This window comes from Ovis canadensis, chromosome 7 (genome assembly GCF_042477335.2).
Source record: "Ovis canadensis isolate MfBH-ARS-UI-01 breed Bighorn chromosome 7, ARS-UI_OviCan_v2, whole genome shotgun sequence".
Classification (NCBI taxonomy): domain Eukaryota; kingdom Metazoa; phylum Chordata; class Mammalia; order Artiodactyla; family Bovidae; genus Ovis; species Ovis canadensis.
Window position 1 is genome coordinate 7,749,020 of NC_091251.1, and position 69,984 is coordinate 7,819,003.

Sequence of the window (69,984 nt, forward strand, 5' to 3'; positions counted from 1 at the left end):
GATTCCTCTCCAGTGCTGACATGGATCTTGGGGTACTTCTGGAGTCTCCCCAGGGGTGTCAGTCCTCGTCTCGATTGCGGGCATGCACTTGCGCTTTCCTCCAGAGCGGTAGCAGCAGTGTCACGCAGTCTGCCGCGTGGATCAAAGGATCTATGGTTTTCCCTCGAGTCTTACCCACGAGGCTTTCCCACGAGGCTTTCCCACAGGGCTGTCCCACGTGCACACGTGGTGGGAGTCGATCCTCGGCTTGAACGTCAAGGCAGTGCAGGGAAAACAGTTTCCTCTGGAATGGACTGACACATCTGGGGGACTCTTGGAATGGTGGCACGACCCTGGAGTTCCTCTCGCCTTTCCTGTGGTGAGCGCTTCCTCTTGAGATGCGACGGGAACGCTGGGAATTCTTTCCCTACGAAACAGGGAAAGGATCACTCATCTCGAGGTAGGAGGCGGAAACGGGGCTCCCCTGGATGTGTGCGGGACACCACGTGCTTCCTCTCGAGTGGAGACGGGTATGTCGGGGAACTTCTTGAGTTGCAGCAAGGGTGTGAAGGACCCTTTGGAAGTTCCAGTGGTTAGATGTGATTGGCCTCGAGAAGCCTCAGCGGAAATGGGCCTCATCTCGCCTGGAGGGCAAAACCTCCTGGATTTTCTCGAGTTGCGGCAGGTGCTCTCGACTTACGACGGGGACCTCAGGGACCCGCTCTGGTGGCCTCAGGAAAGGCCAGTCCCCATGCGAGTTCCTCGGGGGCCTCTCGAGATTTTTCTCCCGTCGATGCCGGTGCCTAAGACTTTGTGTGGAGTCGGGGCCGGAACCTGAGGATTCCTCTCCAGTGCTGACATGGATCTTGGGGTACTTCTGGAGTCTCCCCACGGGAGTCAGTCCTCGTCTCGAATGCGGGCATGCACTTGCACTTTCCTCCAGAGCGGTAGCAGCAGTGTCACGCAGTCCGCCGCGTGGATCAAAGGATCTATGGTTTTCCCTCGAGTCTTTCCCACGATGCTTTCCCACGAGGCTTTCCCACAGGCCTGTCCCACGTGCACACGTGGTGGGAGTCGATCCTCGGCTTGAACGTCAAGGCAGTGCAGGGAAAACAGGTTCCTCTGGAATGGACTGACACATCTGGGGGACTCTTGGAATGGTGGCACGACCCTGGAGTTCCTCTCGCCTTTCCTGTGGAGAGCGCCTCCTCTTGAGATGCGACGGGAACGCCGGGAATTCTTTCCCTACGAAACAGGGAAAGGATCCCTCATTTCGAGATAGGAGGCGGAAACGGGGCTCCCCTGGATGTGTGCGGGACACCACGTGCTTCCTCTCGAGTGCAGACGGGTATGTCGGGGAACTTCTTGAGTTGCAGCAAGGGTGTGAAGGACCCTTTGGAAGTTCCAGTGGTTAGATGTGATTGGCCTCGAGAAGCCTCAGCGGAAATGGGCCTCATCTCGCCTGGAGGGCAAAACCTCCTGGATTTTCTCGAGTTGCGGCAGGTGCTCTCGACTTACGACGGGGACCTCAGGGACCCGCTCTGGTGGCCTCAGGAAAGGCCAGTCCCCATGCGAGTTCCTCGGGGGCGTCTCGGGATTCATCTCCCGTCGATGCCAGGGCCTAAGACCTTGTGTGGAGTCGGGGCCGGAACCTGAGGATTCCTCTCCAGTGCTGACATGGATCTTGGGGTAATTCTGGAGTCTCCCCAGGGGAGTCAGTCCTCGTCTCGAATGCGGGCATGCACTTGCGCTTTCCTCCAGAGCGGTAGCAGAAGTGTCACGCAGTCCGCCGCGTGGATCAAAGGATCTATGGTTTTCCCTCGAGTCTTTCCCACGAGGCTTTCCCACGAGGCTTTCCCACAGGGCTGTCCCACGTGCACACGTGGTGGGAGTCGATCCTCGGCTTGAACGTCAAGGCAGTGCAGGGAAAACAGGTTCCTCTGGAATGGACTGACACATCTGGGGGACTCTTGGAATGGTGGCACGACCCTGGAGTTCCTCTCGCCTTTCCTGTGGAGAGCGCCTCCTCTTGAGATGCGACGGGAACGCCGGGAATTCTTTCCCTACGAAACAGGGAAAGGATCCCTCATCTCGAGCTAGGAGGCGGAAGCGGGGCTCCCCTGGATGTGTGCGTGACACCACGTGCTTCCTCTCGAGTGCAGACGGGTATGTCGGGGAACTTCTTGAGTTGCAGCAAGGGTGTGAAGGACCCTTTGGAAGTTCCAGTGGTTAAATGTGATTGGCTTCGAGAAGCCTCAGCGGAAATGGGCCTCATCGACCTGGAGGGCAAAACCTCCTGGATTTTCTCGAGTTGCGGCAGGTGCTCTCGACTTACGACGGGGACCTCAGGGAACCGCTCTGGTGGCCTCAGGAAAGGCCAGTCCCCATGCAAGTTCCTCGGGGGCCTCTCGGGATTCCTCTCCCATCGATGCCGGGGCCTAAGACCTTGTGTGGAGTCGGGGCCGGAACCTGAGGATTCCTCTCCAGTGCTGACATGGATCTTGGGATACTTCTGGAGTCTCCCCAGGGGAGTCAGTCCTCGTCTCGAATGCGGGCATGCATTGCGCTTTTCTCCAGATCGTTAGGAGCAGTGTCACGCAGTCCGCCGCGTGGATTAAAGGATCTATGGTTTTCCCTCGAGGCTTTCCCACGAGGCTTTCCCACAGGGCTGTCCCACGTGCACACGTGGTGGGAGTCGATCCTCGGCTTGAACGTCAAGGCAGTGCAGGGAAAACAGGTTCCTCTGGAATGGACTGACACATCTAGGGGACTCTTGGAATGGTGGCACGACCCTGGAGTTCCTCTCGCCTTTCCTGTGGAGAGCGCCTCCTCTTGAGATGCGACGGGAACGCCGGGAATTCTTTCCCTACGAAACAGGGAAAGGATCCCTCATCTCGAGCTAGGAGGCGGAAACGGGGCTCCCCTGGATGTGTGTGGGACACCACGTGCTTCCTCTCGAGTGGAGACGGGTATGTCGGGGAACTTCTTGAGTTGCAGCAAGGGTGTGAAGGACCCTTTGGAAGTTCCAGTGGTTAGACGTGATTAGCCTCGAGAAGCCTCAGCGGAAATGGGCCTCATCTCGTCTGGAGGGCAAAACCTCCTGGATTTTCTCGAGTTGCGGCAGGTGCTCTCGACTTACGACGGGGACCTCAGGGACCCGCTCTGGTGGCCTCAGGAAAGGCCAGTCCCCATGCGAGTTCCTCGGGGGCCTCTCGGGATTCCTCTCCCGTCGATGCCGGGGCCTAAGACCTTGTGTGGAGTCGGGGCCGGAACCTGAGGATTCCTCTCCAGTGCTGACATGGATCTTGGGGTACTTCTGGAGTCTCCCCAGGGGAGTCAGTCCTCGTCTCGAATGCGGGCATGCACTTGCGCTTTCCTCCAGAGCGGTAGCAGCAGTGTCACGCAGTCCGCCGCGTGGATCAAAGGATCTATGGTTTTCCCTCGAGTCTTTCCCACGAGGCTTTCCCACGAAGCTTTCCCACAGGGCTGTCCCACGTGCACACGTGGTGGGAGTCGATCCTCGGCTTGAACGTCAAGGCAGTGCAGGGAAAACAGGTTCCTCTGGAATGGACTGACACATCTGGGGGACTCTTGGAATGGTGGCATGACCCTGGAATTCCTCTCGCCTTTCCTGTGGAGAGCGCCTCCTCTTGAGATGCGACGGGAACGCCGGGAATTCTTTCCCTACGAAACAAGGAAAGGATCCCTCATCTCAAGCTAGGAGGCGGAAACGGGGCTCTCCTGGATGTGTGCGGGACACCACGTGCTTCCTCTCGAGTGCAAACGGGTATGTTGGGGAACTTCTTGAGTTGCAGCAAGGGTGTGAAGGACCCTTTGGAAGTTCCAGTGGTTAGATGTGATTGGCCTCGAGAAGCCTCAGCGGAAATGGGCCTCATCTCGCCTGGAGGGCAAAACCTCCTGGATTTTCTGGAGTTGCGGCAGGTGCTCTCGACTTACGACGGGGACCTCTGGGACCCGCTCTGGTGGCCTCAGGAAAGGCCAGTCCCCATGCGAGTTCCTCGGGGGCCTCTCGGGATTCCTCTCCCGTCGATGCCAGGGCCTAAGACCTTGTGTGGAGTCGGGGCCGGAACCTGAGGATTCCAATCCAGTGCTGACATGGATCTTGGGGTACTTCTGGAGTCTCCCCAGGGGAGTCAGTCCTCGTCTCGAATGCGGGCATGCACTTGCGCTTTCCTCCAGAGCGGTAGCAGCAGTGTCACGCAGTCCGCCGCGTGGATCAAAGGATCTATGGTTTTCCCTCGAGTCTTTCCCACGAGGCTTTCCCACGAGGCTTTCCCACAGGGCTGTCCCACGTGCACACGTGGTGGGAGTCGATCCTCGGCTTAAACGTTAAGGCAGTGCAGTGAAAACAGGATCCTCTGGAATGGACTGACACATCTGGGGGACTCTTGGAATGGTGGCACGACCCTGGAGTTCCTCTCGCCTTTCCTGTGGAGAGCGCCTCCTCTTGAGATGCGACGGGAACGCCGGGAATTCTTTCCCTACGAAACAGGGAAAGGATCCCTCATCTCGAGCTAGGAGGCGGAAACGGGGCTCCCCTGGATGTGTGCGGGACCCCACGTGCTTCCTCTCGAGTGGACACGGGTATGTCGGGGAACTTCTTGAGTTGCAGGAATGGTGTGAAGGACCCTTTGGAAGTTCCAGTGGTTAGATGTGATTGGCCTCGAGAACCCTCAGCGGAAATGGGCCTCATCTCACCTGGAGGGCAAAACCTCCTGGATTTTCTCGAGTTGCGGCAGGTGCTCTCGACTTACGACGGGGACCTCAGGGAACCGCTCTGGTGGCCTCATGAAAGGCCAGTCCCCATGCGAGTTCCTCGGGGGCCTCTCGGGATTCCTCTCCCGTCGATGCCGGGGCCTAAGACCTTGTGTGGAGTCGGGGCCGGAACCTGAGGATTCCTCTCCAGTGCTGACTTGGATCTTGGGGTACTTCTGGAGTCTCCCCAGGGGAGTCAGTCCTCGTCTCGAATGCGGGCATGCACTTGCGCTTTCCTCCAGAGCGGTAGCAGCAGTGTCACGCAGTCCGCCGCGTGGATCAAAGGATCTATGGTTTTCCCTCGAGTCTTTCCCACGAGGCTTTCCCACGAGGCTTTCCCACAGGGCTGTCCCACGTGCACACGTGGTGGGAGTCGATCCTCGGCTTGAACGTCAAGGCAGTGCAGGGAAAACAGGTTCCTCTGGAATGGACTGACACATCTGGGGGACTCTTGGAATGGTGGCACGACCCTGGAGTTCCTCTCGCCTTTCCTGTGGAGAGCGCCTCCTCTTGAGATGCGACGGGAACGCCGGGAATTCTTTCCCTACGAAACAGGGAAAGGATCCCTCATCTCGAGCTAGGAGGCGGAAATGGGGCTCCCCTGGATGTGTGCGGAACGCACGTGCTTCCTCTCGAGTGGAGACGGGTATGTCAGGGAACTTCTTGAGTTGCAGCAAGGGTGTGAAGGACCCATTGGAAGTTCCAGTGGTTAGACGTGATTAGCCTCGAGATGCCTCAGGGGAAATGGGCCTCATCTCACCTGGAGGGCAAAACCTCCTGGATTTTCTCGAGTTGCGGCAGGTGCTCTCGACTTACGACGGGGACCTCAGGGACCCGCTCTGGTGGCCTCAGGAAAGGCCAGTCCCCATGCGAGTTCCTCGGGGTTGTCTCGGGATTCCTCTCCCGTCGATGCCGGGGCCTAAGACCTTGTGTGGAGTCGGGGCCGGAACCTGAGGATTCCTCTCCAGTGCTGACATGGATCTTGGGGTACTTCTGGAGTCTCCCCAGGGGAGTCAGTCCTCGTCTCGAATGCGGGCATGCACTTGCGCTTTCCTCCAGAGCGGTAGCAGCAGTGTCACGCAGTCCGCCGCGTGGATCAAAGGATCTATGGTTTTCCCTCGAGTCTTTCCCACGAGGCTTTCCCACGAGGCTTTCCCACAGGGCTGTCCCACGTGCACACGTGTTGGGAGTCGATCCTCGGCTTGAACGTCAAGGCAGTGCAGGGAAAACAGGTTCCTCTGGAATGGACTGACACATCTGGGGGTCTCTTGGAATGGTGGCATGACCCTGGAGTTCCTCTCGCCTTTCCTGTGGAGAGCGCCTCCTCTTGAGATGCGAAGGGAACGCCGGGAATTCTTTCCCTAAGAAACAGGGAAAGGATCCCTCATCTCGAGCTAGGAGGCGGAAACGGGGCTCCCCTGGATGTGTGCGGGACACCACGTGCTTCCTCTCGAGTGCAAACGGGTATGTTGGGGAACTTCTTGAGTTGCAGCAAGGGTGTGAAGGACCCTTTGGAAGTTCCAGTGGTTAGATGTGATTGGCCTCGAGAAGCCTCAGCGGAAATGGGCCTCATCTCGCCTGGAGGGCAATACCACCTGGATTTTCTCGAGTTGCGGCAGGTGCTCTCGACTTACGACGGGGACCTCAGGGACGCGCTCTGTTGGCCTCAGGAAAGGCCAGTCCCCATGCGAGTTCCTCGGGGGCCTCTCGGGATTCCTCTCCCGTCGATGCCGGGGCCTAAGACCTTGTGTGGAGTCGGGGCCGGAACCTGAGGATTCCTCTCCAGTGCTGACATGGATCTTGGGGTACTTCTGGAGTCTCCCCAGGGGAGTCAGTCCTCGTCTCGAATGCGGGCATGCACTTGCGCTTTCCTCCAGAGCGGTAGCAGCAGTGTCACGCAGTCCGCCGCGTGGATCAAAGGATCTATGGTTTTCCCTCGAGTCTTTCCCACGAGGCTTTCCCACGAGGCTTTCCCACAGGGCTGTCCCAGGTGCACACGTGGTGGGAGTCGATCCTCGGCTTGAACGTCAAGGCAGTGCAGGGAAAACAGGTTCCTCTGGAATGGACTGACACATCTGGGGGACACTTGGAATGGTGGCACGACCCTGGAGTTCCTCTCGCCTTTCCTGTGGAGAGCGCCTCCTCTTGAGATGCGACGGGAACGCCGGGAATTCTTTCCCTACGAAACAGGGAAAGGATCCCTCATCTCGAGCTAGGAGGCGGAAACGGGGCTCCCCTGGATGTGTGCGGGACCCCACGTGCTTCCTCTCGAGTGGAGACGGGTATGTCGGGGAACTTCTTGAGTTGCAGCAAGGGTGTGAAGGACCCTTTGGAAGTTCCAGTGGTTAGATGTGATTGGCCTCGAGAACCCTCAGAGGAAATGGGCCTCATCTCATCTGGAGGGCAAAACCTCCTGGATTTTCTAGAGTTGCGGCAGGTGCTCTCGAATTACGACGGGGACCTCAGGGAACCTCTCTGGTGGCCTCAGGAAAGGCCAGTCCCCATGCGAGTTCCTCGGGGGCGTCTCGGGATTCCTCTCCCGTCGATGCCAGGGCCTAAGACCTTGTGTGGAGTCGGGGCCGGAACCTGAGGATTCCTCTCCAGTGCTGACATGGATCTTGGGGTACTTCTGGAGTCTCCCCAGGGGAGTCAGTCCTCGTCTCGAATGCGGGCATGCATTGGGCTTTCCTCCAGAGCGGTAGCAGCATTGTCACGCATTCCCCGCGTGGATCAAAGGATCTATGGTTTTCCCTCGAGTCTTTCCCACGAGGCTTTCCCACGAGGCTTTCCCACAGGGCTGTCCCACGTGCACACGTGGTGGGAGTCGATCCTCGGCTTGAACGTCAAGTGCAGGGAAAACAGGTTCCTCTGGAATGGACTGACACATCTGGGGGACTCTTGGAATGGTGGCACGACCCTGGAGTTCCTCTCGCCTTTCCTGTGGAGAGCGCCTCCTCTTGAGATGCGACGGGAACGCCGGGAATTCTTTCCCTACGAAACAGGGAATGGATCCCTCATCTCGAGCTAGGAGGCGGAAACGGGGCTCCCCTGGATGTGTGCGGGACCCACGTGCTTCCTCTCGAGTGGAGACGGGTATGTTGGGGAAGTTCTCGAGTTGCAGCAAGGGTGTGAAGGACCCTTTGGAAGTTCCAGTGGTTAGACGTGATTAGCCTCGAGAAGCCTCAACGGAAATGGGCCTCATCTCGCCTGGAGGGCAAAGCCTCGTGGATTTTCTCGAGTTGCGGCAGGTGCTCTCGACTTACGACGGGGACCTCAGGGACCCGCTCTGGTGGCCTCAGGAAAGGCCAGTCCCCATGCGAGTTCCTCGAGGGCCTCTCGGGATTCCTCTCCCGTCGATGCCGGGGCCTAAGACCTTGTGTGGAGTCGGGGCCGGAACCTGAGGATTCCTCTCCAGTGCTGACATGGATCTTGGGGTACTTCTGAAGTCTCCCCAGGGGAGTCAGTCCTCGTCTCGAATGCGGGCATGCACTTGCGCTTTCCTCCAGAGCGGTAGCAGCAGTGTCACGCAGTCCGCCGCGTGGATCAAAGGATCTATGGTTTTCCCTCGAGTCTTTCCCACGAGGCTTTCCCACGAGGCTTTCCCACAGGGCTGTCCCACGTGCACACGTGGTGGGAGTCGATCCTCGGCTTGAACGTCAAGGCAGTGCAGGGAAAACAGGTTCCTCTGGAATGGACTGACACATCTGGGGGACTCTTGGAATGGTGTCACGACCCTGGAGTTCCTCTCGCCTTTCCTGTGGAGAGCGCCTCCTCTTGAGATGCGACGGGCACGCCGGGAATTCTTTCCCTACGAAACAGGGAAAGGATCCCTCATCTCGAGCTAGGAGGCGGAAACGGGGCTCCCCTGGATGTGTGCGGGACTCCACGTGCTTCCTCTCGAGTGGAGACGGGTATGTCGGGGAAGTTCTTGAGTTGCAGCAAGGGTGTGAAGGACCCTTTGGAAGTTCCAGTGGTTAGATGTGATTGGCCTCGAGAAGCCTCAGCGGAAATGGGCCTCATCTCGCCTGGAGGGCAAAACCTCCTGGATTTTCTCGAGTTGCGGCAGGTGCTCTCGACTTACGACGGGGACCTCAGGGACCCGCTCTGGTGGCCTCAGGAAAGGCCAGTCCCCATGCGAGTTCCTCGGGGGCCTCTCGGTATTCCTCTCCCGTCGATGCCGGGGCCTAAGACCTTGTGTGGAGTCGGGGCCGGAACCTGAGGATTCCTCTCCAGTGCTGACATGGATCTTGGGGTACTTCTGGAGTCTCCCCAGGGGAGACAGTCCTCGTCTCGAAGGCGGGCATGCAATTGCGCTTTCCTCCAGAGCGGTAGCAGCTGTGTCACGCAGTTCGCCGCGTGGATCAAAGGATGTTTGGTTTTCCCTCGAGTCTTTCCCACGAGGCTTTCCCACGAGGCTTTCCCACAGGGCTGTCCCACGTGTACACGTGGTGGGAGTCGATCCTCGGCTTGAACGTCAAAGCAGTGCAGGGAAAACAGGTTCCTCTGGAACGGACTGACACATCTGGGGGACTCTTGGAATGGTGGCACGACCCTGGAGTTCCTCTCGCCTTTCCTGTGGAGAGCGCCTCCTCTTGAGATGCGACGGGAACGCCGGGAATTCTTTCCCTACGAAACAGGGAAAGGATCCCTCATCTCGAGCTAGGAGGCAGAAACGGGGCTCCCCTGGATGTGTGCGGGACACCACGTGCTTCCTCTCGAGTGGAGACGGGTATGTCGGGGAACTTCTTGAGTTGCAGCAATGGTGTGAAGGACCCTTTGGAAGTTCCAGTGGTTAGATGTGATTGGCCTCGAGAACCCTCAGCGGAAATGGGCCTCATCTCACCTGGAGGGCAAAACCTCCTGGATTTTCCAGAGTTGCGGCAGGTGCTCTCGACTTACGACGGGGTCCTCAGGGAACCGCTCTGGTGGCCTCATGAAAGGCCAGTCCCCATGCGAGTTCCTCGGGGGCCTCTCGGGATTCCTCTCCCGTCGATGCCGGGGCCTAAGACCTTGTGTGGAGTCGGGGCCGGAACCTGAGGATTCCTCTCCAGTGCTGACATGGATCTTGGGGTACTTCTGGAGTCTCCCCAGGGGAGTCAGTCCTCGTCTCGAATGCGGGCATGCACTTGCGCTTTCCTCCAGAGCGGTAGCAGCAGTGTCACGCAGTCCGCCGCGTGGATCAAACGATCTATGGTTTTCCCTCGAGTCTTACCCACGAGGCTTTCCCACGAGGCTTTCCCACAGGTCTGTCCCACGTGCACACGTGGTGGGAGTCGATACTCGGCTTGAACGTCAAGGCAGTGCAGGGAAAACAGGTTCCTATGGAATGGACTGACACATCTGGGGGACTCTTGGAATGGTGGCACGACCCTGGAGTTCCTCTCGCCTTTCCTGTGGAGAGCGCCTCCTCTTGACATGCGACGGGAATGCCGGGAATTCTTTCCCTACGAAACAGGGAAAGGATCCCTCATCTCGAGCTAGGAGGCGGAAATGGGGCTCCCCTGGATGTGTGCGGAACGCACGTGCTTCCTCTCGAGTGGAGACGGGTATGTCGGGGAACTTCTTGAGTTGCAGCAAGGGTGTGAAGGACCCTTTGGAAGTTCCAGTGGTTAGACGTGATTAGCCTCGAGAAGCCTCAGGGGAAATGGGCCTCATCTCGCCTGGAGGGCAAAACCTCCTGGATTTTCTCGAGTTGCGGCAGGTGCTCTCGACTTACGACGGGGACCTCAGGGACCCGCTCTGGTGGCCTCAGGAAAGGCCAGTCCCCATGCGAGTTCCTCGGGGTTGTCTCGGGATTCCTCTCCCGTCGATGCCGGGGCCTAAGACCTTGTGTGGAGTCGGGGCCGGAACCTGAGGATTCCTCTCCAGTGCTGACATGGATCTTGGGGTACTTCTGGAGTCTCCCCAGGGGAGTCAGTCCTCGTCTCGAATGCGGGCATGCACTTGCGCTTTCCTCCAGAGCGGTAGCAGCAGTGTCACGTAGTCCGCCGCGTGGATCAAAGGATCTATGGTTTTCCCTCGAGTCTTTCCCACGAGGCTTTCCCACGAGGCTTTCCCACAGGGCTGTCCCACGTGCACACGTGTTGGGAGTCGATCCTCGGCTTGAACGTCAAGGCAGTGCAGGGAAAACAGGTTCCTCTGCAATGGACTGACACATCTGGGGGACTCTTGGAATGGTGGCATGACCCTGGAGTTCCTCTCGCCTTTCCTGTGGAGAGCGCCTCCTCTTGAGATGCGACGGGAACGCCGGGAATTCTTTCCCTACGAAACAGGGAAAGGATCCCTCATCTCGAGCTAGGAGGCGGAAACGGGGCTCCCCTGGATGTGTGCGGGACACCACGTGCTTCCTCTCGAGTGCAAACGGGTATGTTGGGGAACTTCTTGAGTTGCAGCAAGGGTGTAAAGGACCCTTTGGAAGTTCCAGTGGTTAGATGTGATTGGCCTCGAGAAGCCTCAGCGGAAATGGGCCTCATCTCGCCTGGAGGGCAATACCTCCTGGATTTTCTCGAGTTGCGGCAGGTGCTCTCGACTTACGACGGGGACCTCAGGGACGCGCTCTGGTGGCCTCAGGAAAGGCCAGTCCCCATGCGAGTTCCTCGGGGGCCTCTCGGGATTCCTCTCCCGTCGATGCTGGGGCCTAAGACCTTGTGTGGAGTCGGGGCCGGAACCTGAGGATTCCTCTCCAGTGCTGACATGGATCTTGGGGTACTTCTGGAGTCTCCCCAGGGGAGTCAGTCCTCGTCTCGAATGCGGGCATGCACTTGCGCTTTCCTCCAGTGCGGTAGCAGCAGTGTCACGCAGTCCGCCGCGTGGATCAAAGGATCTATGGTTTTCCCTCGAGCCTTTCCCACGAGGCTTTCCCACGAGGCTTTCCCACAGGGCTGTCCCAGGTGCACACGTGGTGGGAGTCGATCCTCGGCTTGAACGTCAAGGCAGTGCAGGGAAAACAGGTTCCTCTGGAATGGACTGACACATCTGGGGGACACTTGGCATGGTGGCACGACCCTGGAGTTCCTCTCGCCTTTCCTGTGGAGAGCGCCTCCTCTTGAGATGCGACGGGAACGCCGGGAATTCTTTCCCTACGAAACAGGGAAAGGATCCCTCATCTCGAGCTAGGAGGCGGAAACGGGGCTCCCCTGGATGTGTGCGGGACCCCACGTGCTTCCTCTCGAGTGGAGACGGGTATGTCGGGGAACTTCTTGAGTTGCAGCAATGGTGTGAAGGACCCTTTGGAAGTTCCAGTGGTTAGATGTGATTGGCCTCGAGAACCCTCAGCGGAAATGGGCCTCATCTCATCTGGAGGGCAAAACCTCCTGGATTTTCTAGAGTTGCGGCAGGTGCTCTCGAATTACGACGGGGACCTCAGGGAACCGCTCTGGTGGCCTCAGGAAAGGCCAGTCCCCATGCGATTTCCTCGGGGGCGTCTCGGGATTCCTCTCCCGTCGATGCCAGGGCCTAAGACCTTGTGTGGAATCGGAGCCGGAACCTGAGGATTCCTCTCCAGTGCTGACATGGATCTTGGGGTACTTCTGGAGTCTCCCCAGGGGAGTCAGTCCTCGTCTCGAATGCGGGCATGCATTGCGCTTTCCTCCAGAGCGGTAGCAGCAGTGTCACGCATTCCCCGCATGGATCAAAGGATCTATGGTTTTCCCTCGAGTCTTTCCCACGAGGCTTTCCCACGAGGCTTTCCCACAGGGCTGTCCCACGTGCACACGTGGTGGGAGTCGATCCTCGGCTTGAACGTCAAGTGCAGGGAAAACAGGTTCCTCTGGAATGGACTGACACATCTGGGGGACTCTTGGAATGGTGGCACGACCCTGGAGTTCCTCTCGCCTTTCCTGTGGAGAGCGCCTCCTCTTGAGATGCGACGGGAACGCCGGGAATTCTTTCCCTACGAAACAGGGAAAGGATCCCTCATCTCGAGCTAGGAGGCGGAAACGGGGCTCCCCTGGATGTGTGCGGGACCCACGTGCTTCCTCTCGAGTGGAGACGGGTATGTTGGGGAAATCCTAGAGTTGCAGCAAGGGTGTGAAGGACCCTTTGGAAGTTCCAGCGGTTAGACGTGATTAGCCTCGAGAAGCCTCAGCGGAAATGGGCCTCATCTCGCCTGGAGGGCAAAACCTCCTGGATTTTCTCGAGTTGCGGCAGGTGCTCTCGACTTACGACGGGGACCTCAGGGACCCGCTCTGGTGGCCTCAGGAAAGGCCAGTCCCCATGCGAGTTCCTCGAGGGCCTCTCGGGATTCCTCTCCCGTCGATGCCGGGGCCTAAGACCTTGTGTGGAGTCGGGGCCGGAACCTGAGGATTCCTCTCCAGTGCTGACATGGATGTTGGGGTACTTCTGAAGTCTCCCCAGGGGAGTCAGTCCTCGTCTCGAATGCGGGCATGCACTTGCGCTTTCCTCCAGAGCGGTAGCAGCAGTGTCACGCAGTCCGCCGCGTGGATCAAAGGATCTATGGTTTTCCCTCGAGTCTTACCCTCGAGGCTTTCCCACGAGGCTTTCCCACAGGGCTGTCCCACGTGCACACGTGGTGGGAGTCGATCCTCGGCTTGAACGTCAAGGCAGTGCAGGGAAAACAGGTTCCTCTGGAATGGACTGACACATCTGGGGGACTCTTGGAATGGTGTCACGACCCTGGAGTTCCTCTCGCCTTTCCTGTGGAGAGCGCCTCCTCTTGAGATGCGACGGGCACGCCGGGAATTCTTTCCCTACGAAACAGGGAAAGGATCCCTCATCTCGAGCTAGGAGGCGGAAACGGGGCTCCCCTGGATGTTTGCGGGACTCCACGTGCTTCCTCTCGAGTGGAGACGGGTAAGTCGGGGTACTTCTTGAGTTGCAGCAATGGTGTGAAGGACCCTTTGGAAGTTCCAGTGGTTAGATGTGATTGGCCACGAGAAGCCTCAGCGGAAATGGGCCTCATCTCGCCTGGAGGGCAAAACCTCCTGGATTTTCTCGAGTTGCGGCAGGTGCTCTCGACTTACGACGGGGACCTCAGGGACCCGCTCTGGTGGCCTCAGGAAAGGCCAGTCCCTATGCGAGTTTCTCGGGGACGTCTCGGGATTCCTCTCCCGTCGATGCCGGGGCCTAAGACCTTGTGTGGAGTCGGGGCCGGAACCTGAGGATTCCTCTCCAGTGCTGACATGGATCTTGGGGTACGTCTGGAGTCTCCCCAGGGGAGTCAGTCCTCGTCTCGAATGCGGGCATGCATTGCGCTTTCCTCCAGAGCGGTAGCAGCAGTGTCACGCATTCCGCCCCGTGGATCAAAGGATCTATGGTTTTCCCTCGAGTCTTTCCCACGAGGCTTTCCCACGAGGCTTTCCCACAGGGCTGTCCCACGTGCACACGTGGTGGGAGTCGATCCTCGGCTTGAACGTCAAGGCAGTGCAGGGAAAACAGGTTCCTCTGGAATGGACTGACACATCTGGGGGACTCTTGGAATGGTGTCACGACCCTGGAGTTCCTCTCCCCTTTCCTGTGGAGAGCGCCTCCTCTTGAGATCCGACGGGAACGCCGGGAATTCTTTCCCTACGAAACAGGGAAAGGATCCCTCATCTCGAGCTAGGAGGCGGAAACGGGGCTCCCCTGGATGTGTGCGGGACCCCACGTGCTTCCTCTCGAGTGGAGACGGGTATGTCGGGGAACTTCTTGAGTTGCAGCAATGGTGTGAAGGACCCTTTGGAAGTTCCAGTGGTTAGATGTGATTGGCCTCGAGAAGCCTCAGCGTAAATGGGCCTCATCTCGCCTGGAGGGCAAAACCTCTTGGATTTTCTTGAGTTGCGGCAGGTGCTCTCGACTTACGACGGGGACCTCAGGGACCCGTTCTGGTGGCCTCAGGAAAGGCCAGTCCCCAAGCGAGTTCCTCGGGGGCGTCTCGGGATTCCTCTCCCGTAGATGCCGGGGCCTAAGACCTTGCGTGGAGTCGGGGCCGGAACCTGAGGATTCCTCTCCAGTGCTGACTTGGATCTTGGGGTACTTCTGGAGTCTCCCCATGGGAGTCAGTCCTCGTCTCGAATGCGGGCATGCACTTGCGCTTTCCTCCAGAGCGGTAGCAGCAGTGTCACGCAGTCCGCCGCGTGGATCAAAGGATCTATGGTTTTCCCTCGAGTCTTTCCCACGAGGCTTTCCCACGAGGCTTTCCCACAGGGCTGTCCCACGTGCACACGTGTTGGGAGTCGATCCTCGGCTTGAACGTCAAGGCAGTGCAGGGAAAACAGGTTCCTCTGGAATGGACTGACACATCTGGGGGACTCTTGGAATGGTGGCACGACCCTTCAGTTCCTCTCGCCTTTCCTGTGGAGAGCGCCTCCTCTTGAGATGCGACGGGAACGCCGGGAATTCTTTCCCTACGAAACAGGGAAAGGATCCCTCATCTCGAGCTAGGAGGCGGAAACGGGGCTCCCCTGGATGTGTGCGGGACCCACGTTCTTCCTCTCGAGTGGAGACGGGTATGTCGGGGAACTTCTTGAGTTGCAGCAAGGGTGTGAAGGACCCTTTGGAATTTCCAGTGGTTAGACGTGATTAGCCTCGAGAAGCCTCAGCAGAAATGGGCCTCATCTCGCCTGGAAGGCAAAACCTCCTGGATTTTCTCGAGTTGCGGCAGGTGCTCTCGACTTACGACGGGGACCTCAGGGACCCGCTCTGGTGGCCTCAGGAAAGGCCAGTCCCCATGCGAGTTCCTAGGGGGCCTCTGGGGATTCCTCTCCCGTCGATGCCGGGGCCTAAGCCCTTGTGTGGAATCGGGGCCGGAACCTGAGGATTCCTCTCCAGTGCTGACATGGATCTTGGGGTACTTCTGGAGTCTCCCCAGGGGAGTCAGTCCTCGTCTCGAATGCGGGCATGCACTTGTGCTTTCCTCCAGAGCGGTAGCAGCAGTGTCACGCAGTCCGCCGCGTGGATCAAAGGATCTATGGTTTTCCCTCGAGTCTTTCCCACGAGGCTTTCCCACGAGGATTTCCCACAGGGCTGTCCCACGTGCACACGTGGTGGGAGTCGATCCTCGGCTTGAACGTCAAGGCAGTGCAGGGAAAACAGGTTCCTCTGGAATGGACTGACACATCTTGGGGACTCTTGGAATGGTGGCACGACCCTGGAGTTCCTCTCGCCTTTCCTGTGGAGAGCGCCTCCTCTTGAGATGCGACGGGAACGCCGGGAATTCTTTCCCTACGAAACAGGGAAAGGATCCCTCATCTCGAGCTAGGAGGCGGAAACGGGGCTCCCCTGGATGTGTGCGGGACACCACGTGCTTCCTCTCGAGTGGAGACGGGTATGTCGGGGAACTTCTTGAGTTCCGCAATGGTGTGAAGGACCCTTTGGAAGTTCCAGTGGTTAGATGTGATTGGCCTCGAGAAGCCTCAGCGGAAATGGGCCTCATCTCGCCTGGAGGGCAAAACCTCCTGGATTTTCTCGAGTTGCGGCAGGTGCTCTCGTCTTACGACGGGGACCTCAGGGACCCGCTCTGGTGGCCTCAGGAAAGGCCAGTCCCCATGCGAGTCCTCGGGGGCGTCTCGGGATTCCTCTCCCGTCGATGCCAGGGCCTAAGACCTTGTGTGGAGTCGGGGCCGGAACCTGAGGATTCCTCTCCAGTGCTGACATGGATCTTGGGGTACTTCTGGAGTCTCCCCAGGGGAGTCAGTCCTCGTCTCGAATGCGGGCATGCACTTGCGCTTTCCTCCAGAGCGGTAGCAGCAGTGTCACGCAGTCCGCCGCGTGGATCAAAGGATCTATGGTTTTCCCTCGAGTCTTTCCCACGAGGCTTTCCCACGAGGCTTTCCCACAGGGCTGTCCCACGTGCACACGTGTTGGGAGTCGATCCTCGGCTTGAACGTCAAGGCAGTGCAGGGAAAACAGGTTCCTCTGGAATGGACTGACACATCTGGGGGACTCTTGGAATGGTGGCACGACCCTGGAGTTCCTCTCGCCTTTCCTGTGGAGAGCGCCTCCTCTTGAGATGCGACGGGAACGCCGGGAATTCTTTCCCTACGAAACAGGGAAAGGATCCCTCATCTCGAGCTAGGAGGCGGAAACGGGCTCCCCTGGATGTGTGCGGGACACCACGTGCTTCCTCTCGAGTGGAGACGGGTATGTCGGGGAACTTCTTGAGTTGCAGCAATTGTGTGAAGGACCCTTTGGAAGTTCCAGTGGTTAGATGTGATTGGCCTCGAGAAGCCTCACCGGAAATGGGCCTCATCTCGCCTGGAGGGCAAAACCTCCTGGATTTTCTCGAGTTGCGGCAGGTGCTCTCGACTTACGACTGGGACCTCAGGGACCCGCTCTGGTGGCCTCAGGAAAGGCCAGTCCCCAAGCGAGTTCCTCGGGGGCGTCTCGGGATTCCTCTCCCGTAGATGCCGGGGCCTAAGACCTTGCGTGGAGTCGGGGCCCGAACCTGAGGATTCCTCTCCAGTGCTGACATGGATCTTGGGGTACTTCTGGAGTCTCCCCAGGGGCGTCAGTCCTCGTCTCGAATGCGGGTATGCACTTGCGCTTTCCTCCAGAGTGGTAGCAGCAGTGTCACGCAGTCCGCCGCGTGGATCAAAGGATCTATGGTTTTCCCTCGAGTCTTTCCCACGAGGCTTTCCCACGAGGCTTTCCCACAGGGCTGTCCCACGTGCACACGTGGTGGGAGTCGATCCTCGGCTTGAACGTCAAGACAGTGCAGGGAAAACAGGTACCTCTGGAATGGACTGAAACATCTTGGGGACTCTTGGAATGGTGGCACGACCCTGGAGTTCCTCTCGCCTTTCCTGTGGAGAGCGCCTCCTCTTGAGATGCGACGGGAACGCCGGGAATTCTTTCCCTACGAAACAGGGAAAGGATCCCTCATCTCGAGCTAGGAGCGGAAACGGGGCTCCCCTGGATGTGTGTGGGACCCACGTGCTTCCTCTCGAGTGGAGACGGGTATGTCGGGGAACTTCTTGAGTTGCAGCAATGGTGTGAAGGACCCCTGGAAGTTCCAGTGGTTAGATGTAATTGGCCTCGAGGAGCCTCAGCGGAAATGGGCCTCATCTCGCCTGGAGGGCAAAACCTCCTGGATTTTCTCGAGTTGCGGCAGGTGCTCTCGACTTACGACGGGGACCTCAGGGACCCGCTCTGGTGGCCTCAGGAAAGGCCAGTCCCCATGGGAGATCCTCGGGGTTGTCTCGGGATTCCTCTCCCGTCGATGCCGGGGCCTAAGACCTTGTGTAGAGTCGGGGCCGGAACCTGAGGATTCCTCTCCAGTGCTGACATGGATCTTGGGGTGCTTCTGGAGTCTCCCCAGGGGAGTCAGTCTTCGTCTCGAATGCGGGCATGCACTTGCGCTTTCCTCCAGAGCGGTAGCAGCAGTGTCACACAGTCCGCCGCGTGGATCAAAGGATCTATGGTTTTCCCTCGAGTCTTTCCCACGAGGCTTTCCCACGAGGCTTTCCCACAGGGCTGTCCCACGTGCACACGTGGTGGGAGTGGATCCTCGGCTTGAACGTCAAGGCAGTGCAGGGAAAACAGGTTCCTCTGAAATGGACTGACACATCTGGGGGACTCTTGGAATGGTGTCTCGACCCTGGAGTTCCTCTCGCCTCTCCTGTGGAGAGCGCCTCCTCTTGAGATGCGACGGGAACGCCGGGAATTCTTTCCCTACGAAACAGGGAGAGGATCCCTCATCTCGAGCTAGGAGGCGCAAACAGGGCTCCCCTGGATGTATGCGGGACACCACGTGCTTTCTCTCGAGTGCAGTCGGGTATGTCGGGGAACTTCTTGAGTTGCAGCAATGGTGTGAAGGACCCTTTGGAAGTTCCAGTGGTTAGATGTGATTGGCCTCGAGAAGCCTCAGCGGAAATGGGCCTCATCTCGCCTGGAGGGCAAAACCTCCTGGATTTTCTCGAGTTGCGGCAGGTGCTCTCGACTTACGACGGGGACCTCAGGGACCCGCTCTGGTGGCCTCAGGAAAGGCCAGTCCCCATGCGAGTTCCTCGGGGGCCTCTCGGGATTCCTCTCCCGTTGATGCCGGGGCCTAAGACCTTGTGTGGAGTCGGGGCCGGAACCTGAGGATTCCTCTCCAGTGCTGACATGGATCTTGGGGTACTTCTGGAGTCTCCCCAGGGGAGTCAGTCCTCGTCTCGAATGCGGGCATGCACTTGCGCTTTCCTCCAGAGCGGTAGCAGCAGTGTCACGCAGTCCGCCGCGTGGATCAAAGGATCTATGGTTTTCCCTCCAGTCTTTCCCACGAGGCTTTCCCACGAGGCTTTCCCACAGGGCTGTCCCACGTGCACACGTGGTGGGAGTCGATCCTCGGCTTGAACGTCAAGGCAGTGCAGGGAAAACAGGTGCCTCTGGAATGGACTGACACATCTGGGGGACTCTTGGAATGGTGGCACGACCCTGGAGTTCCTCTCGCCTATCCTGTGGAGAGCGCCTCCTCTTGAGATGCGACGGGAACGCCGGGAATTCTTTCCCTACGAAACAGGGAAAGGATCCCTCATCTCGAGCTAGGAGGCGGAAACGGGGCTCCCCTGGATGTGTGCGGGACCCCACGTGCTTCCTCTCGAGTGGAGACGGGTATGTCGGGGAACTTCTTGAGTTGCAGCAAGGGTGTGAAGGACCCTTTGGAAGTTCCAGTGGTTAGACGTGATTGGCCTCGAGAAGCCTCAGCGGAAATGGGCCTCATCTCGCCTGGAGGGCAAAACCTCCTGGATTTTCTCGAGTTGCGGCAGGTGCTCTCGACTTACGACGGGGACCTCAGGGACCCGCTCTGGTGGCCTCAGGAAAGGCCAGTCCTCATGCGAGTTCCTCCGGGGCGTCTGGGGATTCCTCTCCCGTCGATGCCGGGGCCTAAGACCTTGTGTGGAGTCGGGGCCGGAACCTGAGGATTCCTCTCCAGTGCTGACATGGATCTTGGGGTACTTCTGGAGTCTCCCCAGGGGAGTCAGTCCTCGTCTCGAATGCGGGCATGCACTTGCGCTTTCCTCCAGAGCGGTAGCAGCAGTGTCACGCAGTCCGCCGCGTGGATCAAAGGATCTATGGTTTTCCCTCGAGTCTTTCCCACGAGGCTTTCCCACGAGGCTTTCCCACAGGGCTGTCCCACGTGCACACGTGGTGGTAGTCGATCCTCGGCTTGAACGTCAAGGCAGTGCAGGGAAAACAGGTTCCTCTGGAATGGACTGACACATCTGGGGGACTCTTGGAATGGTGGCATGACCCTGGAGTTCCTCTCGCCTTTCCTGTGGAGAGCGCCTCCTCTTGAGATGCGACGGGAACGCCGGGAATTCTTTCCCTACGAAACAGGGAAAGGATCCCTCATCTCGAGCTAGGAGGCGCAAACGGGGCTCCCCTGGATGTATGCGGGACACCACGTGCTTCCTCTCGAGTGCAGTCGGGTATGTCGGGGAACTTCTTGAGTTGCAGCAATGGTGTGAAGGACCCTTTGGAAGTTCCAGTGGTTAGATGTGATTGGCCTCGAGAAGCCTCAGCGGAAATGGGCCTCATCTCGCCTGGAGGGCAAAACCTCCTGGATTTTCTCGAGTTGCGGCAGGTGCTCTCGACTTACGACGGGGACCTCAGGGACCCGCTCTGGTGGCCTCAGGAAAGGCCAGTCCCCATGCGAGTTCCTCGGTGGCCTCTCGGGATTCCTCTCCCGTCGATGCCGGGGCCTAAGACCTTGTGTGGAGTCGGGGCCGGAACCTGAGGATTCCTCTCCAGTGCTGACATGGATCTTGGGGTACTTCTGGAGTCTCCCCAGGGGAGTCAGTCCTCGTCTCGAATGCGGGCATGCACTTGCGCTTTCCTCCAGAGCGGTAGCAGCAGTGTCACGCAGTCCGCCGCGTGGATCAAAGGATCTATGGTTTTCCCTCGAGTCTTTCCCACGAGGCTTTTCCACGAGGCTTTCCCACAGGGCTGTCCCACGTGCACACGTGGTGGGAGTCGATCCTCGGCTTGAACGTCAAGGCAGTGCAGGGAAAACAGGTTCCTCTGGAATGGACTGACACATCTGGGGGACTCTTGGAATGGTGGCATGACCCTGGAGTTCCTCTCGCCTTTCCTGTGGAGAGCGCCTCCTCTTGAGATGCGACGGGAACGCCGGGAATTCTTTCCCTACGAAACAGGGAAAGGATCCCTCATCTCGAGCTAGGAGGCGCAAACGGGGCTCCCCTGGATGTATGCGGGACACCACGTGCTTCCTCTCGAGTGCAGTCGGATATGTCGGGGAACTTCTTAAGTTGCAGCAATGGTGTGAAGGACCCTTTGGAAGTTCCAGTGGTTAGATGTGATTGGCCTCGAGAAGCCTCAGCGGAAATGGGCCTCATCTCGCCTGGAGGGCAAAACCTCCTGGATTTTCTCGAGTTGCGGCACGTGCTCTCGACTTACGACGGGGACCTCAGGGACCCGCTCTGGTGGCCTCAGGAAAGGCCAGTCCCCATGCGAGTTCCTCGGGGGCGTCTCGGGATTCCTCTCCCGTCGATGCCGGGGCCTAAGACCTTGTGTGGAGTCGGGGCCAGAACCTGAGGATTCCTCTCCAGTGCTGACATGGATCTTGGGGTACTTCTGGAGTCTCCCCAGGGGAGTCAGTCCTCGTCTCGAATGCGGGCATGCACTTGCGCTTTCCTCCAGAGCGGTAGCAGCAGTGTCACGCAGTCCGCCGCGTGGATCAAAGGATCTATGGTTTTCCCTCGAGTCTTTCCCACGAGGCTTTCCCACGAGGCTTTCCCACAGGGCTGTCCCACGTGCACACGTGGTGGTAGTCGATCCTCGGCTTGAACGTCAAGGCAGTGCAGGGAAAACAGGTTCCTCTGGAATGGACTGACACATCTGGGGGACTCTTGGAATGGTGGCATGACCCTGCAGTTCCTCTCGCCTTTCCTGTGGAGAGCGCCTCCTCTTGAGATGCGACGGGAACGCCGGGAATTCTTTCCCTACGAAACAGGGAAAGGATCCCTCATCTCGAGCTAGGAGGCGCAAACAGGGCTCCCCTGGATGTATGCGGGACACCACGTGCTTTCTCTCGAGTGCAGTCGGGTATGTCGGGGAACTTCTTGAGTTGCAGCAATGGTGTGAAGGACCCTTTGGAAGTTCCAGTGGTTAGATGTGATTGGCCTCGAGAAGCCTCAGCGGAAATGGGCCTCATCTCGCCTGGAGGGCAAAACCTCCTGGATTTTCTCGAGTTGCGGCAGGTGCTCTCGACTTACGACGGGGACCTCAGGGACCCGCTCTGGTGGCCTCAGGAAAGGCCAGTCCCCATGCGAGTTCCTCGGGGGCCTCTCGGGATTCCTCTCCCGTCGATCCCGGGGCCTAAGACCTTGTGTGGAGTCGGGGCCGGAACCTGAGGATTCCTCTCCAGTGCTGACATGGATCTTGGGGTACTTCTGGAGTCTCCCCAGGGGAGTCAGTCCTCGTCTCGAATGCGGGCATGCACTTGCGCTTTCCTCCAGAGCGGTAGCAGCAGTGTCACGCAGTCCGCCGCGTGGATCAAAGGATCTATGGTTTTCCCTCGAGTCTTTCCCACGAGGCTTTCCCACGAGGCTTTCCCACAGGGCTGTCCCACGTGCACACGTGGTGGTAGTCGATCCTCGGCTTGAACGTCAAGGCAGTGCAGGGAAAACAGGTTCCTCTGGAATGGACTGACACATCTGGGGGACTCTTGGAATGGTGGCATGACCCTGGAGTTCCTCTCACCTTTCCTGTGGAGAGCGCCTCCTCTTGAGATGCGACGGGAACGCCGGGAATTCTTTCCCTACGAAACAGGGAAAGGATCCCTCATCTCGAGCTAGGAGGCGCAAACGGGGCTCCCCTGGATGTATGCGGTACACCACGTGCTTCCTCTCGAGTGCAGTCGGGTATGTCGGGGAACTTCTTGAGTTGCAGCAATGTTGTGAAGGACCCTTTGGAAGTTCCAGTGGTTAGATGTGATTGGCCTCGAGAAGCCTCAGCGGAAATGGGCCTCATCTCGCCTGGAGGGCAAAACCTCCTGGATTTTCTCGAGTTGCGGCAGGTGCTCTCGACTTACGACGGGGACCTCAGGGACCCGCTCTGGTGGCCTCAGGAAAGGCCAGTCCCCATGCGAGTTCCTCGGTGGCCTCTCGGGATTCCTCTCCCGTCGATCCCGGGGCCTAAGACCTTGTGTGGAGTCGGGGCCGGAACCTGAGGATTCCTCTCCAGTGCTGACATGGATCTTGGGGTACTTCTGGAGTCTCCCCAGGGGAGTCAGTCCTCGTCTCGAATGCGGGCATGCACTTGCGCTTTCCTCCAGAGCGGTAGCAGCAGTGTCACGCAGTCCGCCGCGTGGATCAAAGGATCTATGGTTTTCCCTCGAGTCTTTCCCACGAGGCTTTTCCACGAGGCTTTCCCACAGGGCTGTCCCACGTGCACACGTGGTGGGAGTCGATCCTCGGCTTGAACGTCAAGGCAGTGCAGGGAAAACAGGTTCCTCTGGAATGGACTGACACATCTGGGGGACTCTTGGAATGGTGGCATGACCCTGGAGTTCCTCTCGCCTTTCCTGTGGAGAGCGCCTCCTCTTGAGATGCGACGGGAACGCCGGGAATTCTTTCCCTACGAAACAGGGAATGGATCCCTCATCTCGAGCTAGGAGGCGCAAACGGGGCTCCCCTGGATGTATGCGGGACACCACGTGCTTCCTCTCGAGTGCAGTCGGATATGTCGGGGAACTTCTTGAGTTGCAGCAATGGTGTGAAGGACTCTTTGGAAGTTCCAGTGGTTAGATGTGATTGGCCTCGAGAAGCCTCAGCGGAAATGGGCCTCATCTCGCCTGGAGGGCAAAACCTCCTGGATTTTCTCGAGTTGCGGCACGTGCTCTCGGCTTACGACGGGGACCTCAGGGACCCGCTCTGGTGGCCTCAGGAAAGGCCAGTGCCCATGCGAGTTCCTCGGGGGCCTCTCGGGATTCCTCTCCCGTCGATGCCGGGGCCTAAGAACTTGTGTGGAATCGGGGCCAGAACCTGAGGATTCCTCTCCAGTGCTGACATGGATCTTGGGGTACTTCTGGAGTCTCCCCAGGGGAGTCAGTCCTCGTCTCGAATGCGGGCATGCACTTGCGCTTTCCTCCAGAGCGGTAGCAGCAGTGTCACGCAGTCCGCCGCGTGGATCAAAGGATCTATGGTTTTCCCTCGAGTCTTTCCCACGAGGCTTTCCCACGAGGCTTTCCCACAGGGCTGTCCCACGTGCACACGTGGTGGGAGTCGATCCTCGGCTTGAACGTCAAGGCAGTGCAGGGAAAACAGGTTCCTCTGGAATGGACTGACACATCTGGGGGACTCTTGGAATGGTGGCACGACCCTGGAGTTCCTCTCGCCTTTCCTGTGGAGAGCGCCTCCTCTTGAGATGCGACGGGAACGCCGGGAATTCTTTCCCTACGAAACAGGGAAAGGATCCCTCATCTCGAGCTAGGAGGCGGAAACGGGGCTCCCCTGGATGTGTGCGGGACCCCACGTGCTTCCTCTCGAGTGGAGACGGGTATGTCGGGGAACTTCTTGAGTTGCAGCAAGGGTGTGAAGGACCCTTTGGAAGTTCCAGTGGTTAGACGTGATTGGCCTCGAGAAGCCTCAGCGGAAATGGGCCTCATCTCGCCTGGAGGGCAAAACCTCCTGGATTTTCTCGAGTTGCGGCAGGTGCTCTCGACTTACGACGGGGACCTCAGGGACCCGCTCTGGTGGCCTCAGGAAAGGCCAGTCCTCATGCGAGTTCCTCGGGGGCGTCTCGGGATTCCTCTCCCGTCGATGCCGGGGCCTAAGACCTTGTGTGGAGTCGGGGCCGGAACCTGAGGATTCCTCTCCAGTGCTGACATGGATCTTGGGGTACTTCTGGAGTCTCCCCAGGGGAGTCAGTCCTCGTCTCGAATGCGGGCATGCACTTGCGCTTTCCTCCAGAGCGGTAGCAGCAGTGTCACGCAGTCCGCCGCGTGGATCAAAGGATCTATGGTTTTCCCTCGAGTCTTTCCCACGAGGCTTTCCCACGAGGCTTTCCCACAGGGCTGTCCCATGTGCACACGTGGTGGGAGTCGATCCTCGGCTTGAACGTCAAGCAGTGCAGGGAAACAGGTTCCTCTGGAATGGACTGACACATCTGGGGGACTCTTGGAATGGTGGAACGACCCTGGATTTCCTCTCGTCTTTCCTGTGGAGAGCGCCTCCTCTTGAGATGCGACGGGAACGCCGGGAATTCTTTCCCTACGAAACAGGGAAAGGATCCCTCATCTCGAGCTAGGAGGCTGAAACGGGGCTCCCCTGGATGTGTGCGGGACCCACGTGCTTCCTCTCGAGTGGAGACGGGTATGTCGGTGAACTTCTTGAGTTGCAGCAAGGGTGTGAAGGACCCTTTGGAAGTTCCAGTGGTTAGATGTGATTGGCCTCGAGAAGCCTCAGCGGAAATGGGCCTCATCTCGCCTGGAGGGCAAAACCTCCTGGATTTTCTCGAGTTGCGGCAGGTGCTCTCGACTTACGACGGGGCCTCAGGGAACCGCTCTGGTGGCCTCAGGAAAGGCCAGTCCCCATGCGAGTTCCTCAGGGGCGTCTCTGGATTCCTCTCCCGTCGATGCCGGAGCCTAAGACCTTGTGTGGATTCGTGGCCGGAACCTGAGGATTCCTCTCCAGTGCTGACATGGATCTTGGGGGACGTCTGGAGTCTCCCTAGGGGAGTCAGTCCTCGTCTCGAATGCGGGCATGCATTGCGCTTTCCTCCAGAGCGGTAGCAGCAGTGTCACGCAGTCCGCCGCGTGGATCAAAGGATCTATGGTTTTCCCTCGAGTCTTTCCCACGAGGCTTTCCCACGAGGCTTTCCCACAGGGCTGTCCCACGTGCACACGTGGTGGGAGTCGATCCTCGGCTTGAACGTCAAGGCAGTGCAGGGAAAACAGGTTCCTCTGGAATGGACTGACACATCTGGGGGACTCTTGGAATGGTGGCATGACCCTGGAGTTCCTCTCGCCTTTCCTGTGGAGAGCGCCTCCTCTTGAGATGCGACGGGAACGCCGGGAATTCTTTCCCTACGAAACAGGGAATGGATCCCTCATCTCGAGCTAGGAGGCGCAAACGGGGCTCCCCTGGATGTATGCGGGACACCACGTGCTTCCTCTCGAGTGCAGTCGGATATGTCGGGGAACTTCTTGAGTTGCAGCAATGGTGTGAAGGACCCTTTGGAAGTTCCAGTGGTTAGATGTGATTGGCCTCGAGAAGCCTCAGCGGAAATGGGCCTCATCTCGCCTGGAGGGCAAAACCTCCTGGATTTTCTCGAGTTGCGGCAGGTGCTCTCGACTTACGACGGGGACCTCAGGGACCCGCTCTGGTGGCCTCAGGAAAGGCCAGTCCCCATGCGAGTTCCTCGGTGGCCTCTCGGGATTCCTCTCCCGTCGATGCCGGGGCCTAAGACCTTGTGTGGAGTCGGGGCCGGAACCTGAGGATTCCTCTCCAGTGCTGACATGGATCTTGTGGTACTTCTGGAGTCTCCCCAGGGGAGTCAGTCCTCGTCTCGAATGCGGGCATGCACTTGCGCTTTCCTCCAGAGCGGTAGCAGCAGTGTCACGCAGTCCGCCGCGTGGATCAAAGGATCTATGGTTTTCCCTCGAGTCTTTCCCACGAGGCTTTTCCACGAGGCTTTCCCACAGGGCTGTCCCACGTGCACACGTGGTGGGAGTCGATCCTCGGCTTGAACGTCAAGGCAGTGCAGGGAAAACAGGTTCCTCTGGAATGGACTGACACATCTGGGGGACTCTTGGAATGGTGGCATGACCCTGGAGTTCCTCTCGCCTTTCCTGTGGAGAGCGCCTCCTCTTGAGATGCGACGGGAACGCCGGGAATTCTTTCCCTACGAAACAGGGAATGGATCCCTCATCTCGAGCTAGGAGGCGCAAACGGGGCTCCCCTGGATGTATGCGGGACACCACGTGCTTCCTCTCGAGTGCAGTCGGATATGTCGGGGAACTTCTTGAGTTGCAGCAATGGTGTGAAGGACTCTTTGGAAGTTCCAGTGGTTAGATGTGATTGGCCTCGAGAAGCCTCAGCGGAAATGGGCCTCATCTCGCCTGGAGGGCAAAACCTCCTGGATTTTCTCGAGTTGCGGCACGTGCTCTCGGCTTACGACGGGGACCTCAGGGACCCGCTCTGGTGGCCTCAGGAAAGGCCAGTGCCCATGCGAGTTCCTCGGGGGCCTCTCGGGATTCCTCTCCCGTCGATGCCGGGGCCTAAGAACTTGTGTGGAATCGGGGCCAGAACCTGAGGATTCCTCTCCAGTGCTGACATGGATCTTGGGGTACTTCTGGAGTCTCCCCAGGGGAGTCAGTCCTCGTCTCGAATGCGGGCATGCACTTGCGCTTTCCTCCAGAGCGGTAGCAGCAGTGTCACGCAGTCCGCCGCGTGGATCAAAGGATCTATGGTTTTCCCTCGAGTCTTTCCCACGAGGCTTTCCCACGAGGCTTTCCCACAGGGCTGTCCCACGTGCACACGTGGTGGGAGTCGATCCTCGGCTTGAACGTCAAGGCAGTGCAGGGAAAACAGGTTCCTCTGGAATGGACTGACACATCTGGGGGACTCTTGGAATGGTGGCACGACCCTGGAGTTCCTCTCGCCTTTCCTGTGGAGAGCGCCTCCTCTTGAGATGCGACGGGAACGCCGGGAATTCTTTCCCTACGAAACAGGGAAAGGATCCCTCATCTCGAGCTAGGAGGCGGAAACGGGGCTCCCCTGGATGTGTGCGGGACCCCACGTGCTTCCTCTCGAGTGGAGACGGGTATGTCGGGGAACTTCTTGAGTTGCAGCAAGGGTGTGAAGGACCCTTTGGAAGTTCCAGTGGTTAGACGTGATTGGCCTCGAGAAGCCTCAGCGGAAATGGGCCTCATCTCGCCTGGAGGGCAAAACCTCCTGGATTTTCTCGAGTTGCGGCAGGTGCTCTCGACTTACGACGGGGACCTCAGGGACCCGATCTGGTGGCCTCAGGAAAGGCCAGTCCTCATGCGAGTTCCTCGGGGGCGTCTCGGGATTCCTCTCCCGTCGATGCCGGGGCCTAAGACCTTGTGTGGAGTCGGGGCCGGAACCTGAGGATTCCTCTCCAGTGCTGACATGGATCTTGGGGTACTTCTGGAGTCTCCCCAGGGGAGTCAGTCCTCGTCTCGAATGCGGGCATGCACTTGCGCTTTCCTCCAGAGCGGTAGCAGCAGTGTCACGCAGTCCGCCGCGTGGATCAAAGGATCTATGGTTTTCCCTCGAGTCTTTCCCACGAGGCTTTCCCACGAGGCTTTCCCACAGGGCTGTCCCATGTGCACACGTGGTGGGAGTCGATCCTCGGCTTGAACGTCAAGCAGTGCAGGGAAACAGGTTCCTCTGGAATGGACTGACACATCTGGGGGACTCTTGGAATGGTGGAACGACCCTGGATTTCCTCTCGTCTTTCCTGTGGAGAGCGCCTCCTCTTGAGATGCGACGGGAACGCCGGGAATTCTTTCCCTACGAAACAGGGAAAGGATCCCTCATCTCGAGCTAGGAGGCTGAAACGGGGCTCCCCTGGATGTGTGCGGGACCCACGTGCTTCCTCTCGAGTGGAGACGGGTATGTCGGTGAACTTCTTGAGTTGCAGCAAGGGTGTGAAGGACCCTTTGGAAGTTCCAGTGGTTAGATGTGATTGGCCTCGAGAAGCCTCAGCGGAAATGGGCCTCATCTCGCCTGGAGGGCAAAACCTCCTGGATTTTCTCGAGTTGCGGCAGGTGCTCTCGACTTACGACGGGGCCTCAGGGAACCGCTCTGGTGGCCTCAGGAAAGGCCAGTCCCCATGCGAGTTCCTCAGGGGCGTCTCTGGATTCCTCTCCCGTCGATGCCGGAGCCTAAGACCTTGTGTGGATTCGTGGCCGGAACCTGAGGATTCCTCTCCAGTGCTGACATGGATCTTGGGGGACGTCTGGAGTCTCCCTAGGGGAGTCAGTCCTCGTCTCGAATGCGGGCATGCATTGCGCTTTCCTCCAGAGCGGTAGCAGCAGTGTCACGCAGTCCGCCGCGTGGATCAAAGGATCTATGGTTTTCCCTCGAGTCTTTCCCACGAGGCTTTCCCACGAGGCTTTCCCACAGGGCTGTCCCACGTGCACACGTGGTGGGAGTCGATCCTCGGCTTGAACGTCAAGGCAGTGCAGGGAAAACAGGTTCCTCTGGAATGGACTGACACATCTGGGGGACTCTTGGAATGGTGGCATGACCCTGGAGTTCCTCTCGCCTTTCCTGTGGAGAGCGCCTCCTCTTGAGATGCGACGGGAACGCCGGGAATTCTTTCCCTACGAAACAGGGAATGGATCCCTCATCTCGAGCTAGGAGGCGCAAACGGGGCTCCCCTGGATGTATGCGGGACACCACGTGCTTCCTCTCGAGTGCAGTCGGATATGTCGGGGAACTTCTTGAGTTGCAGCAATGGTGTGAAGGACCCTTTGGAAGTTCCAGTGGTTAGACGTGATTGGCCTCGAGAAGCCTCAGCGGAAATGGGCCTCATCTCGCCTGGAGGGCAAAACCTCCTGGATTTTCTCGAGTTGCGGCAGGTGCTCTCGACTTACGACGGGGACCTCAGGGACCCGCTCTGGTGGCCTCAGGAAAGGCCAGTCCCCATGCGAGTTCCTCGGTGGCCTCTCGGGATTCCTCTCCCGTCGATGCCGGGGCCTAAGACCTTGTGTGGAGTCGGGGCCGGAACCTGAGGATTCCTCTCCAGTGCTGACATGGATCTTGTGGTACTTCTGGAGTCTCCCCAGGGGAGTCAGTCCTCGTCTCGAATGCGGGCATGCACTTGCGCTTTCCTCCAGAGCGGTAGCAGCAGTGTCACGCAGTCCGCCGCGTGGATCAAAGGATCTATGGTTTTCCCTCGAGTCTTTCCCACGAGGCTTTTCCACGAGGCTTTCCCACAGGGCTGTCCCACGTGCACACGTGGTGGGAGTCGATCCTCGGCTTGATCGTCAAGGCAGTGCAGGGAAAACAGGTTCCTCTGGAATGGACTGACACATCTGGGGGACTCTTGGAATGGTGGCATGACCCTGGAGTTCCTCTCGCCTTTCCTGTGGAGAGCGCCTCCTCTTGAGATGCGACGGGAACGCCGGGAATTCTTTCCCTACGAAACAGGGAATGGATCCCTCATCTCGAGCTAGGAGGCGCAAACGGGGCTCCCCTGGATGTATGCGGGACACCACGTGCTTCCTCTCGAGTGCAGTCGGATATGTCGGGGAACTTCTTGAGTTGCAGCAATGGTGTGAAGGACCCTTTGGAAGTTCCAGTGGTTAGACGTGATTGGCCTCGAGAAGCCTCAGCGGAAATGGGCCTCATCTCGCCTGGAGGGCAAAACCTCCTGGATTTTCTCGAGTTGCGGCACGTGCTCTCGACTTACGACGGGGACCTCAGGGACCCGCTCTGGTGGCCTCAGGAAAGGCCAGTGCCCATGCGAGTTCCTCGGGGGCCTCTCGGGATTCCTCTCCCGTCGATGCCGGGGCCTAAGAACTTGTGTGGAATCGGGGCCAGAACCTGAGGATTCCTCTCCAGTGCTGACATGGATCTTGGGGTACTTCTGGAGTCTCCCCAGGGGAGTCAGTCCTCGTCTCGAATGCGGGCATGCACTTGCGCTTTCCTCCAGAGCGGTAGCAGCAGTGTCACGCAGTCCGCCGCGTGGATCAAAGGATCTATGGTTTTCCCTCGAGTCTTTCCCACGAGGCTTTCCCACGAGGCTTTCCCACAGGGCTGTCCCACGTGCACACGTGGTGGGAGTCGATCCTCGGCTTGAACGTCAAGGCAGTGCAGGGAAAACAGGTTCCTCTGGAATGGACTGACACATCTGGGGGACTCTTGGAATGGTGGCACGACCCTGGAGTTCCTCTCGCCTTTCCTGTGGAGAGCGCCTCCTCTTGAGATGCGACGGGAACGCCGGGAATTCTTTCCCTACGAAACAGGGAAAGGATCCCTCATCTCGAGCTAGGAGGCGGAAACGGGGCTCCCCTGGATGTGTGCGGGACCCCACGTGCTTCCTCTCGAGTGGAGACGGGTATGTCGGGGAACTTCTTGAGTTGCAGCAAGGGTGTGAAGGACCCTTTGGAAGTTCCAGTGGTTAGACGTGATTGGCCTCGAGAAGCCTCAGCGGAAATGGGCCTCATCTCGCCTGGAGGGCAAAACCTCCTGGATTTTCTCGAGTTGCGGCAGGTGCTCTCGACTTACGACGGGGACCTCAGGGACCCGCTCTGGTGGCCTCAGGAAAGGCCAGTCCTCATGCGAGTTCCTCGGGGGCGTCTCGGGATTCCTCTCCCGTCGATGCCGGGGCCTAAGACCTTGTGTGGAGTCGGGGCCGGAACCTGAGGATTCCTCTCCAGTGCTGACATGGATCTTGGGGTACTTCTGGAGTCTCCCCAGGGGAGTCAGTCCTCGTCTCGAATGCGGGCATGCACTTGCGCTTTCCTCCAGAGCGGTAGCAGCAGTGTCACGCAGTCCGCCGCGTGGATCAAAGGATCTATGGTTTTCCCTCGAGTCTTTCCCACGAGGCTTTCCCACGAGGCTTTCCCACAGGGCTGTCCCATGTGCACACGTGGTGGGAGTCGATCCTCGGCTTGAACGTCAAGCAGTGCAGGGAAACAGGTTCCTCTGGAATGGACTGACACATCTGGGGGACTCTTGGAATGGTGGCACGACCCTGGATTTCCTCTCGTCTTTCCTGTGGAGAGCGCCTCCTCTTGAGATGCGACGGGAACGCCGGGAATTCTTTCCCTACGAAACAGGGAAAGGATCCCTCATCTCGAGCTAGGAGGCTGAAACGGGGCTCCCCTGGATGTGTGCGGGACCCACGTGCTTCCTCTCGAGTGGAGACGGGTATGTCGGGGAACTTCTTGAGTTGCAGCAAGGGTGTGAAGGACCCTTTGGAAGTTCCAGTGGTTAGATGTGATTGGCCTCGAGAAGCCTCAGCGGAAATGGGCCTCATCTCGCCTGGAGGGCAAAACCTCCTGGATTTTCTCGAGTTGCGGCAGGTGCTCTCGACTTACGACGGGGCCTCAGGGAACCGCTCTGGTGGCCTCAGGAAAGGCCAGTCCCCATGCGAGTTCCTCAGGGGCGTCTCTGGATTCCTCTCCCGTCGATGCCGGAGCCTAAGACCTTGTGTGGATTCGTGGCCGGAACCTGAGGATTCCTCTCCAGTGCTGACATGGATCTTGGGGGACGTCTGGAGTCTCCCTAGGGGAGTCAGTCCTCGTCTCGAATGCGGGCATGCATTGCGCTTTCCTCCAGAGCGGTAGCAGCAGTGTCACGCAGTCCGCCGCGTGGATCAAAGGATCTATGGTTTTCCCTCGAGTCTTTCCCACGAGGCTTTCCCACGAGGCTTTCCCACAGGGCTGTCCCACGTGCACACGTGGTGGGAGTCGATCCTCGGCTTGAACGTCAAGGCAGTGCAGGGAAAACAGGTTCCTCTGGAATGGACTGACACATCTGGGGGACTCTTGGAATGGTGGCATGACCCTGGAGTTCCTCTCGCCTTTCCTGTGGAGAGCGCCTCCACTTGAGATGCGACGGGAACGCCGGGAATTCTTTCCCTACGAAACAGGGAATGGATCCCTCATCTCGAGCTAGGAGGCGCAAACGGGGCTCCCCTGGATGTATGCGGGACACCACGTGCTTCCTCTCGAGTGCAGTCGGATATGTCGGGGAACTTCTTGAGTTGCAGCAATGGTGTGAAGGACCCTTTGGAAGTTCCAGTGGTTAGATGTGATTGGCCTCGAGAAGCCTCAGCGGAAATGGGCCTCATCTCGCCTGGAGGGCAAAACCTCCTGGATTTTCTCGAGTTGCGGCAGGTGCTCTCGACTTACGACGGGGACCTCAGGGACCCGCTCTGGTGGCCTCAGGAAAGGCCAGTCCCCATGCGAGTTCCTCGGTGGCCTCTCGGGATTCCTCTCCCGTCGATGCCGGGGCCTAAGACCTTGTGTGGAGTCGGGGCCGGAACCTGAGGATTCCTCTCCAGTGCTGACATGGATCTTGGGGTACTTCTGGAGTCTCCCCAGGGGAGTCAGTCCTCGTCTCGAATGCGGGCATGCACTTGCGCTTTCCTCCAGAGCGGTAGCAGCAGTGTCACGCAGTCCGCCGCGTGGATCAAAGGATCTATGGTTTTCCCTCGAGTCTTTCCCACGAGGCTTTTCCACGAGGCTTTCCCACAGGGCTGTCCCACGTGCACACGTGGTGGGAGTCGATCCTCGGCTTGAACGTCAAGGCAGTGCAGGGAAAACAGGTTCCTCTGGAATGGACTGACACATCTGGGGGACTCTTGGAATGGTGGCATGACCCTGGAGTTCCTCTCGCCTTTCCTGTGGAGAGCGCCTCCACTTGAGATGCGACGGGAACGCCGGGAATTCTTTCCCTACGAAACAGGGAATGGATCCCTCATCTCGAGCTAGGAGGCGCAAACGGGGCTCCCCTGGATGTATGCGGGACACCACGTGCTTCCTCTCGAGTGCAGTCGGATATGTCGGGGAACTTCTTGAGTTGCAGCAATGGTGTGAAGGACCCTTTGGAAGTTCCAGTGGTTAGACGTGATTGGCCTCGAGAAGCCTCAGCGGAAATGGGCCTCATCTCGCCTGGAGGGCAAACCTCCTGGATTTTCTCGAGTTGCGGCAGGTGCTCTCGACTTACGACGGGGACCTCAGGGACCCGCTCTGGTGGCCTCAGGAAAGGCCAGTCCTCATGCGAGTTCCTCCGGGGCGTCTGGGGATTCCTCTCCCATCGATGCCGGGGCCTAAGACCTTGTGTGGAGTCGGGGCCGGAACCTGAGGATTCCTCTCCAGTGCTGACATGGATCTTGGGGTACTTCTGCAGTCTCCCCAGGGGAGTCAGTCCTCGTCTCGAATGCGGGCATGCACTTGCGCTTTCCTCCAGAGCGGTAGCAGCAGTGTCACGCAGTCCGCCGCGTGGATCAAAGGATCTATGGTTTTCCCTCCAGTCTTTCCCACGAGGCTTTCCCACGAGGCTTTCCCACAGGGCTGTCCCACGTGCACACGTGGTGGTAGTCGATCCTTGGCTTGAACGTCAAGGCAGTGCAGGAAAACAGGTTCCTCTGGAATGGACTGACACATCTGGGGGACTCTTGGAATGTTGGCACGACCCTGGAGTTTCTCTCCCCTTTCCTGTGGAGAGCGCCTCCTCTTGAGATGCGACGGGAACGCCGGGAATTCTTTCCCTACGAAACAGGGAAAGGATCACTCATCTCGAGCTAGGAGGCGGAAACGGGGCTCCCCTGGATGTGTGCGGGACACCACGTGCTTCCTCTCGAGTGGAGACGGGTATGTCGGGGAACTTCTTGAGTTGCAGCAAGGGTGTGAAGGACCCTTTGGAAGTTCCAGTGGTTAGACGTGATTAGCCTCGAGAAGCCTCAGCGGAAATGGGCCTTATCTCGCCTGGAGGGCAAAACCTCCTGGATTTTCTCGAGTTGCGGCAGGTGCTCTCGACTTACGACGGGGACCTCAGGGACCCGCTCTGGTGGCCTCAGGAAAGGCCAGTCCCCATGCGAGTTCCTCGGGGGCGTCTCGGGATTCCTCTCCCGTCGATGCCGGGGCCTAAGACCTTGTGTGGAGTCGGGGCCGGAACCTGAGGATTCCTCTCCAGTGCTGACATGGATCTTGGGGTACTTCTGGAGTCTCCCCAGGGGAGTCAGTCCTCGTCTCGAATGCGGGCATGCACTTGCGCTTTCCTCCAGAGCGGTAGCAGCAGTGTCACGCAGTCCGCCGCGTGGATCAAAGGATCTATGGTTTTCCCTCGAGTCTTTCCCACGAGGCTTTCCCACGAGGCTTTCCCACAGGGCTGTCCCATGTGCACACGTGGTGGGAGTCGATCCTCGGCTTGAACGTCAAGCAGTGCAGGGAAACAGGTTCCTCTGGAATGGACTGACACATCTGGGGGACTCTTGGAATGGTGGCACGACCCTGGATTTCCTCTCGTCTTTCCTGTGGAGAGCGCCTCCTCTTGAGATGCGACGGGAACGCCGGGAATTCTTTCCCTACGAAACAGGGAAAGGATCCCTCATCTCGAGCTAGGAGGCAGAAACGGGGCTCCCCTGGATGTGTGCGGGACCCACGTGCTTCCTCTCGAGTGGAGACGGGTATGTCGGGGAACTTCTTGAGTTGCAGCAAGGGTGTGAAGGACCCTTTGGAAGTTCCAGTGGTTAGATGTGATTGGCCTCGAGAAGCCTCAGCGGAAATGGGCCTCATCTCGCCTGGAGGGCAAAACCTCCTGGATTTTCTCGAGTTGCGGCAGGTGCTCTCGACTTACGACGGGGACCTCAGGGAACTGCTCTGGTGGCCTCAGGAAAGGCCAGTCCCCATGCGAGTTCCTCAGGGGCGTCTCTGGATTCCTCTCCCGTCGATGCCGGAGCCTAAGACCTTGTGTGGATTCGTGGCCGGAACCTGAGGATTCCTCTCCAGTGCTGACATGGATCTTGGGGGACGTCTGGAGTCTCCCTAGGGGAGTCAGTCCTCGTCTCGAATGCGGGCATGCATTGCGCTTTCCTCCAGAGCGGTAGCAGCAGTGTCACGCAGTCCGCCGCGTGGATCAAAGGATCTATGGTTTTCCCTCGAGTCTTTCCCACGAGGCTTTCCCACGAGGCTTTCCCACAGGGCTGTCCCACGTGCACACGTGGTGGGAGTCGATCCTCGGCTTGAACGTCAAGGCAGTGCAGGGAAAACAGGTTCCTCTGGAATGGACTGACACATCTGGGGGACTCTTGGAATGGTGGCACGACCCTGGAGTTACTCTCGCCTTTCCTGTGGTGAGCGCCTCCTCTTGAGATGCGACGGGAACGCTGGGAATTCTTTCCCTACGAAACAGGGAAAGGATCCCTCATCTCGAGCTAGGAGGCGGAAACGGGGCTCCCCTGGATGTGTGCGGGACACCACGTGCTTCCTCTCGAGTGGAGCCGGGTATGTCGGGGAACTTCTTGAGTTACAGCAAGGGTGTGAAGGACCCTTTGGAAGTTCCAGTGGTTAGATGTGATTGGCCTCGAGAAGCCTCAGTGGAAATGGGCCTCATCTCGCCTGGAGGGCAAAACCTCCTGGATTTTCTCGAGTTGCGGCAGGTGCTCTCGACTTACGACGGGGACCTCAGGGACCCGCTCTGGTGGCCTCAGGAAAGGCCAGTCCCCATGCGAGTTCCTCGGGGGCCTCTCGGGATTCCTCTCCCGTCGATGCCGGGGCCTAAGACCTTGTGTGGAGTCGGGGCCGGAACCTGAGGATTCCTCTCCAGTGCTGACATGGATCTTGGGGTACTTCTGGAGTCTCCCCAGGGGAGTCAGTCCTCGTCTCGAATGCGGGCATGCACTTGCGCTTTCCTCCAGAGCGGTAGCAGCAGTGTCACGCAGTCCGCCGCGTGGATCAAAGGATCTATGGTTTTCCCTCGAGTCTTTCCCACGAGGCTTTCCCACGAGGCTTTCCCACAGGGCTGTCCCACGTGCACACGTGGTGGGAGTCGATCCTCGGCTTGAACGTCAAGGCAGTGCAGGGAAAACAGATTCCTCTGGAATGGACTGACACATCTGCGTGACTCTTGGAATGGTGGCATGACCCTGGAGTTCCTCTCGCCTTTCCTGTGGAGAGCGCCTCCTCTTGAGATGCGACGGGAACGCCGGGAATTCTTTCCCTACGAAACAGGGAAAGGATCCCTCATCTCGAGCTAGGAGGCGGAAACGGGTCTCTCCTGGATGTGTGCGGGACACCACGTGCTTCCTCTCGAGTGGAGACGGGTATGTCGGGGAACTTCTTGAGTTGCAGCAAGGGTGCGAAGGACCCTTTCAAGTTCCAGTGGTTAAATGTGATTCGCCTCGAGAAGCCTCAGCGGAAATGGGCCTCATCTCGACTGGAGGGCAAAACCTCCTGGATTTTCTCGAGTTGCGGCAGGTGCTCTGGACTTACGACGGGGACCTCAGGGACCCGCTCTGTTGGCCTCAGGAAAGGCCAGTCCCCATGCGAGTTCCTCGGGGGCCTCTGGGGATTCCTCTCAGGTCGATGCCGGGGCCTAAGACCTTGTGTGGAGTCGGGGCCGGACCCTGAGGATTCCTCTCCAGTGCTGACATGGATCTTGGGGTACTTCTGGAGTCTCCCCAGGGGAGTCAGTCCTCGTCTCGAATGCGGGCATGCACTTGCGCTTTCCTCCAGAGCGGTAGCAGCAGTGTCACGCAGTCCGCCGCGTGGATCAAAGGATCTGTGGTTTTCCCTCGAGTCTTTCCCACGAGGCTTTCCCACGAGGCTTTCCCACAGGGCTGTCCCACGTGCACACGTGGTGGGAGTCGATCCTCGGCTTGAACGTCAAGGCAGTGCAGGGAAAACAGGTTCCTCTGGAATGGACTGACACATCTGGGGGACTCTTGGAATGGTGGCACGACCCTGGAGTTCCTCTCGCCTTTCCTGTGGAGAGCGCCTCCTCTTGAGATGCGACGGGAACGCGGGGAATTCTTTCCCTACGAAACAGGGAAAGGATCCCTCATCTCGAGCTGGGAGGCGGAAACGGGTCTCCCCTGGATGTGTGCGGGACACCACGTGCTTCCTCTCGAGTGCAGACGGGTATGTCGGGAAACTTCTTGAGGTGCAGCAAGGGTGTGAAGGACCCTTTGGAATTTCCAGTGGTTAGATGTGATTGGCCTCGAGAAGCCTCAGCGGAAATGGGCCTCATCTCGCCTGGAGGGCAAAACCTCCTGGATTTTCTCGAGTTGCGGCAGGTGCTCTCGACTTACGACGGGGACCTCAGGGACCCGCTCTGGTGGCCTCAGGAAAGGCCAGTCCCCATGCGAGTTCCTCGGGGGCCTCTGGGGATTCCTCTCAGTTCGATGCCGGGGCCTAAGACCTTGTGTGGAGTTGGGGCCGGAACCTGAGGATTCCTCTCCAGTGCTGACATGGATCTTGGGGTACTTCTGGAGTCTCCCCAGGGGAGTCAGTCCTCGTCTCGAATGCGGGCATGCACTTGCGATTTCCTCCAGAGCGGTAGCAGCAGTGTCACGCAGTCCGCCGCGTGGAACAAAGGATCTATGGTTTTCCCTCGAGTCTTTCCCACGAGGCTTTCCCACGAGGCTTTCCCACAGGGCTGTCCCACGTGCACACGTGGTGGGAGTCGATCCTCGGCTTGAACGTCAAGGCAGTGCAGGGAAAACAGGTTCCTCTGGAATGGACTGACACATCTGGGGGACTCTTGGAATGGTGGCATGACCCTGGAGTTCCTCTCGCCTTTCCTGTGGAGAGCGCCTCCTCTTGAGATGCGACGGGAACGCCGGGAATTCTTTCCCTACGAAACAGGGAAAGGATCCCTCATCTCGAGCTAGGAGGCGGAAACGGGTCTCCTTTGGATGTGTGCGGGACACCACGTGCTTCCTCTCGGGTGGAGACGGGTATGTCGGGGAACTTCTTGAGTTGCAGCAAGGGTGTGAAGGACCCTTTGGAAGTTCCAGTGGTTAGATGTGATTGGCCTCGAGAAGCCTCAGCGGAAATGGGCCTCATCTCGCCTGGAGGGCAAAACCTCCTGGATTTTCTCGAGTTGCGGCAGGTGCTCTCGACTTACGACGGGGACCTCAGGGAACCGCTCTGGTGGCCTCAGGAAAGGCCAGGCCCCATGCGAGTTCCTCGGGGGCGTCTCGGGATTACTCTCCCGTCGATGCCGGAGCCTAAGACCTTGTGTGGAGTCGGGGCCGGAACCTGAGGATTCCTCTCCAGTGCTGACATGGATCTAGGGGTACTTCTGGAGTCTCCCCAGGGAAGTCAGTCCTCGTCTCGAATGCGGGCATGCATTGCGCTTTCCTCCAGAGCGCTAGCACAGTGTCACCCAGTCCGCCGCGTGGATCAAAGGATCTATGGTTTTCCCTCGAGTCTTTCCCACGAGGCTTTCCCACGAGGCTTTCCCACAGGGCTGTCCCACGTGCACACGTGGTGGGAGTCGATCCTCGGCTTGAACGTCAAGGCAGTGCAGGGAAAACAGGTTCCTCTGGAATGGACTGACACATCTGGGGGACTCTTGGAATGGTGGCACGACCCTGGAGTTCCTCTCGCCTTTCCTGTGGAGAGCGCCTCCTCTTGAGATGCGACGGGAACGCCGGGAATTCTTTCCCTACGAAACAGGGAAAGGATCCCTCATCTCGAGCTAGGAGGCGGAAACGGGGCTCCCCTGGATGTGTGCGGGACGCACGTGCTTCCTCTCGAGTGGAGACGTGTATGTCGGGGAACTTCTTGAGTTGCAGCAAGGGTGTGAAGGACCCTTTGGAAGTTCCAGTGGTTAGACGAGATTAGCCTCGAGAAGCCTCAGCGGAAATGGGCCTCATGTCGCCTGGAGGGCAAAACCTCCTGGATTTTTTCGAGTTGCGGCAGGTGCTCTCGACTTACGACGGGGACCTCAGGGACCCGCTCTGGTGGCCTCAGGAAAGGCCAGTCCCCATGCGAGTTCCTCGGGGGCCTCTCGGGATTCCTCTCCCGTCGATGCCGGGGCCTAAGACCTTGTGTGGAGTCGGGGCCGGAACCTGAGGATTCCTCTCCAGTGCTGACATGGATCTTGGGGTACTTCTGGAGTCTCCCCAGGGGAGTCAGTCCTCGTCTCGAATGCGGGCATGCACTTGTGCTTTCCTCCAGAGTGGTAGCAGCAGTGTCACGCAGTCCGCCCCGTGGATCAAAGGATCTATGGTTTTCCCTCGAGTCTTTCCCACGAGGCTTTCCCACGAGGCTTTCCCACAGGGCTGTCCCACGTGCACACGTGGTGGGAGTCGATCCTCGGCTTGAACGTCAAGGCAGTGCAGGAAAAACAGGTTCCTCTGGAATGGACTGACACATCTGGGGGACTCTTGGAATGGTGGCACGACCCTGGAGTTCCTCTCGCCTTTCCTGTGGAGAGCGCCTCCTCTTGAGATGCGAAGGGAACACCGGGAATTCTTTCCCTACGAAACAGGGAAAGGATCCCTCATCTCGAGCTAGGAGGCGGAAACGGGGCTCCCCTGGATGTGTGCGGGACCCACGTGCTTCCTCTCGAGTGGAGACGGGTATGTCGGGGAACTTCTTGAGTTGCAGCAAGGATGTGAAGGACCCTTTGGAAGTTCCAGTGGTTAGACGAGATTAGCCTCGAGAAGCCTCAGCGGAAATGGGCCTCATCGCGCCTGGAGGGCAAAACCTCCTGGATTTTTTCGAGTTGCGGCAGGTGCTCTCGACTTACGATGGGGACCTCAGGGACCCGCTCTGGTGGCCTCAGGAAAGGCCAGTCCCCATGCGAGTTCCTCGGGGTCCTCTCGGGATTCCTCTCAGGTCGATGCCGGGGCCTAAGACCTTGTGTGGAGTCGGGGCCGGAACCTGAGGATTCCTCTCCAGTGCTGACATGGATCTTGGGGTACTTCTGGAGTCTCCCCAGGGGAGTCAGTCCTCGTCTCGAATGCGGGCATGCACTTGGGATTTCCTCCAGAGCGGTAGCAGCAGTGTCACGCAGTCCGCCGCGTGGAACAAAGGATCTATGGTTTTCCCTCGAGTCTTTCCCACGAGGCTTTCCCACAGGCCTGTCCCACGTGCACACGTGGTGGGAGTCGATCCTCGGCTTGAACGTCAAGGCAGTGCAGGGAAAACAGGTTCCTCTGGAATGGACTGACACATCTGGGGGACTCTTGGAATGGTGGCATGACCCTGGAGTTCCTCTCGCCTTTCCTGTGGAGAGCGCCTCCTCTTGAGATGCGACGGGAACGCCGGGAATTCTTTCCCTACGAAACAGGGAAAGGATACCTCATCTCGAGCTAGGAGGCGGAAACGGGGCTCCCCTGGATGTTTGCGGGACACCACGTGCTTCCTCTCGAGTGCAGACGGGTATGTCCGGGAACTTCTTGAGTTGCAGCAAGGGTGTGAAGGACCCTTTGGAAGTTCCAGTGGTTAGACGAGATTAGCCTCGAGAAGCCTCAGCGGAAATGGGCCTCATGTCGCCTGGAGGGCAAAACCTCCTGGATTTTTTCGAGTTGCGGCAGGTGCTCTCGACTTACGACGGGGACCTCAGGGACCCGCTCTGGTGGCCTCAGGAAAGGCCAGTCCCCATGCGAGTTCCTCGGGGGCCTCTCGGGATTCCTCTCCCGTCGATGCCGGGGCCTAAGACCTTGTGTGGAGTCGGGGCCGGAACCTGAGGATTCCTCTCCAGTGCTGACATGGATCTTGGGGTACTTCTGGAGTCTCCCCAGGGGAGTCAGTCCTCGTCTCGAATGCGGGCATGCACTTGCGATTTCCTCCAGAGCGGTAGCAGCAGTGTCACGCAGTCCGCCGCGTGGAACAAAGGATCTATGGTTTTCCCTCGAGTGTTTCCCACGAGGCTTTCCCACGAGGCTTTCCCACAGGCCTGTCCCACGTGCACACGTGGTGGGAGTCGATCCTCGGCTTGAACGTCAAGGCAGTGCAGGGAAAACAGGTTCCTCTGGAATGGACTGACACATCTGGGGGACTCTTGGAATGGTGGCATGACCCTGGAGTTCCTCTCGCCTTTCCTGTGGAGAGCGCCTCCTCTTGAGATGCGACGGGAACGCCGGGAATTCTTTCCCTACGAAACAGGGAAAGGATCCCTCATCTCGAGCTAGGAGGCGGAAACGGGTCTCCCCTGGATGTGTGCGGGACACCACGTGCTTCCTCTCGAGTGCAGACGGGTTTGTCGGGGAACTTCTTGAGTTGCAGCAAGGGTGTGAAGGACCCTTTGGAAGTTCCAGTGGTTAGACGTGATTAGCCTCCAGAAGCCTCAGCGGAAATGGGCCTCATCTCGCCTGGAGGGCAAAACCTCCTGGATTTTCTCGAGTTGTGGCAGGTGCTCTGGACTTACGACTGGGACCTCAGGGACCCGCTCTGGTGGCCTCAGGAAAGGCCAGTCCCCATGCGAGTTCCTCGGGGGCCTCTGGGGATTCCTCTCAGGTCGTTGCCGGGGCCTAAGACCTTGTGTGGAGTCGGGGCCGGAACCTGAGGATTCCTCTCCAGTGCTGACATGGATCTTGGGGTACTACTGGAGTCTCCCCAGGGGAGTCAGTCCTCGTCTCGAATGCGGGCATGCACTTGCGCTTTCCTCCAGAGCGGTAGCAGCAGTGTCACGCAGTCTGCCACGTGGAACAAAGGATCTATGGTTTTCCCTCGAGTCTTTCCCACGAGGCTTTCCCACGAGGCTTTCCCACAGGGCTGTCCCACGTGCACACGTGGTGGGAGTCGATCCTCGGCTTGAACGTCAAGGCAGTGCAGGGAAAACAGGTTCCTCTGGAATGGACTGACACATCTGGGGGACTCTTGGAATGGTGTCACGACCCTGGAGTTCCTCTCGCCTTTCCTGTGGAGAGCGCCTCCTCTTGAGATGCGACGGGAACGCCGGGAATTCTTTCCCTACGAAACAGGGAAAGGATCCCTCATCTCGAGCTAGGAGGCGGAAACGGGGCTCCCCTGGATGTGTGCGGGACGCACGTGCTTCCTCTCGAGTGGAGACGTTTATGTCGGGGAACTTCTTGAGTTGCAGCAAGGGTGTGAAGGACCCTTTGGAAGTTCCAGTGGTTAGACGAGATTAGCCTCGAGAAGCCTCAGCGGAAATGGGCCTCATCTCGCCTGGAGGGCAAAACCTCCTGGATTTTTTCGAGTTGCGGCAGGTGCTCTCGACTTACGACGGGGACCTCAGGGACCCGCTCTGGTGGCCTCAGGAAAGGCCAGTCCCCATGCGAGTTCCTCGGGGGCCTCTCGGGATTCCTCTCCCGTCGATGCCGGGGCCTAAGACCTTGTGTGGAGTCGGGGCCGGAACCTGAGGATTCCTCTCCAGTGCTGACATGGATCTTGGGGTACTTCTGGAGTCTCCCCAGGGGAGTCAGTCCTCGTCTCGAATGCGGGCATGCACTTGTGCTTTCCTCCAGAGCGGTAGCAGCAGTGTCACGCAGTCCGCCGCGTGGATCAAAGGATCTATGGTTTTCCCTCGAGTCTTTCCCACGAGGCTTTCCCACGAGGCTTTCCCACAGGGCTGTCCCACGTGCACACGTGGTGGGAGTCGATCCTCGGCTTGAACGTCAAGGCAGTGCAGGAAAAACAGGTTCCTCTGGAATGGACTGACACATCTGGGGGACTCTTGGAATGGTGGCACGACCCTGGAGTTCCTCTCGCCTTTCCTGTGGAGAGCGCCTCCTCTTGAGATGCGAAGGGAACACCGGGAATTCTTTCCCTACGAAACAGGGAAAGGATCCCTCATCTCGAGCTAGGAGGCGGAAACGGGGCTCCCCTGGATGTGTGCGGGACCCACGTGCTTCCTCTCGAGTGGAGACGGGTATGTCGGGGAACTTCTTGAGTTGCAGCAAGGATGTGAAGGACCCTTTGGAAGTTCCAGTGGTTAGACGAGATTAGCCTCGAGAAGCCTCAGCGGAAATGGGCCTCATCGCGCCTGGAGGGCAAAACCTCCTGGATTTTTTCGAGTTGCGGCAGGTGCTCTCGACTTACGATGGGGACCTCAGGGACCCGCTCTGGTGGCCTCAGGAAAGGCCAGTCCCCATGCGAGTTCCTCGGGGGCCTCTCGGGATTCCTCTCAGGTCGATGCCGGGGCCTAAGACCTTGTGTGGAGTCGGGGCCGGAACCTGAGGATTCCTCTCCAGTGCTGACATGGATCTTGGGGTACTTCTGGAGTCTCCCCAGGGGAGTCAGTCCTCGTCTCGAATGCGGGCATGCACTTGCGATTTCCTCCAGAGCGGTAGCAGCAGTGTCACGCAGTCCGCCGCGTGGAACAAAGGATCTATGGTTTTCCCTCGAGACTTTCCCACGAGGCTTTCCCACAGGCCTGTCCCACGTGCACACGTGGTGGGAGTCGATCCTCGGCTTGAACGTCAAGGCAGTGCATGGAAAACAGGTTCGTCTGGAATGGACTGACACATCTGGGGTCTCTTGGAATGGTGGCATGACCCTGGAGTTCCTCTCGCCTTTCCTGTGGAGAGCGCCTCCTCTTGAGATGCGACGGGAACGCCGGGAATTCTTTCCCTACGAAACAGGGAAAGGATACCTCATCTCGAGCTAGGAGGCGTAAGCGGGGCCCCCCTGGATGTGTGCGGGACACCACGTGCTTCCTCTCGAGTGCAGACGGGTATGTCCGGGAACTTCTTGAGTTGCAGCAAGGGTGTGAAGGACCCTTTGCAAGTTCCAGTGGTTAAATGTGATTCGCCTCGAGAAGCCTCATCGGAAATGCTCCTCATCTCGCCTGGAGGGCAAAACCTCCTGGATTTTCTCGAGTTGTGGCAGGTGCTCTGGATTTACGACGGGGACCTCAGGGACCCGCTCTGGTGGCCTCAGGAAAGGCCAGTCCCCATGCGAGTTCCTCGGGCGCCTCTGGGGATTCCTCTCAGGTCGATGCCGGGGCCTAAGACCTTGTGTGGAGTCGGGGCCGGAACCTGAGGATTCCTCTCCAGTGCTGACATGGATTTTGGGGTACTTCTGGAGTCTCCCCAGGGGAGTCAGTCCTCGTCTCGAATGCGGGCATGCACTTGCGCTTTCCTCCAGAGCGGTAACAGCAGTGTCACGCAGTCCGCCGCGTGGACCAAAGGATCTATGGTTTTCCCTCGAGTCTTTCCCACGAGGCTTTCCCACGAGGCTTTCCCACAGGGCTGTCCCACGTGCACACGTGGTGGGAGTCGATCCTCGGCTTGAACGTCAAGGCAGTGCAGGGAAAACAGGTTCCTCTGGAATGGACTGACACATCTGGGGGACTCTTGGAATGGTGGCACGACCCTGGAGTTCCTCTCGCCTTTCCTGTGGAGAGCGCCTCCTCTTGAGATGCGACGGGAACGCGGGGAATTCTTTCCCTACGAAACAGGGAAAGGATCCCTCATCTCGAGTTAGGAGGCGGAAACGGGTCTCCCCTGGATGTGTGCGGGACACCACGTGTTTCCTCTCGAGTGCAGACGGGTATGTCGGGGAACTTCTTGTGTTGCAGCAAGGGTGTGAAGGACCCTTTGGAAGTTCCAGTGGTTAGATGTGATTGGCCTCGAGAAGCCTCAGCGGAAATGGGCCTCATCTCGCCTGGAGGGCAAAACCTCCTGGATTTTCTCGAGTTGCGGCAAGTGCTCTCGACGTACGACGGGGACCTCAGGGACCCGCTCTGGTGGCCTCAGGAAAGGCCATTCCCCATGCGAGTTCCTCGGGGGCCTCTCGGGAATCCTCTCAGGTCGATGCCGGGGCCTAAGACCTTGTGTGGAGTCGGGGCCGGAACCTGAGGATTCCTCTCCAGTGCTGACATGGATCTTGGGGTACTTCTGGAGTCTCCCCAGGGGAGTCAGTCCTCGTCTCGAATGCGGGCATGCACTTGCGATTTCCTCCAGAGCGGTAGCAGCAGTGTCACGCAGTCCGCCGCGTGGAACAAAGGATCTATGGTTTTCCCTCGAGTGTTTCCCACGAGGCTTTCCCACGAGGCTTTCCCACAGGCCTGTCCCACGTGCACACGTGGTGGGAGTCGATCCTCGGCTTGAACGTCAAGGCAGTGCAGGGAAAACAGGTTCCTCTGGAATGGACTGACACATCTGGGGGACTCTTGGAATGGTGGCATGACCCTGGAGTTCCTCTCGCCTTTCCTGTGGAGAGCGCCTCCTCTTGAGATGCGACGGGAACGCCGGGAATTCTTTCCCTACGAAACAGGGAAAGGATCCCTCATCTCGAGATAGGAGGCGGAAACGGGTCTCCCCTGGATGTGTGCGGGACACCACGTGCTTCCTCTCGAGAGCAGACGGGTATGTCGGGGAACTGCTTGAGTTGCAGCAAGGGTGTGAAGGACCCTTTGTAAGACCCAGTGGTTAAATGTGATTCGCCTCGAGAAGCCTCAGCGGAAATGGGCCTCATCTCGACTGGAGGGCAAAACCTCCTGGATTTTCTCGAGTTGTGGCAGGTGCTCTGGACTTACGACGGGGACCTCAGGGACCCGCTCTGGTGGCCTCAGGAAAGGCCAGTCCCCATGCGAGTTCCTCGGGGGTCTCTCGGGATTCCTCTCCCGTCGATGCCGGGGCCTAAGACCGTGTGTGGAGTCGGGGCCTGAACCTGAGGATTCCTCTCCAGTGCTGACATGGATCTTGGGGTACTTCTGGAGTCTCCCCAGGGGAGTCAGTCCTCGTCTCGAATGCGGGCATGCACTTGCGCTTTCCTCCAGAGCGGTAGCAGCAGTGTCACGCAGTCTGCCGAGTGGATCAAAGGATCTATGGTTTTCCCTCGAGTCTTTCCCACGAGGCTTTCCCACGAGGCTTTCCCACAGGGCTGTCCCAAGTGCACACGTGGTGGGAGTCGATCCTCGGCTTGAACGTCAAGGCAGTGCAGGGAAAACAGTTTCCTCTGGAATGGACTGACACATCTGGGGGACTCTTGGAATGGTGGCACGACCCTGGAGTTCCTCTCGCCTTTCCTGTGGAGAGCGCCTCCTCTTGAGATGCGAAGGGAACACCGGGAATTCTTTCCCTACGAAACAGGGAAAGGATCCCTCATCTCGAGCTAGGAGGCGGAAACGGGGCTCCCCTGGATGTGTGCGGGACCCACGTGCTTCCTCTCGAGTGGAGACGGGTATGTCGGGGAACTTCTTGAGTTGCAGCAAGGGTGTGAAGGACCCTTTGGAAGTTCCAGTGGTGAGACGAGATTAGCCTCGAGAAGCCTCAGCGGAAATGGGCCTCATCGCGCCTGGAGGGCAATACCTCCTGGATTTTTTCGAGTTGCGGCAGGTGCTCTCGACTTACGACGGGGACCTCAGGGACCCGCTCTGGTGGCCTCAGGAAAGGCCAGTCCCCATGCGAGTTCCTCGGGGGCCTCTCGGGATTCCTCTCCCGTCGATGCCGGGGCCTAAGACCTTGTGTGGAGTCGGGGCCGGAACCTGAGGATTCCTCTCCAGTGCTGACATGGATCTTGGGGTACTTCTGGAGTCTCCCCAGGGGAGTCAGTCCTCGTCTCGAATGCGGGCATGCACTTGCGCTTTCCTCCAGAGCGGTAGCAGCAGTGTCACGCAGTCCGCCGCGTGGAACAAAGGATCTATTGTTTTCCCTCGAGTCTTTCCCACGAGGCTTTCCCACGAGGCTTTCCCACAGGGCTGTCCCACGTGCACACGTGGTGGGAGTCGATCCTCGGCTTGAACGTCAAGGCAGTGCAGGGAAAACAGGTTCCTCTGGAATGGACTGACACATCTGGGGGACTCTTGGAATGGTGGCACGACCCTGGAGTTCCTCTCGCCTTTCCTGTGGAGAGCGCCTCCTATTGAGATGCGACGGGAACGCCGGGAATTCTTTCCCTACGAAACAGGGAAAGGATCCCTCATCTCGAGCTAGGAGGCGGAAACGGGTCTCCCCTGGATGTGTGCGGGACACCACGTGCTTCCTCTCGAGTGCAGACGGGTATGTCGGGGAACTTCTTGAGTTGCAGCAAGGGTGTGAAGGACCCTTTGGAAGTTCCAGTGGTTAGATGTGATTGGCCTCGAGAAGCCTCAGCGGAAATGGGCCTCATCTCGCCTGGAGGGCAAAACCTCCTGGATTTTCTCGAGTTGCGGCAGGTGCTCTCGACTTACGACGGGGACCTCAGGGACCCGCTCTGGTGGCCTCAGGAAAGGCCAGTCCCCATGCGAGTTCCTCGGGGGCCTCTCGGGATTCCTCTCCCGTCGATGCCGGGGCCTAAGACCTTGTGTGGAGTCGGGGCCGGAACCTGAGGATTCCTCTCCAGTGCTGACATGGATCTTGGGGTACTTCTGGAGTCTCCCCAGGGGAGTCAGTCCTCGTCTCGAATGCGGGCATGCACTTGCGCTTTCCTCCAGAGCGGTAGCAGCAGTGTCACGCAGTCCGCCGCGTGGATCAAAGGATCTATGGTTTTCCCTCGAGTCTTTCCCACGAGGCTTTCCCACGAGGCTTTCCCACAGGGCTGTCCCACGTGCACACGTGGTGGGAGTCGATCCTCGGCTTGAACGTCAAGGCAGTGCAGGGAAAACAGGTTCCTCTGGAATGGACTGACACATCTGGGGGACTCTTGGAATGGTGGCATGACCCTGGAGTTCCTCTCGCCTTTCCTGTGGAGAGCGCCTCCTCTTGAGATGCCACGGGAACGCCGGGAATTCTTTCCCTACGAAACAAGGAAAGGATCCCTCATCTCGAGCTAGGAGGCGGAAACGGGTCTCCCCTGGATGTGTGCGGGACACCACGTGCTTCCTCTCGAGTGCAGACGGGTATGTCGGGGAACTTCTTGAGTTGCAGCAAGGGTGTGAAGGACCCTTTGGAATTTCCAGTGGTTAAATGTGATTCGCCTCGAGAAGCTTCAGCGGAAATGGGCCTCATCTCGCCTGGAGGGCAAAACCTCCTGGATTTTCTCGAGTTGCGGCAGGTGCTCTCGACTTACGACGGGGACCTCAGGGACCCGCTCTGGTGGCCTCAGGAAAGGCCAGTCCCCATGCGAGTTCCTCGGGGGCCTCTCGGGATTCCTCTCAGTTCGATGCCGGGGCCTAAGACCTTGTGTGGAGTTGGGGCCGGAACCTGAGGATTCCTCTCCAGTGCTGACATGGATCTTGGGGTACTTCTGGAGTCTCCCCAGGGGAGTCAGTCCTCGTCTCGAATGCGGGCATGCACTTGCGATTTCCTCCAGAGCGGTAGCAGCAGTGTCACGCAGTCCGCCGCGTGGAACAAAGGATCTATGGTTTTCCCTCGAGTCTTTCCCACGAGGCTTTCACACGAGGCTTTCCCACAGGGCTGTCCCACGTGCACACGTGGTGGGAGTCGATCCTCGGCTTGAACGTCAAGGCAGTGCAGGGAAAACAGGTTCCTCTGGAATGGACTGACACATCTGGGGGACTCTTGGAATGGTGGCATGACCCTGGAGTTCCTCTCGCCTTTCCTGTGGAGAGCGCCTCCTCTTGAGATGCGACGGGAACGCCGGGAATTCTTTCCCTACGAAACAGGGAAAGGATCCCTCATCTCGAGCTAGGAGGCGGAAACGGGTCTCCTTTGGATGTGTGCGGGACACCACGTGCTTCCTCTCGAGTGCAGACGGGTATGTCGGGGAACTTCTTGAGTTGCAGCAAGGGTGTGAAGGACCCTTTGGAAGTTCCAGTGGTTAGATGTGATTGGCCTCGAGAAGCCTCAGCGGAAATGGGCCTCATCTCGCCTGGAGGGCAAAACCTCCTGGATTTTCTCGAGTTGCGGCAGGTGCTCTCGACTTACGACGGGGACCTCAGGGAACCGCTCTGGTGGCCTCAGGAAAGGCCAGGCCCCATGCGAGTTCCTCGGGGGCGTCTCGGGATTACTCTCCCGTCGATGCCGGAGCCTAAGACCTTGTGTGGAGTCGGGGCCGGAACCTGAGGATTCCTCTCCAGTGCTGACATGGATCTAGGGGTACTTCTGGAGTCTCCCCAGGGAAGTCAGTCCTCGTCTCGAATGCGGGCATGCATTGCGCTTTCCTCCAGAGCGCTAGCACAGTGTCACCCAGTCCGCCGCGTGGATCAAAGGATCTATGGTTTTCCCTCGAGTCTTTCCCACGAGGCTTTCCCACGAGGCTTTCCCACAGGGCTGTCCCACGTGCACACGTGGTGGGAGTCGATCCTCGGCTTGAACGTCAAGGCAGTGCAGGGAAAACAGGTTCCTCTGGAATGGACTGACACATCTGGGGGACTCTTGGAATGGTGGCACGACCCTGGGGTTCCTCTCGCCTTTCCTGTGGAGAGCGCCTCCTCTTGAGATGCGACGGGAACGCCGGGAATTCTTTCCCTACGAAACAGGGAAAGGATCCCTCATCTCGAGCTAGGAGGCGGAAACGGGGCTCCCCTGGATGTGTGCGGGACGCACGTGCTTCCTCTCGAGTGGAGACGTGTATGTCGGGGAACTTCTTGAGTTGCAGCAAGGGTGTGAAGGACCCTTTGGAAGTTCCAGTGGTTAGACGAGATTAGCCTCGAGAAGCCTCAGCGGAAATGGGCCTCATCGCGCCTGGAGGGCAAAACCTCCTGGATTTTTTCGAGTTGCGGCAGGTGCTCTCGACTTACGACGGGGACCTCAGGGACCCGCTCTGGTGGCCTCAGGAAAGGCCAGTCCCCATGCGAGTTCCTCGGGGGCCTCTCGGGATTCCTCTCCCGTCGATGCCGGGGCCTAAGACCTTGTGTGGAGTCGGGGACGGAACCTGAGGATTCCTCTCCAGTGCTGACATGGATCTTGGGGTACTTCTGGAGTCTCCCCAGGGGAGTCAGTCCTCGTCTCGAATGCGGGCATGCACTTGTGCTTTCCTCCAGAGCGGTAGCAGCAGTGTCACGCAGTCCGCCGCGTGGATCAAAGGATCTATGATTTTCCCTCGAGTCTTTCCCACGAGGCTTTCCCACGAGGCTTTCCCACAGGGCTGTCCCACGTGCACACGTGGTGGGAGTCGATCCTCGGCTTGAACGTCAAGGCAGTGCAGGAAAAACAGGTTCCTCTGGAATGGACTGACACATCTGGGGGACTCTTGGAATGGTGGCACGACCCTGGAGTTCCTCTCGCCTTTCCTGTGGAGAGTGCCTCCTCTTGAGATGCGAAGGGAACACCGGGAATTCTTTCCCTACGAAACAGGGAAAGGATCCCTCATCTCGAGCTAGGAGGCGGAAACGGGTCTCCCCTGGATGTGTGCGGGACACCACGTGCTTCCTCTCGAGTGGAGACGGGTATGTCGGGGAACTTCTTGAGTTGCAGCAAGGATGTGAAGAACCCTTTGGAGGTTCCAGTGGTTAGACGAGATTAGCCTCGAGAAGCCTCAGCGGAAATGGGCCTCATCGCGCCTGGAGGGCAAAACCTCCTGGATTTTTTCGAGTTGCGGCAAGTGCTCTCGACTTACGATGGGGACCTCAGGGACCCGCTCTGGTGGCCTCAGGAAAGGCCAGTCCCCATGCGAGTTCCTCGGGGTCCTCTCGGGATTCCTCTCAGGTCGATGCCGGGGCCTAAGACCTTGTGTGGAGTCGGGGCCGGAACCTGAGGATTCCTCTCCAGTGCTGACATGGATCTTGGGGTACTTCTGGAGTCTCCCCAGGGGAGTCAGTCCTCGTCTCGAATGCGGGCATGCACTTGCGATTTCCTCCAGAGCGGTAGCAGCAGTGTCACGCAGTCCGCCGCGTGGAACAAAGGATCTATGGTTTTCCCTCGAGTCTTTCCCACGAGGCTTTCCCACAGGCCTGTCCCACGTGCACACGTGGTGGGAGTCGATCCTCGGCTTGAACGTCAAGGCAGTGCAGGGAAAACAGGTTCCTCTGGAATGGACTGACACATCTGGGGGACTCTTGGAATGGTGGCATGACCCTGGAGTTCCTCTCGCCTTTCCTGTGGAGAGCGCCTCCTCTTGAGATGCGACGGGAACGCCGGGAATTCTTTCCCTACGAAACAGGGAAAGGATACCTCATCTCGAGCTAGGAGGCGGAAACGGGGCTCCCCTGGATGTTTGCGGGACACCACGTGCTTCCTCTCGAGTGCAGACGGGTATGTCCGGGAACTTCTTGAGTTGCAGCAAGGGTGTGAAGGACCCTTTGCAAGTTCCAGTGGTTAAATGTGATTCGCCTCGAGAAGCCTCATCGGAAATGGGCCTCATCTCGCCTGGAGGGCAAAACCTCCTGGATTTTCTCGAGTTGTGGCAGGTGCTCTGGATTTACGACGGGGACCTCAGGGACCCGCTCTGGTGGCCTCAGGAAAGGCCAGTCCCCATGCGAGTTCCTCGGGGGCCTCTGGGGATTCCTCTCAGGTAGATGCCGGGGCCTAAGACCTTGTGTGGAGTCGGGGCCGGAACCTGAGGATTCCTCTCCAGTGCTGACATGGATTTTGGGGTACTTCTGGAGTCTCCCCAGGGGAGTCAGTCCTCGTCTCGAATGCGGGCATGCACTTGCGCTTTCCTCCAGAGCGGTAGCAGCAGTGTCACGCAGTCCGCCGCGTGGAACAAAGGATCTATGGTTTTCCCTCGAGTCTTTCCAACGAGGCTTTCCCTCGAGGCTTTCCCACAGGGCTGTCCCACGTGCACACGTGGTGGGAGTCGATCCTCGGCTTGAACGTCAAGGCAGTGCAGGGAAAACAGGTTCCTCTGGAATGGACTGACACATCTGGGGGACTCTTGGAATGGTGGCACGACCCTGGAGTTCATCTCGCCTTTCCTGTGGAGAGCGCCTCCTCTTGAGATGCGACGGGAACGCGGGGAATTCTTTCCCTACGAAACAGGGAAAGGATCCCTCATCTCGAGTTAGGAGGCGGAAACGGGTCTCCCCTGGATGTGTGCGGGACACCACGTGTTTCCTCTCGAGTCCAGACGGGTATGTCGGGGAACATCTTGAGTTGCAGCAAGGGTGTGAAGGACCCTTTGGAAGTTCCAGTGGTTAGATGTGATTGGCCTCGAGAAGCCTCAGCGGAAATGGGCCTCATCTCGTCTGGAGGGCAAAACCTCCTGGATTTTCTCGAGTTGCGGCAAGTGCTCTCGACGTACGACGGGGACCTCAGGGACCCGCTCTGGTGGCCTCAGGAAAGGCCAGTCCCCATGCGAGTTCCTCGGGGGCCTCTCGGGAATCCTCTCAGGTCGATGCCGGGGCCTAAGACCTTGTGTGGAGTCGGGGCCGGAACCTGAGGATTCCTCTCCAGTGCTGACATGGATCTTGGGGTACTTCTGGAGTCTCCCCAGGGGAGTCAGTCCTCGTCTCGAATGCGGGCATGCACTTGCGATTTCCTCCAGAGCGGTAGCAGCAGTGTCACGCAGTCCGCCGCGTGGAACAAAGGATCTATGGTTTTCCCTCGAGTGTTTCCCACGAGGCTTTCCCACGAGGCTTTCCCACAGGCCTGTCCCACGTGCACACGTGGTGGGAGTCGATCCTCGGCTTGAACGTCAAGGCAGTGCATGGAAAACAGGTTCGTCTGGAATGGACTGACACATCTGGGGGACTCTTGGAATGGTGGCATGACCCTGGAGTTCCTCTCGCCTTTCCTGTGGAGAGCGCCTCCTCTTGAGATGCGACGGGAACGCCGGGAATTCTTTCCCTACGAAACTGGGAAAGTATCCCTCATCTCGAGCTAGGAGGCGGAAACGGGTCTCCCCTGGATGTGTGCGGGACACCACGTGCTTCCTCTCGAGTGCAGACGGGTTTGTCGGGGAACTTCTTGAGTTGCAGCAAGGGTGTGAAGGACCCTTTGGAAGTTCCAGTGGTTAGACGTGATTAGCCTCGAGAAGCCTCAGCGGAAATGGGCCTCATCTAGCCTGGAGGGCAAAACCTCCTGGATTTTCTCGAGTTGTGGCAGGTGCTCTGGACTTACGACGGGGACCTCAGGGACCCGCTCTGGTGGCCTCAGGAAAGGCCAGTCCCCATGCGAGTTCCTCGGGGGCCTCTGGGGATTCCTCTCAGGTCGTTGCCGGGGCCTAAGACCTTGTGTGGAGTCGGGGCCGGAACCTGAGGATTCCTCTCCAGTGCTGACATGGATCTTGGGGTACTACTGGAGTCTCCCCAGGGGAGTCAGTCCTCGTCTCGAATGCGGGCATGCACTTGCGCTTTCCTCCAGAGCGGTAGCAGCAGTGTCACGCAGTCTGCCACGTGGAACAAAGGATCTATGGTTTTCCCTCGAGTCTTTCCCACGAGGCTTTCCCACGAGGCTTTCCCACAGGGCTGTCCCACGTGCACACGTGGTGGGAGTCGATCCTCGGCTTGAACGTCAAGGCAGTGCAGGGAAAACAGGTTCCTCTGGAATGGACTGACACATCTGGGGGACTCTTGGAATGGTGGCACGACCCTGGAGTTCCTCTCGCCTTTCCTGTGGAGAGCGCCTCCTCTTGAGATGCGACGGGAACGCCGGGAATTCTTTCCCTACGAAACAGGGAAAGGATCCCTCATCTCGAGCTAGGAGGCGGAAACGGGGCTCCCCTGGATGTGTGCGGGACGCACGTGCTTCCTCTCGAGTGGAGACGTGTATGTCGGGGAACTTCTTGAGTTGCAGCAAGGGTGTGAAGGACCCGTTGGAAGTTCCAGTGGTTAGAGGAGATTAGCCTCGAGAAACCTCAGCGGAAATGGGCCTCATCTCGCCTGGAGGGCAAAACCTCCTGGATTTTTTCGAGTTGCGGCAGGTGCTCTCGACTTACGACGGGGACCTCAGGGACCCGCTCTGGTGGCCTCAGGAAAGGCCAGTCCCCATGCGAGTTCCTCGGGGGCCTCTCGGGATTCCTCTCCCGTCGATACCGGGGCCTAAGACCTTGTGTGGAGTCGGGGCCGGAACCTGAGGATTCCTCTCCAGTGCTGACATGGATCTTGGGGTACTTCTGGAGTCTCCCCAGGGGAGTCAGTCCTCGTCTCGAATGCGGGCATGCACTTGTGCTTTCCTCCAGAGCGGTAGCAGCAGTGTCACGCAGTCCGCCGCGTGGATCAAAGGATCTATGGTTTTCCCTCGAGTCTTTCCCACGAGGCTTTCCCACGAGGCTTTCCCACAGGGCTGTCCCACGTGCACACGTGGTGGGAGTCGATCCTCGGCTTGAACGTCAAGGCAGTGCAGGAAAAACAGGTTCCTCTGGAATGGACTGACACATCTGGGGGACTCTTGGAATGGTGGCACGACCCTGGAGTTCCTCTCGCCTTTCCTGTGGAGAGCGCCTCCTCTTGAGATGCGAAGGGAACACCGGGAATTCTTTCCCTACGAAACAGGGAAAGGATCCCTCATCTCGAGCTAGGAGGCGGAAACGGGGCTCCCCTGGATGTGTGCGGGACCCTCGTGCTTCCTCTCGAGTGGAGACGGGTATGTCGGGGAACTTCTTGAGTTGCAGCAAGGATGTGAAGGACCCTTTGGAAGTTCCAGTGGTTAGACGAGATTAGCCTCGAGAAGCCTCAGCGGAAATGGGCCTCATCGCGCCTGGAGGGCAAAACCTCCTGGATTTTTTCGAGTTGCGGCAGGTGCTCTCGACTTACGATGGGGACCTCAGGGACCCGCTCTGGTGGCCTCAGGAAAGGCCAGTCCCCATGCGAGTTCCTCGGGGGCCTCTCGGGATTCCTCTCAGGTCGATGCCGGGGCCTAAGACCTTGTGTGGAGTCGGGGCCGGAACCTGAGGATTCCTCTCCAGTGCTGACATGGATCTTGGGGTACTTCTGGAGTCTCCCCAGTGGAGTCAGTCCTCGTCTCGAATGCGGGCATGCACTTGCGATTTCCTCCAGAGCGGTAGCAGCAGTGTCACGCAGTCCGCCGCGTGGAACAAAGGATCTATGGTTTTCCCTCGAGACTTTCCCACGAGGCTTTCCCACAGGCCTGTCCCACGTGCACACGTGGTGGGAGTCGATCCTCGGCTTGAACGTCAAGGCAGTGCAGGGAAAACAGGTTCCTCTGGAATGGACTGACACATATGGGGGACTCTTGGAATGGTGGCATGACCCTGGAGTTCCTCTCGCCTTTCCTGTGGAGAGCGCCTCCTATTGAGATGCGACGGGAACGCCGGGAATTCTTTCCCTACGAAACAGGGAAAGGATACCTCATCTCGAGCTAGGAGGCGGAAACGGGGCTCCCCTGGATGTGTGCGGGACACCACGTGCTTCCTCTCGAGTGCAGACGGGTATGTCCGGGAACTTCTTGAGTTGCAGCAAGGGTGTGAAGGACCCTTTGCAAGTTCCAGTGGTTAAATGTGATTCGCCTCGAGAAGCCTCATCGGAAATGGGCCTCATCTCGCCTGGAGGGCAAAACCTCCTGGATTTTCTCGAGTTGTGGCAGGTGCTCTGGATTTACGACGGGGACCTCAGGGACCCGCTCTGGTGGCCTCAGGAAAGGCCAGTCCCCATGCGAGTTCCTCGGGGGCCTCTGGGGATTCCTCTCAGGTCGATGCCGGGGCCTAAGACCTTGTGTGGAGTCGGGGCCGGAACCTGAGGATTCCTCTCCAGTGCTGACATGGATTTTGGGGTACTTCTGGAGTCTCCCCAGGGGAGTCAGTCCTCGTCTCGAATGCGGGCATGCACTTGCGCTTTCCTCCAGAGCGGTAGCAGCAGTGTCACGCAGTCCGCCTCGTGGAACAAAGGATCTATGGTTTTCCCTCGAGTCTTTCCCACGAGGCTTTCCCACGAGGCTTTCCCACAGGGCTGTCCCACGTGCACACGTGGTGGGAGTCGATCCTCGGCTTGAACGTCAAGGCAGTGCAGGGAAAACAGGTTCCTCTGGAATGGACTGACACATCTGGGGGACTCTTGGAATGGTGGCACGACCCTGGAGTTCCTCTCGCCTTTCCTGTGGAGAGCGCCTCCTCTTGAGATGCGACGGGAACGCGGGGAATTCTTTCCCTACGAAACAGGGAAAGGATCCCTCATCTCGAGTTAGGAGGCGGAAACGGGTCTCCCCTGGATGTGTGCGGGACACCACGTGTTTCCTCTCGAGTGCAGACGGGTATGTCGGGGAACATCTTGAGTTGCAGCAAGGGTGTGAAGGACCCTTTGGAAGTTCCAGTGGTTAGATGTGATTGGCCTCGAGAAGCCTCAGCGGAAATGGGCCTCATCTCGCCTGGAGTGCAAAACCTCCTGGATTTTCTCGAGTTGCGGCAAGTGCTCTCGACGTACGACGGGGACCTCAGGGACCCGCTCTGGTGGCCTCAGGAAAGGCCATTCCCCATGCGAGTTCCTCGGGGGCCTCTCGGGAATCCTCTCAGGTCGATGCCGGGGCCTAAGACCTTGTGTGGAGTCGGGGCCGGAACCTGAGGATTCCTCTCCAGTGCTGACATGGATCTTGGGGTACTTCTGGAGTCTCCCCAGGGGAGTCAGTCCTCGTCTCGAATGCGGGCATGCACTTGCGATTTCCTCCAGAGCGGTAGCAGCAGTGTCACGCAGTCCGCCGCGTGGAACAAAGGATCTATGGTTTTCCCTCGAGTGTTTCCCACGAGGCTTTCCCACGAGGCTTTCCCACAGGGCTGTCCCACGTGCACACGGGGTGGGAGTCGATCCTCGGATTGAACGTCAAGGCAGTGCAGGGAAAACAGGTTCGTCTGGAATGGACTGACACATCTGGGGGACTCTTGGAATGGTGGCATGACCCTGGAGTTCCTCTCGCCTTTCCTGTGGAGAGCGCCTCCTCTTGAGATGCGACGGGAACGCCGGGAATTCTTTCCCTACGAAACAGTGAAAGGATCCCTCATCTCGAGCTAGGAGGCGGAAACGGGTCTCCCCTGGATGTGTGCGGGACACCACGTGCTTCCTCTCGAGTGCAGACGGGTTTGTCGGGGAACTTCTTGAGTTGCAGCAAGGGTGTGAAGGACCCTTTGGAAGTTCCAGTGGTTAGACGTGATTAGCCTCGAGAAGCCTCAGAGGAAATGGGCCTCATCTCGCCTGGAGGGCAAAACCTCCTGGATTTTCTCGAGTTGTGGCAGGTGCTCTGGACTTACGACGGGGACCTCAGGGACCCGCTCTGGTGGCCTCAGGAAAGGCCAGTCCCCATGCGAGTTCCTCGGGGGCCTCTGGGGATTCCTCTCAGGTCGTTGCCGGGGCCTAAGACCTTGTGTGGAGTCGGGGCCGGAACCTGAGGATTCCTCTCCAGTGCTGACATGGATCTTGGGGTACTACTGGAGTCTCCCCAGGGGAGTCAGTCCTCGTCTCGAATGCGGGCATGCACTTGCGCTTTCCTCCAGAGCGGTAGCAGCAGTGTCACGCAGTCTGCCACGTGGAACAAAGGATCTATGGTTTTCCCTCGAGTCTTTCCCACGAGGCTTTCCCACGAGGCTTTCCCACAGGGCTGTCCCACGTGCACACGTGGTGGGAGTCGATCCTCGGCTTGAACGTCAAGGCAGTGCAGGGAAAACAGGTTCCTCTGGAATGGACTGACACATCTGGGGGACTCTTGGAATGGTGTCACGACCCTGGAGTTCCTCTCGCCTTTCCTGTGGAGAGCGCCTCCTCTTGAGATGCGACGGGAACGCCGGGAATTCTTTCCCTAAGAAAGAGGGAAAGGATCCCTCATCTCGAGCTAGGAGGCGGAAACGGGGCTCCCCTGGATGTGTGCGGGACACCACGTGCTTCCTCTCGAGTGGAGACGGGTATGTCGGGGAACTTCTTGAGTTGCAGCAAGGGTGTGAAGGGCCCTTTGGAAGTTCCAGTGGTTTGATGGATTGGCCTCGAAAAGCCTCAGCGGAAATGGGCCTCATCTCGCCTGGAGGGCAAAACCTCCTGGATTTTCTCGAGTTGCGGCAGGTGCTCTCGACTTACGACGGGGACCTCAGGGACCCGCTCTGGTGGCCTCAGGAAAGGCCAGTCCCCATGCGAGTTCCTCGGGGGCCTCTCGGGATTCCTCTCCCGTCGATGCCGGGGCCTAAGACCTTGTGTGGAGTCGGGGCCGGAACCTGAGGATTCCTCTCCAGTGCTGACATGGATCTTGGGGTACTTCTGGAGTCTCCCCAGGGGAGTCAGTCCTCGTCTCGAATGCGGGCATGCACTTGCGCTTTCCTCCAGAGCGGTAGCAGCAGTGTCACGCAGTCCGCCGCGTGGATCAAAGGATCTATGGTTTTCCCTCGAGTCTTTCCCACGAGGCTTTCCCACGAGGCTTTCCCACAGGGCTGTCCCACGTGCACACGTGGTGGGAGTCGATCCTCGGCTTGAACGTCAAGTGCAGGGAAAACAGGTTCCTCTGGAATGGACTGACACATCTGGGGGACTCTTGGAATGGTGGCACGACCCTGGAGTTCCTCTCGCCTTTCCTGTGGAGAGCGCCTCCTCTTGAGATGCGACGGGAACGCCGGGAATTCTTTCCCTACGAAACAGGGAAAGGATCCCTCATCTCGAGCTAGGAGGAGGAAACGGGGCTCCCCTGGATGTGTGCGTGACCCACGTGGTTCCTCTCTAGTGGAGACGGGTATGTCGGGGAACTTCTTGAGTTGCAGCAAGGGTGTGAAGGACCCTTTGGAAGTTCCAGTGGTTAGAGGTGATTAACCTGGAGAAGCCTCAGCGGAAATGGGCCTCATCTCGCCTGGAGGGCAAAACCTCCTGGATTTTCTCGAGTTGCGGCAGGTGCTCTCGACTTACGACGGGGACCTCAGGGACCCGCTCTGGTGGCCTCAGGAAAGGCCAGTCCCCATGCGAGTTCCTCGGGGGCCTCTCGGGATTCCTCTCCCGTCGATGCCGGGGCCTAAGACCTTGTGTGGAGTCGGGGCCGGAACCTGAGGATTCCTCTCCAGTGCTGACATGGATCTTGGGGTACTTCTGGAGTCTCCCCAGGGGAGTCAGTCCTCGTCTCGAATGCGGGCATGCACTTGCGCTTTCCTCCAGAGCGGTAGCAGCAGTGTCACGCAGTCCACCGCGTGGATCAAAGGATCTATGGTTTTCCCTCGAGTCTTTCCCACGAGGCTTTCCCACGAGGCTTTCCCACAGGGCTGTCCCACGTGCACACGTGGTGGGAGTCGATCCTCGGCTTGAACGTCAAGGCAGTGCAGGGAAAACAGGTTCCTCTGGAATGGACTGACACATCTGGGGGACTCTTGGAATGGTGGCACGACCCTGGAGTTCCTCTCGCCTTTCCTGTGGAGAGCGCCTCCTCTTGAGATGCGACGGGAACGCCGGGAATTCTTTCCCTACGAAACAGGGAAAGGATCCCTCATCTCGAGCTAGGAGGCGGAAACGGGGCTCCCCTGGATGTGTGCGGGACCCCACGTGCTTCCTCTCGAGTGGAGATGGGTATGTCGGGGAACTTCTTGAGTTGCAGCAAGGGTGTGAAGGACCCTTTGGAAGTTCCAGTGGTTAGATGTGATTGGCCTCGAGAAGCCTCAGCGGAAATGGGCCTCATCTCGCCTGGAGGGCAAAACCGCCAGGATTTTCTCGAGTTGCGGCAGGTGCTCTCGACTTACGACGAGGACCTCAGGGACCCGCTCTGGTAGCCTCAGGAAAGGCCAGTCCCCATGCGAGTTCCTCTGGGGATTCCTCTCCCGTCGATGCTGGGGCCTAAGACCTTGTGTGGAGTCGGGGCCGGAACCTGAGGATTCCTCTCCAGTGCTGACATGGATCTTGGGGTACTTCTGGAGTCTCCCCAGGGGAGTCAGTCCTCGTCTCGAATTCGGGCATGCATTGCGCTTTCCTCCAGAGCGGTAGCAGCAGTATCACGCAGTCCGCCGCGTGGATCAAAGGATCTATGGTTTTCCCTCGAGTCTTTCCCACGAAGCTTTCCAACGAGGCTTTCCCACAGGGCTGTCCCACGTGCACACGTGGTGGGAGTCGATCCTCGGCTTGAACGTCAAGTGCAGGGAAAACAGGTTCCTCTGGAATGGACTGACACATCTGGGGGACTCTTGGAATGGTGGCACGACCCTGGAGTTCCTCTCGCCTTTCCTGTGGAGAGCGCCTCCTCTTGAGATGCGACGGGAACACCGGCAATTCTTTCCCTACGAAACAGGGAAAGGATCCCTCATCTCGAGCTAGGAGGCGGAAACAGGGCTCCCCTGGATGTGTGCGGGACCCACGTGCTTCCTCTCAAGTGGAGACGGGTATGTCGGGGAACTTCTTGAGTTGCAGCAAGGGTGTGAAGGACCCTTTGGAAGTTCCAGTGGTTAGACGAGATTAGCCTCGAGAAGCCTCAGCGGAAATGGGCCTCATCGCGCCTGGAGGGCAAAACCTCCTGGATTTTTTCGAGTTGCGGCAGGTGCTCTCGACTTACGACGGGGACATCAGGGACCCTCTCTGGTGGCCTCAGGAAAGGCCAGTCCCCATGCGAGTTCCTCGGGGGCCTCTCGGGATTCCTCTCCCGTCGATGCCGGGGCCTAAGACCTTGTGTGGAGTCGGGGCCGGAACCTGAGGATTCCTCTCCAGTGCTGACATGGATCTTGGGGTACTTCTGGAGTCTCCCCAGGGGAGTCAGTCCTCGTCTCGAATGCGGGCATGCACTTGCGCTTTCCTCCAGAGCGGTAGCAGCAGTGTCACGCAGTCCGTCGCGTGGAACAAAGGATCTATGGTTTTCCCTCGAGTCTTTCCCACGAGGCTTTCCCACAGGCCTGTCCCACGTGCACACGTGGTGGGAGTCGATCCTCGGCTTGAACGTCAAGGCAGTGCAGGGAAAACAGGTTCCTCTGGAATGGACTGACACATCTGGGGGACTCTTGGAATGGTGGCATGACCCTGGAGTTCCTCTCGCCTTTCCTGTGGAGAGCGCCTCCTCTTGAGATGCGACGGGAACGCCGGGAATTCTTTCCCTACGAAACAGGGAAAGGATCCCTCATCTCGAGCTAGGAGGCGGAAACGGAGCTCCCCTGGATGTGTGCGGGACACCACGTGCTTCCTCTCGAGTGCAGACGGGTATGTCCGGGAACTTCTTGAGTTGCAGCAAGGGTGTGAAGGACCCTTTGCAAGTTCCAGTGGTTAAATGTGATTCGCCTCGAGAAGCCTCATCGGAAATGGGCCTCATCTCGACTGGAGGGCAAAACCTCCTGGATTTTCTCGAGTTGTGGCAGGTGCTCTGGACTTACGACGGGGACCTCAGGGACCCGCTCTGGTGGCCTCAGGAAAGGCCAGTCCCCATGCGAGTTCCTCGGGGGCCTCTGGGGATTCCTCTCAGGTCGATGCCGGGGCCTAAGACCTTGTGTGGAGTCGGGGCCGGAACCTGAGGATTCCTCTCCAGTGCTGACATGGATTTTGGGGTACTTCTGGAGTCTCCCCAGGGGAGTCAGTCCTCGTCTCGAATGCGGGCATGCACTTGCGCTTTCCTCCAGAGCGGTAGGAGCAGTGTCACGCAGTCCGCCGCGTGGAACAAAGGATCTATGGTTTTCCCTCGAGTCTTTCCCACGAGGCTTTCCCACGAGGCTTTCCCACAGGGCTGTCCCACGTGCACACGTGGTGGGAGTCGATCCTCGGCTTGAACGTCAAGGCAGTGCAGGGAAAACAGGTTCCTCTGGAATGGACTGACACATCTGGGGGACTCTTGGAATGGTGGCACGACCCTGGAGTTCCTCTCGCCTTTCCTGTGGAGAGCGCCTCCTCTTGAGATGCGACGGGAACGCGGGGAATTCTTTCCCTACGAAACAGGGAAAGGATCCCTCATCTCGAGTTAGGAGGCGGAAACGGGTCTCCCCTGGATGTGTGCGGGACACCACGTGTTTCCTCTCGAGTGCAGACGGGTATGTCGGGGAACTTCTTGAGTTGCAGCAAGTGTGTGAAGGACCCTTTGGAAGTTCCAGTGGTTAGATTTGATTGGCCTCGAGAAGCCTCAGCGGAGATGGGCCTCATCTCGCCTGGAGGGCAAAACCTCCTGGATTTTCTCGAGTTGCGGCAAGTGCTCTCGACGTACGACGGGGACCTCAGGGACCCGCTCTGGTGGCCTCAGGAAAGGCCAGTCCCCATGCGAGTTCCTCGGGGGCCTCTCGGGAATCCTCTCAGGTCGATGCCGGGGCCTAAGACCTTGTGTGGAGTCGGGGCCGGAACCTGAGGATTCCTCTCCATTGCTGACATGGATCCTGGGGTACTTCTGGAGTCTCCCCAGGGGAGTCAGTCCTCGTCTCGAATGCGGGATTGCACTTGCGATTTCCTCCAGAGCGGTAGCAGCAGTGTCACGCAGTCCGCCGCGTGGAACAAAGGATCTATGGTTTTCCCTCGAGTGTTTCCCACGAGGCTTTCCCACGAGGCTTTCCCACAGGGCTGTCCCACGTGCACACGTGGTGGGAGTCGATCCTCGGCTTGAACGTCAAGGCAGTGCAGGGAAAACAGGTTCCTCTGGAATGGACTGACACATCTGGGGGACTCTTGGAATGGTGGCATGACCCTGGAGTTCCTCTCGCCTTTCCTGTGGAGAGCGCCTCCTCTTGAGATGCGACGGGAACGCCGGGAATTCTTTCCCTACGAAACAGGGAAAGGATCCCTCATCTCGAGCTAGGAGGCGGAAACGGGGCTCCCCTGGATGTGTGCGGGACACCACGTGCTTCCTCTCGAGTGCAGACGGGTTTGTCGGGGAACTTCTTGAGTTGCAGCAAGGGTGTGAAGGACCCTTTGGAAGTTCCAGTGGTTAGACGTGATTAGCCTCGAGAAGCCTCAGCGGAAATGGGCCTCATCTCGCCTGGAGGGCAAAACCTCCTGGATTTTCTCGAGTTGTGGCAGGTGCTCTGGACTTACGACGGGGACCTCAGGGACCCGCTCTGGTGGCCTCAGGAAAGGCCAGTCCCCATGCGAGTTCCTCGGGGGCCTCTGGGGATTCCTCTCAGGTCGATGCCGGGGCCTAAGACCTTGTGTGGAGTCGGGGCCGGAACCTGAGGATTCCTCTCCAGTGCTAACATGGATCTTGGGGTACTTCTGGAGTCTCCCCAGGGGAGTCAGTCCTCGTCTCGAATGCGGGCATGCACTTGCGATTTCCTCCAGAGCGGTAGCAGCAGTGTCACGCAGTCCGCCGCGTGGAACAAAGGATCTATGGTTTTCCCTCGAGTCTTTCCCACGAGGCTTTCCCACGAGACTTTCCCACAGGCCTGTCCCACGTGCACACGTGGTGGGAGTCGATCCTCGGCTTGAACGTCAAGGCAGTGCAGGGAAAACAGGTTCCTCTGGAATGGACTGACACATCTGGGGGACTCTTGGAATGGTGGCATGACCCTGGAGTTCCTCTCGCCTTTCCTGTGGAGAGTGCCTCCTCTTGAGATGCGACGGGAACGCCGGGAATTCTTTCCCTACGAAACAGGGAAAGGATCCCTCATCTCGAGCTAGGAGGCGGAAACGGGTCTTCCCTGGATGTGTGCGGGACACCACGTGCTTCCTCTCGAGTGCAGACGGGTATGTCGGGGAACTTCTTGAGTTGCAGCAAGGGGGTGAAGGACCCTTTGCAAGTTCCAGTGGTTAAATGTGATTCGCCTCGAGAAGCCTCAGCGGAAATGGGCCTCATCTCGCCTGGAGGGCAAAACCTCCTGGATTTTCTCGAGTTGCGGCAGGTGCTCTCGACTTACGACGGGGACCTCAGGGACCCGCTCTGGTGGCCTCAGGAAAGGCCAGTCCCCATGCGAGTTCCTCGAGGGCCTCTGGGGATTCCTCTCAGGTCGATGCCGGGGCCTAAGACCTTGTGTGGAGTCGGGGCCGGAACCTGAGGATTCCTCTCCAGGCTAACATGGATCTTGGGGTACTTCTGGAGTCTCCCCAGGGGAGTCAGTCCTCGTCTCGAATGCGGGCATGCACTTGCGCTTTCCTCCAGAGCGGTAGCAGCAGTGTCACGCAGTCCGCCGCGTGGATCAAAGGATCTATGGTTTTCCCTCGAGTCTTTCCCACGAGGCTTTCCCACGAGGCTTTCCCACAGGGCTGTCCCACGTGCACACGTGGTGGGAGTCGATCCTCGGCTTGAACGTCAAGGCAGTGCAGGAAAAACAGGTTCCTCTGGAATGGACTGACACATCTGGGGGACTCTTGGAATGGTGGCACGACCCTGGAGTTCCTCTCGCCTTTCCTGTGGAGAGCGCCTCCTCTTGAGATGCGACGGGAACGCCGGGAATTCTTTCCCTACGAAACAGGGAAAGGATCCCTCATCTCGAGCTAGGAGGCGGAAACGGGGCTCCCCTGGATGTGTGCGGGACACCACGTGCTTCCTCTCGAGTGCAGACGGGTATGTCGGGGAACTTCTTGAGTTGCAGCAAGGGTGTGAAGGACCCTTTGGAAGTTCCAGTGGTTAGACGTGATTAGCCTCGAGAAGCCTCAGCGGAAAGGGGCCTCATCTCGCCTGGAGGGCAAAACCTCCTGGATTTTCTCGAGTTGTGGCAGGTGCTCTGGACTTACGACGGGGACCTCAGGGACCCGCTCTGGTGGCCTCAGGAAAGGCCAGTCCCCATGCGAGTTCCTCGGGGGCCTCTCGGGATTCCTCTCCCGTCGATGCCGGGGCCTAAGACCTTGTGTGGAGTCGGGGCCGGAACCTGAGCATTCCTCTCCAGTGCTGACATGGATCTTGGGGTACTTCTGGAGTCTCCCCAGGGTAGTCAGTCCTCGTCTCGAATGCGGGCATGCACTTGCGCTTTCCTCCAGTGCGGTAGCAGCAGTGTCACGCAGTCCGCCGCGTGGATCAAAGGATCTATGGTTTTCCCTCGAGTCTTTCCCACGAGGCTTTCCCACGAGTCTTTCCCACAGGGCTGTCCCACGTGCACACGTGGTGGGAGTCGATCCTCGGCTTGAACGTCAAGGCAGTGCAGGGAAAACAGGTTCCTCTGGAATGGACTGACACATCTGGGGGACTCTTGGAATGGTGGCATGACCCTGGAGTTCCTCTCGCCTTTCCTGTGGAGAGCGCCTCCTCTTGAGATGCGACGGGAACGCCGGGAATTCTTTCCCTACGAAACAAGGAAAGGATCCCTCATCTCGAGCGAGGAGGCGGAAACGGGTCTCCCCTGGATGTGTGCGGGACACCACGTGCTTCCTCTCGAGTGCAGACGGGTATGTCGGGGAACTTCTTGAGTTGCAGCAAGGGTGTGAAGGACCCTTTGGAAGTTCCAGTGGTTAGATGTGATTGGCCTCGAGAAGCCTCAGTGGAAATGGGCCTCATCTCGCCTGGAGGGCAAAACCTCCTGGATTTTCTCGAGTTGCGGCAGGTGCTCTCGACTTACGACGGGGACCTCAGGGACCCGTTCTGCTGGCCTCAGGAAAGGCCAGTCCCCATGCGAGTTCCTCGGGGGCCTCTCGGGATTCCTCTCAGGTCGATGCCGGGGCCTAAGACCTTGTGTGGAGTCGGGGCCGGAACCTGAGGATTCCTCTCCAGTGCTGACATGGATCTTGGGGTACTTCTGGAGTCTCCCTAGGGGAGTCAGTCCTCGTCTCGAATGCGGGCATGCACTTGCGATTTCCTCCAGAGCGGTAGCAGCAGTGTCACGCAGTCCGCCGCGTGGAACAAAGGATCTATGGTTTTCCCTCGAGTCTTTCCCACGAGGCTTTCCCACGAGGCTTTCCCACAGGGCTGTCCCACGTGCACACGTGGTGGGAGTCGATCCTCGGCTTGAACGTCAAGGCAGTGCAGGGAAAACAGGTTCATCTGGAATGAACTGACACATCTGGGGGACTCTTGGAATGGTGGCACGACCCTGGAGTTCCTCTCGCCTTTCCTGTGGAGAGCGCCTCCTCTTGAGATGCGACGGGAACGCCGGGAATTCTTTCCCTACGAAACAGGGAAAGGATCCCTCATCTCGAGCTAGGAGGCGGAAACGGGTCTCCCCTGGATGTGTGCGGGACACCACGTGCTTCCTCTCGAGTGGAGACGGGTATGTCGGGGAACTTCTTGAGTTGCAGCAAGGGTGTGAAGGACCCTTTGGAAGTTCCAGTGGTTAGATGTGATTGGCCTCGAGAAGACTCAGCAGAAATGGGCCTCATCTCGCCTGGAGGGCAAAACCTCCTGGATTTTCTCGAGTTGCGGCAGGTGCTCTCGACTTACGACGGGGACCTCAGGGACCCGCTCTGGTGGCCTCAGGAAAGGCCAGTCCCCATGCGAGTTCCTCGGGGGCCTCTCGAGATTGCTCTCAGGCGATGCCGGGGCCTAAGACCTTGTGTGGAGTCGGGGCCGGAACCTGAGGATTCATCTCCAGTGCTGACATGGATCTTGGGGTACTCCTGGAGTCTCCCCAGGGGAGTCAGTCCTCGTCTCGAATGCGGGCATGCACTTGCGCTTTCCTCCAGAGCGGTAGCAGCAGTGTCACGCAGTCCGCCGCGTGGATCAAAGGATCTATGGTTTTCCCTCGAGTCTTTCCCACGAGGCTTTCCCACGAGGCTTTCCCACAGGGCTGTCCCACGTGCACACGTGGTGGGAGTCGATCCTCGGCTTGAACGTCAAGGCAGTGCAGGGAAAACAGGTTCCTCTGGAATGGACTGACACATCTGGGGGACTCTTGGAATGGTGGCATGACCCTGGAGTTCCTCTCGCCTTTCCTGTGGAGAGCGCCTCCTCTTGCGATGCGACGGGAACGCCGGGAATTCTTTCCCTACGAAACAGGGAAAGGATCCCTCATCTCGAGCTAGGAGGCGGAAACGGGGCTCCCCTGGATGTATGCGGGACACCACGTGCTTCCTCTCGAGTGCAGTCGAGTATGTCGGGGAACTTCTTGAGTTGCAGCAAGGGTGTGAAGGACCCTTTGGAAGTTCCAGTGGTTAGATGTGATTGGCCTCGAGAAGCCTCAGCGGAAATGGGCCTCATCTCGCCTGGAGGGCAAAACCTCCTGGATTTTCTCGAGTTGCGGCAGGTGCTCTCGACTTACGACGGGGACCTCAGGGACCCGCTCTGGTGGCCTCAGGAAAGGCCAGTCCCCATGCGAGTTCCTCGGGGGCCTCTCGGGATTCCTCTCCCGTCGATGCCGGGGCCTAAGACCTTGTGTGGAGTCGGGGCCAGAACCTGAGGATTCCTCTCCAGTGCTGACATGGATCTTGGGGTACTTCTGGAGTCTCCCCAGGGGTGTCAGTCCTCGTCTCGATTGCGGGCATGCACTTGCGCTTTCCTCCAGAGCGGTAGCAGCAGTGTCACGCAGTCCGCCGCGTGGATCAAAGGATCTATGGTTTTCCCTCGAGTCTTTCCCACGAGGCTTTCCCACGAGGCTTTCCCACAGGGCTGTCCCACGTGCACACGTGGTGGGAGTCGATCCTCGGCTTGAACGTCAAGGCAGTGCAGGGAAAACAGGTTCCTCTGGAATGGACTGACACATCTGGGGGACTCTTGGAATGGTGGCACGACCCTGCAGTTCCTCTCGCCTTTCCTGTGGAGAGCGCCTCCTCTTGAGATGCGACGGGAACGCCGGGAATTCTTTCCCTACGAAACAGGGAAAGGATCCCTCATCTCGAGCTATGAGGCGGAAACGGGGCTCCCCTGGATGTGTGCGGGGCCCCACGTGCTTCCTCTCGAGTGGAGACGGGTATGTCGGGGAACTTCTTGAGTTGCAGCAAGGGTGTGAAGGACCCTTTGGAAGTTCCAGTTGTTACACGTGATTGGCCTCGAGAAGCCTCAGCGGAAATGGGCCTCATCTCGCCTGGAGGGCAAAACCTCCTGGATTTTCTCGAGTTGCGGCAGGTGCTCTCGACTTACGACGGGGACCTCAGGGACCCGCTCTGGTGGCCTCAGGAAAGGCCAGTCCCCATGCGAGTTCCTCGGGGGCCTCTCGGGATTTTTCTCCCGTCGATGCCGGTGCCTAAGACCTTGTGTGGAGTCGGGGCCGGAACCTGAGGATTCCTCTCCAGTGCTGACATGGATCTTGGGGTACTTCTGGAGTCTCCCCAGCGGAGTCAGTCCTCGTCTCGAATGCGGGCATGCACTTGCACTTTCCTCCAGAGCGGTAGCAGCAGTGTCACGCAGTCCGCCATGTGGATCAAAGGATCTATGGTTTTCCCTCGAGTCTTTCCCACGAGGCTTTCCCACGAGGCTTTCCCACAGGGCTGTCCCACGTGCACACGTGGTGGGAGTCGATCCTCGGCTTGAACGTCAAGGCAGTGCAGGGAAAACTGGTTCCTCTGGAATGGACTGACACATCTGGGGGACTCTTGGAATGGTGGCACGACCCTGGAGTTCCTCTCGCCTTTCCTGTGGAGAGCGCCTCCTCTTGAGATGCGACGGGAACGCCGGGAATTCTTTCCCTACGAAACAGGGAAAGGATCCCTCATCTCGAGATAGGAGGCGGAAACGGGGCTCCCCTGGATGTGTGCGGGACACCACGTGCTTCCTCTCGAGTGCAGACGGGTATGTCGGGGAACTTCTTGAGTTGCAGCAAGGGTGTGAAGGACCCTTTGGAAGTTCCAGTGGTTAGATGTGATTGGCCTCGAGAAGCCTCAGCGGAAATGGGCCTCATCTCGCCTGGAGGGCAAAACCTCCTGGATTTTCTCGAGTTGCGGCAGGTGCTCTCGACTTACGACGGGGACCTCAGGGACCCGCTCTGGTGGCCTCAGGAAAGGCCAGTCCCCATGCGAGTTCCTCGGGGGCGTCTCGGGATTCCTCTCCCGTCGATGCCAGGGCCTAAGACCTTGTGTGGAGTCGGGGCCGGAACCTGAGGATTCCTCTCCAGTGCTGACATGGATCTTGGGGTAATTCTGGAGTCTCCCCAGGGGAGTCAGTCCTCATCTCGAATGCGGGCATGCACTTGCGCTTTCCTCCAGAGCGGTAGCAGCAGTGTCACGCAGTCCGCCGCGTGGATCAAAGGATCTATGGTTTTCCCTCGAGTCTTTCCCACGAGGCTTTCCCACGAGGCTTTCCCACAGGGCTGTCCCACGTGCACACGTGGTGGGAGTCGATCCTCGGCTTGAACGTCAAGGCAGTGCAGGGAAAACAGGTTCCTCTGGAATGGACTGACACATCTGGGGGACTCTTGGAATGGTGGCACGACCCTGGAGTTCCTCTCGCCTTTCCTGTGGAGAGCGCCTCCTCTTGAGATGCGACGGGAACGCCGGGAATTCTTTCCCTACGAAACAGGGAAAGGATCCCTCATCTCGAGCTAGGAGGCGGAAACGGGGCTCCCCTGGATGTGTGCGGGACCCACGTGCTTCCTCTCGAGTGGAGACGGGTATGTCGGGGAACTTCTTGAGTTGCAGCAAGGGTGTGAAGGACCCTTTGGAAGTTCCAGTGGTTAGATGTGATTGGCCTCGAGAAGCCTCAGCGGAAATGGGCCTCATCTCGCCTGGAGGGCAAAACCTCCTGGATTTTCTCGAGTTGCGGCAGGTGCTCTCGACTTACGACGGGGACCTCAGGGACCCGCTCTGGTGGCCTCAGGAAAGGCCAGTCCCCATGCGAGTTCCTCGGGGGCGTCTCGGGATTCCTCTCCCGTCGATGCCAGGGCCTAAGACCTTGTGTGGAGTCGGGGCCGGAACCTGAGGATTCCTCTCCAGTGCTGACATGGATCTTGGGGTAATTCTGGAGTCTCCCCAGGGGAGTCAGTCCTCGTCTCGAATGCGGGCATGCACTTGCGCTTTCCTCCAGAGCGGTAGCAGCAGTGTCACGCAGTCCGCCGCGTGGATCAAAGGATCTATGGTTTTCCCTCGAGTCTTTCCCACGAGGCTTTCCCACGAGGCTTTCCCACAGGGCTGTCATACGTGCACACGTGGTGGGAGTCGATCCTCGGCTTGAACGTCAAGGCAGTGCAGGGAAAACAGGTTCCTCTGGAATGGACTGACACATCTGGGGGACTCTTGGAATGGTGGCACGACCCTGGAGTTCCTCTCGCCTTTCCTGTGGAGAGCGCCTCCTCTTGAGATGCGACGGGAACGCCGGGAATTCTTTCCCTACGAAACAGGGAAAGGATCCCTCATCTCGAGCTAGGAGGCGGAAACGGGGCTCCCCTGGATGTGTGCGGGACCCACGTGCTTCCTCTCGAGTGGAGACGGGTATGTCGGGGAACTTCTTGAGTTGCAGCAAGGGTGTGAAGGACCCTTTGGAAGTTCCAGTGGTTAGATGTGATTGGCCTCGAGAAGCCTCAGCGGAAATGGGCCTCAT